The sequence below is a fragment of the Hippopotamus amphibius genome, chromosome 1, assembly GCF_030028045.1.
Source record: "Hippopotamus amphibius kiboko isolate mHipAmp2 chromosome 1, mHipAmp2.hap2, whole genome shotgun sequence".
NCBI classification, from domain to species: domain Eukaryota; kingdom Metazoa; phylum Chordata; class Mammalia; order Artiodactyla; family Hippopotamidae; genus Hippopotamus; species Hippopotamus amphibius.
The window spans coordinates 151,787,852-151,855,038 of NC_080186.1; the positions used below are offsets into that span (position 1 = coordinate 151,787,852).

Consider the following 67,187-nt stretch of genomic DNA (forward strand, 5'->3'; position numbering starts at 1 on the left):
TCATGGATCATAAGTAGACTACAGTTTTGAGTTAAAAGCAAATATATGTGGGGTCATCTTGTTCCACATATGGTTATGTCCTGGCTCAGACATAAGCTCCCTCTTTACAGGCCCCTGAACAGCTCAGTTCTTTCCAGGAAGTCAGGGACTGGGCACCAGGACTCCTGAGACCACTGTGCTCCCTCTATTCCCCTCCCTCTCTGGAAAAATTCCAAAGGTATTTTTGCTCTACAGATCCTTGAGCAAAGTGCCTTCTTACTCTTTGGGGAAGCCCCATTTGCTTGCTAATTTTCAAAAGAAATATGCTTTTATCCTGAAAACTAGATACAGGAATTTTTTTAATTATAACTTTTTTTTCTGTAACTGAAAGAACACATTGAGCTAATGATTAGGCAAGAAGGTAAAATGATGAAACTCTCCAAACGTGGAATTTGAGATTAAAGTTTCTGAGAAGACAGGAAGAAAGAAAAGGAAATGAAAGTTTCTGTTTTATAGCTTTCAAGCTGAGTGGTGATGGTTACATGGTCTTGTTAATGTGGTTATAATTATTTGAATCAATTCTCATGGCTTAATTCCAAAGTGTTCAATTATCACACAATCATGTAGCTGAGAGAGAAGAGAATGCCTATTACTGGAAGATATCTCAGTCCAGTTGGACTAATTTTTGAAGTAAACTGTGAGTTCAAGAAAAATATATGTAATAAAAGCCTTTGCCTTTTTTTTCCAAAAAAGATTATTTACTTAAAAAACGTTTCTTTAAGAGCACATACTGTGTCTCTAGGATTTTACATGCACCATACCATTTATTCCTCGCAACAATTCTATGGTGAAAATGTTGTTATCCCCCAATGTTATTAACTTAACCTCCCAAAGAGGATAAGTTAACTTGTCTAAGATAACCCAGCCATTAAGTGGCAGAACTGATTCTAAATGTCCTGCACCTAACTGACTCTTCCTGAGTTAAGTCCTCTCTATGCCTCTGTTTTCTGCTCCATGAACTAGAGTAATTCCTGCTGTAGTTAATGCACAATCAGACCATTAGAGGCATGACAGTGATAGAGGGCAGAAAACAGTAATTGTGAGAACCAAAAAGAAAAATTGTTTTGAAATCCAAATAGTGCTACTAAATTTTACAGTGTATTGGTAAATACTACTTAGTTACTTTAGACATGCATGTAAGTTTTATTTGTCCCTCAGATTCACCCTCCACACAGTTGTCCATTCTGCACTGTACATGGAGAAGTGCATCTGTACCACATCTAGCCCACATCGATGGTGCCTATAGGAGACACTGTCAATGCCTTACCCAAATCCTTTGGATCTCACCCACTTCTGTTCTCCACAAACTTCCAACTGCTACTATCTGCATCTTTGTGTCTGAGGGCTTTTCCTAGAACCACACAAGGCCAATCTGCCAGCCTGGCATTCCATACATACCCAGGAATTAACACCCATCCCCAGGAGCAGCTCTCAACCAAAGACTTTAGCGGTATAAATACCTCAACTCCCTCACCCTTTGATGGAATCCTTTTCCCCCCAGCAAAATTAATGGAGTCATTTTGAGGCGTGTGTTTACATTGTTTCCCTGAGTTTCTCTGTGGAACTCAGCTCCAGTCATCCACTCTGATAGCTGGTTTAATAACACAATCTTATTGGCTACTTTCTCTTCTCTGTGTCAGTTCCTCACTCCTCTACTTGTTTCCCCTGAACCTCTCAGATAAATGACTTTTCCTTAAACCCTTCTTGAATAGTCTGCCTCTAAGGGAACACAAACTGACGTAGGTTTCCTTGATGTCTGACTTTCTGTTGGGTTTAGCTAAGAGGGAAGCACCAGAAGGAACTGAGGTGTTTTGCATTCCACCCTCCACCCCAGGAATGTCAATGCCTTGCTTTGTCCTGGACCCAAAGGTCCAACTCCTGTCGGGGGGCCTTCTTCACACAGTTCTCTCTGTCTCCAGGTCCCAGCAAGTGCTCCCTCCTCTTACCCTCTCAGGCCTTAGGCCAAAAACAGAAGCCCACCTCTATGAGCCCTGGATTACTGCCGAATTCCTTGTGATTACCCTCCACCCCGCCCACACTTTTTGCAAATAGTCCTTTTATTAAACTTTCCTCAAATTCTCAGTTTAGTCCACAAGTGGTACCACAAGTGGTTCAGCAGCTTTGATGACTTCTGGTTTTGGCCTCAGATAGCTGGTGTTGAGGATACATGTGAAATACACAAGATGACAAGGATGGTAGAGGGGGCAGATAGGAAGCAACAAGTGTGCAGTGTAACAAAGGCTAACTGTTGTGTTTGGAAGGGAAGCTGGTTCTATTAGTTACCTTACTGCTGTGTAGCAAAGTATCTCAAAATTTAGCAGCTTATCAGAAGAAAAAGAAAACACTAACTTGAAAAGATATCTGCACCTCCGTGTTCATTGTAGCTTTATTTACAATAGCCAAGACATGGAAAAGGTTGTTTCCATGGGTGAATGGATGAATAAGATGTGAAAGATATATATATATATAAAATATACGTTTTTTAAATGGACTTCATTTACTCTTGGCCAAGTTACATAGCCTTTTTTTTAAATTGAAGTATAGTTGATTTATAATATTGTGTTAGTTTTAGGTTTACAGCAAAGTGATTGTTATATTTTTTCAGATAATTTTCCATTATAGGTTATTGCAAGATATCAGATATTGTTCCCTATATTATACAGTAAATGCTTGTTGCTTATCTATTTTATATATAGTAGTTTGTATATGCTAATCCCATACCCCTAATTCATCCCTCCCTCCCTCCCTCCTTTTCCGCTTTGGTAATCATAAGTTTGTTTTCTATTCCTATCTTGTATATAGATTCATTTGTATTTTTTTGATTCCACATATAAGTGATATCAGATGATATTTGTACTTCTCTGTCTGACTTACTTCACTTAGTATGATATTCTCTAGGTCCATCCATGTTGTTGTGAATGGCAATATTTCATTTTTTATGGCTGAGTAATATTCCATTGTATATTTTATAAAATATATATATATACCACATCTTCTTAAACCAGTCATCTGTTGATGGACATTTGGGTTGTTTCCACATCTTGTCTACTGTAAATAGTTCTGCAATGAACATCGGGATACCTGTATCTTTTCAAATTAGAGTTTTTGTCTTTTCCAGATATATGCCTAGGAGTGGGATTACTGGGTCATATGGTAGCTCTATTTTTAGTTTTTTGAGGAACATCCATACTGTTCTCCATATGGTTGTACCAATTTACATTCCCACCAACAGTATAGGAGGGTTCCCTTTTCTCCACACCCTCTCTAGCATTTATTATTTGTAGATTTTTGATGATGGCCATTCTGACCAGTGTGAGGTGATGCCCCATTGTGGTTCCGATTTGCATTTCTCTAATAATTAGCAATGTTGAGCATCTTTTCATGGGCCTGTTGGCCATCTATATGTCTTCTTTGGAGAAATGTCTATTTAGGTCTTCTGACCAATTTTTGATTGGGTTATTTGTTTTTTTGATATTGAGTTCTACGAGCTGTTTGTATATTTTGGAAATTAAGCCTTCGTCGGTCACATCATTTGCAAATATTTTCTCCCATGCTGTAGCTGGCCTTTTTGGTTTGTTGATGGTTTCCTTTGCTGTGCAAAAGCTTTTAAGTCTGATTAGGTTCCAATGTAGCCTTATTTATTTATTTATTTATTTGGCCATGCTGTGCAGCTTGTGGGATTTTAGTCTCCCGACCAGGGATTGAGCCAGGATCCTCAGCAATGAGAGTGCAGAGTCCTATCCACTGGACCACCGGGGAATTCCTCCAACATAACCTTTTCAAAACATGCTTTTTAGACTGCTAAAAAAAAATATTATCAACACTTTTATAGGTATTGTTCTATCTATATATTGTATTGTATTTATACTTGTATAAAAATGGGCATGTCAAGTTTGAAAGGCCGGGAAGGAACCTATTATTTACTGAATACCTACTATATATCTGACATTGTGCTTGGTGCTTTACATGTGGTATGTAATTTAACTCCATCCTCAAATTAATCCTGTGATTTAGGTAACACCAGTCCCAAACTGCAGATGTGGAAACTGGGATGAGGTAAATTAGGTCACACTAGGTTAGGAAAATCATTGGGGACACACAGAGAATTGCCAGAAGTCCATGGGCACATTCAGTAGTAAAGAAACTAATTTCTAGATTTTTGACTTTCTAATATGATCTGCCTGAGAACACTGAGTCTCTGGCAGGTAGGTTCTCCTTTCCTGCCCCCTCTTTCTCAATGGCCCTTCTCTCATTTTACAGAAAAAATACAATCCTCTTTCCCCTCTACCCCACATATGGCTAGTCTGATCTTGGTGCATTGCCCCACGGGGCAGAAACCTCTTAGTATCAAACAACAGGACCAGCCAAAATAAGGGTGTTGATGTGGAAAATGAATGACCCTAATTTCTGCTTAACAAGACCTTTTGTAACATAGGAGGTTTATAATTCTTTGCTTTCAACAAAATTGCTGAAGTAACTAATGGAATTGTCAGCTAATAAATCATGAAAATTAATTTTTTGAGGCTCATGATGGAATTTTTGGTACACAACTCAGAGGAAACTCAAAGAATTGTGTGACAATGCTGTGAGAAAAGCTTTTCATTTCCTTCTACCTATTCATGTGAACAAAACTTCTTAGCATTTACATTTTTTAAAGTGAAAGAATCAAAATAAAAGTGATACTGAAACCTGTCTCAAAAAAGAATTAGCAGATTAAAACAAACATTTATTATCTCACAGTTTCTGAACATCAGGAGTCCAGTAGCTGCTTAAGTGGGTGGCTCTAACTCAGGGTCTCTCAAGAGACTGCAGTTAGGCTGTCAGCTGGGTCTGTAGTCATCTCAGTACTTGACTGGAACAGGAGAATCCACTTCCAAGCTCACGCACTAGTTTTTGGCAGGCCTTGGACTTCACTGGCTGTTGGTGGAAGTTTCAGTTCCCTACCACATAAACCTCTCCATAGGCCTCCTCACAAAACGGCAGCTTGCTTCTCCCAAATAAGTGATCTAAGAGAGCACCCAACACAGCAAGAGGGCACCCAGCATAGAAACCACAGACTTTCCTAATCTCAAAAGTGTCACCATCACTGCTGTCATATGCTATTGGTCACACAGACCAACCCTGGTACAATGTGGAAGGGGAGCACAGAAGGGTATAAATACCACTGAAGGACAAGTTGCAGGCTGGCTTCTACAGGTGGTCAACCGTAACAAAACATCCCACTGAACTTCCCTGGGAGGGTAGAAAGTTTCTCTGATGTGAAGTGAGAGCCCAAAGTCTAAAAGAGCTTCCCAGAAATGAGCTGCTAAGAGGCACTCAAGAGGCACAGATGAGAGTGTGGGCGAGACTGGAGAGCCCAATCATCCAAACTTATAAGAGAAATCAACTTAGTGCTCATTAAGTAAGCTGGGGATCCACATAACGTCAGACAAACACTTCCTCTCTCTGAAACTCTTTTCTCACTTGTAAATGAAGGGCCTGGACTAAACTCTGTGGCCTAGTAACAAATACTTACACAGCAACTTATCATGTTCTATGTTCTACCCGCTTTAACTTTTAGCTGCACAGTGAAGGGCAAAGCTTGTTTGAAAGAGCCCTTGGCACCTCTGCAAATGGGTTGGGTGCTCCCACACCAGCTTCCCATCCTCAACCTGAGCTGGAGCTCTGAAGATCTGATTCATGTGTTTAGTAACAGGCTGGCTCTTTCTCTGAGCCTCTTGTGAAATATGCTTTCCTGTGTGGCAATCATCGTGCTTTGTGACTTGGAACAAAGTAAACTAGAGACTAAACAAGTTAGTTTCAGCCCCTTCCTTTAAACATAAAATTGTGTGATCCTTTCCATGATGTTTTTATTTTGACCGCTGGCAGAAGAAACAGAGAGTCTTGATAATTTCTGAGGAGATAAACTCCCAGTGGCTGAATTTGGCCAAACCATGAAATGGATTTTCCCCCAGCCCAACAAGGGCATCTCTGGATGAGACTCTGAACTACTCTTTATGTGACAGTCTATGTACATGTCTTCCCAGAGTTGGGCATCAGGAAATCCTGTGAGCTCTACTTCAAAATATAGTCGGAATCCCTGGTCCATGGCACTGTTGCCTGTTGCCTGAGTCACTGCGGTAATCTCCAAACTGACCTCCTGATTCTATCCTTGTCCCTCTACAGTCCATTCCCAAAACAGCGTCCAGAGTGACCCTTGTTAAATGTAGGTTAGATCGTATCACTGCTGTTCGAAATCCTACAATGGCTCCCCACTTCCTTCAGAGCAAAATCCAACATCCTTAAAATGCCTTCAAGATCCTACATGAGGGGCTTCCTAGGTGGCTCAGTGGTTAAGAATCCGCCTACCAATGCAGGGGACCTGGGTTCGATCCCTGCTCCAGGAAGATCCCACATGCCGCGGAGCAACTAAGCCTGTATGCCACAACTATTGAGCCTGCGCTCTAGAGCCCGTGAGCCACAACTATTGAGCCCATGTGCTGCAACTACTGAAGCCCACGCGCCTAGAGTCCATGCTCCACAACATAAGAAGCCACAGCAATGAGTGGGCCCACGCACCACAACGAAGAGTAGCCCACTCTCACCGCAACTAAAGAAAGCTCACCACGCCCAGCAAAAAAAGACCCAACACAGCCAATAAAAAAAAAAAAAAAAAGATCCCACATGAGCTGCACCCCATTACCACTAGGACTTCATCCCCTATACCTCTCCCCCTTGCTCACTCCTTACCAGCCCCACTGCCTCCTTGCTGTTCCTCAATTAGGCCTTAGAGACTTTCCTCAGAGTCTGCTTGGAAGGCTTTTCCCCCAGATGGCCACCCAGCCCACTTTCCCACCTCCTTCAAATCTTTGCTTCTATCCTACTTTCTCATGAGGCCAACCCTGACCACCCTATTTAAAACTGTGACCAGTCTCCTTCCCCTATTTCTTCCTTTACCTTCTGAAGGAAGGAGTTACTTAGAGACCAGAAAGAAAAAAGTTTTTTTTTTTAGTTACTGGATTCCATCTGCAGCAAGTTCCAGATAGTTGAAGACAGTATACTGAGTTAGGCTGGGATTCAGTTTTCAATTCTCTCTTATTCAATTCAACAAGCAATACACTGGTGGCCTCCTAGAAGCAAGCTTTAGGGTTGGATGGTGAATTGTGGAGAGATGGATGTACAGCTAAGTGTAGTAAGGGCAATAAACTTGAAACAAAGGCATGCATTCAAACCCTAGCTTCACCTGTAACTCCCTCTGGGAAATTGAACAAGTATCTTCCCTTCTCTGGGCTTCAGTTCTCCATCTTGAAAATAAGAAGAGGGGACTAATTAATCTCTAAGGTCACTTTTGGCTCTATAGTTCCATGACTTTACCCTTATCTCATGGAGAGCATGGTCTCTTGTGTCAGTTGCAAGTTCTCAGGGGTGAGTGGGCAAACATGCAAGAGGAAGGGATGAGTGGGCACACAGAGTTCATGGCCACGAGCTATCTCTTATGACCCAGCACCTCAGGAGCCTGAGGTCTGCCTAAGCACTAGCAGTAATTAGATAATAGCCATCTTGTGCATCCTCCAGCCAACAAAAGATGCCCCTCTCACTCTCTGCATCCTCAGCAGAGCATAGAGGAAGTGTTCTACGGTGCCACATAATTAGCATTAGCTTCTAGTTAGTCTACTAAGCAGAGAAGAGAGTAAGTGGGGGTGGGGGTGGAGGCAAGCCTTGGTTAGGCTTGAGGTATGCTTGGGAAATTCCTGTTGAAGCCAAGCAGAAAGCATTCTAGACATGTGAAACTCACGTGCCCAAACAGGGAATGATGCAACTACAGCAAACTTCCACGGAAAAAATGAGCAGGCTATCCATTAATGTTCCACTTTCCCTCGCATTTGCTTTCTTCTCTAAGTGTTCTTAGAAGAACAACTGGTTTCTTACTCAGCTGTGAATATGAATGAACTGATGTATTGTGCGAGGAACTGCATTTATAGAATTAGAAAACAGAATACTACTGTACCAGAAGTGAGAAACCTGGGGCATGTTCCTTTGACTCTCGGGACCTCATTTTCTCCATTTGAAAAATACAGGTATTGAACTAGGATCTTTCTAGTATATGATAATTCTAAGTTATCCAGTCTACTACCGCAGGAGGCTATAGCAAACATCAGAAAACTCCAACCCGTGGCTGTTGTCTGTTTTGGTAAAAAGCTGCCAACACCACTGAAGCAGGCTAGCCCTGTGAGCCTCAGAAACCAAGACAGGTATCCTCCTGTGACTCACTTTCTCCCTCTGCCCCCAGTGCCTGTCTCCCAAGCCAGTGCTTGTGCCTTGCTGCTGCCCAGGGCCCAGGCTGGTTGCTTGAGGATTCTGCTAAGGGTGACTACCAGTCACAGAACAGAGGAATCTCAGTCTGCCCCAGTTAAGATGGCCAAACTTTCTTGCGAGAAGAGAAGGGCACCCGGATCTCAGTTTCATGCACTGTAAAATAGAGATAATGATAGTACCTGTCTTTTGGAGTTCTGATGAAAATTAAATGAGACAATGTATGCAAAGTTTTGACACAGAGTCCTGCATTCATTAAGTGCTCAATAAATGTTTACTAATATTACTACTCACTTCTATTTCTTCTCAATTACCAACTCTAATATCAGATAGGTAATAATACAACACTAGTACAGAGAGAAAAACACTGAACTGATGGCAGGTAACGTGGGCTCCAGTTTCTGCCAGCCCAGCTCTAAGTCATCATTTTACATGTCTAAGCTTTAGTTTATGCACTAGAAAAATGTAAACGACACCTAGCAACACTGTTCATTCATTGATTCCATTCCTGCATTAAGCAATACTTATTTTTATTATTATTATTTATTTATTGGCTGCATTGGGTCTTTGTTGCTGCCTATGGGCTTTCTGTAGTTGCGGAGAGCAGGGGCTACTCTTCCTTGCGGTGCTACTTTCTCATTACCATGGCTTCTCTTGTTGCATAACACGGGCTCTAGGCAAGCCATCTTCAGTAGTTGCGGCACATGGGCTCAGCAGTTGTGGCTGGTGGGCTCTAGAGCGCAGGCTCAGTAGTTGTGGCACATGCACTTAGCTGCTCCTTGTCATGTGGGATCTTCACCACACAGGGATTGAACCCTTGTCCCCTGCATAGGCAGGTGGATTCTTAACCACTGTGCCACCAGGGAAGTCCCAAGCAATACTTATTAAACACCCACAATATAGACTCAGTCCTAATGCTAAATATGCAAAACCTGGAAATGAACGAGCTATGGCTTCTGCATGGACAAGTTCAAGCTAAGAAACCTCAAACCACATACCATCTGTGAGTTTCCTATAGATCAGTAGCAAGACTATCAGAAGAAAGTGGTGGTGTGGACTCTTAATTTTCCAGTTCCCGTAAAACTGTCTCAGAGACCCTCCCTAACTTCTGGATGTTTGTCTGGAAGGTGAGGGCGGGAGACACGTGTGTCAAATAGAAGAGCAGCCTTCCTTTCTGTTAGAAATAAAGGAAAGGAGAGCACTGAATCTGTCTGGATTTGTTCTGCGACTCCGTACTCAGCAAAAGAAAGGCCTGAGTTCCATCCCGACGGCTAACGTTCACAAAAATGCTGGGGCGGACGGTGACTCAGGGGAAACAGGCCCCCAAATCGGTGAGAAACCTGGGATCCCAGATGAGCATGCGCACTTTGACTTTTGTCCGGCGCAAAGCCCCGCAAGCTCGGAAACCTTACGTCAAAGTCTACGTTGAAAGACGTAGGGAGGGAAGCTAGGGAAACGCTGGCTCTCGAGTCACGTGATGCGACGGGAGCGTCGTTGACTCCTCCCCCGCAAGATGGCGTCCTTGCTGCAATCGGAGCGAGTTCTCTACCTAGTCCAGGGAGAAAAGAAGGTTCGGGCCCCGCTCTCGCAGCTTTACTTCTGCCGCTATTGTAGCGAGCTGCGGTCGCTGGAATGTGTGTCTCACGAGGTAACGCAGTCGTCCCAAGAAAAATGTGTGTGTTGGGGGAGGGGAGAGGCGTTCCTCCTAGTCACGGCGACCAGCGGGGATGTTCCGCTGGTTGGAGGCGGGTCGTCATTTTCTTAACATGCTGATTGGCTATGCCTTCCGTCACTCAGATTTGCCTGTGATTTAATTTGCTTGTACGCACATAATTTGTCACTTGGAAAGGAGGAGCGGCCTTGGGTGGGGCTGAGCGGCCCTTCTGTTACAGAGCGCCCTCTGGTCGGACACACTTGACTTTGGGGACCCTGGCATCTCTTGGGGGGTTTGGTAATTGGGTGGGTTGGAGGGGGAAGATGTGGGGGTGCTTAGTTCAGGCCGCTTGAGGGGCGAGGTACCGTCGTTCCAGGATTGCTTGAGGGAGTGGGGAGGTCCGCGGGCATTCTCATCCAAGCCCCTCCCATCCTGGAAGTTCTGCTCCTGCTGGGGCAGAGACTGGGCGCTCTTCTGACTGCTTTGTTGTTTTCTGGCCCAGCTCGAGGCCTACAGCAGAAAAGAGGTTAAGATGGGGTGAGCTGAGTGAAAAGCGCTTAGAATTGGGTCTGTAGTTGAAGAAGCTCAAAGTGTTATATTCATGGCGCTTCTCCTGAGGGTCCATTTCTGTCCTTCACCGGCGCATGTGAGCGTTGGAGGTCGGATTGCTCAGAATGTAAAAGACCCTACCCCGGAAAAAAAAAAAATCACCAAATAACAAAACCCCAAAACTTCTGCGGCCCTTGCCACTGTTGTTCATTTAGTAAGCTTTGGGGATTAAAAGACGCATTAAGACATAAATCCAGCTGTTGAGTAACTTGCAGTCTCGTGAAGGAAAAGCTGATTAGTAATAATACATAGTTACTGCTTATTCAGTATTTTCTGTATGCCATGTGCTTTACATAATCTCCTTTAATCATAATGCAAACTAGAGTGGATTCTTTTTTTTTAAATCCACTTTACAGTTACAGAAACAGATAGGTAATGTTTGTGCAAGGTCACACAGCCAAAAATTTGTGGGTGGGAGAGGGGTACCAGGATTTGAAACCAAGCAGCCTGATTCAGAGGACTTCAGTGAGGATCCCTGGACTGTTAAAGATGCATATGAGAATATGTTCTACACTAGAAGCCATTTTGCACGTTATTAGTAATTACTTATTGGGAATACTTTTCATACTATTAAGAATAGTCAGAGGAAGCAGTTAAATAACACAAAAGAAAAATCAGTGCTGCATTATATACATAATTTTTCTTTTTGCCTCTGTCACCATTGGCACTTCGTATGCATCTCTTTGGCAGGTCCTTTCTCCTTAGGATGCTGTCGCAGCTCCACCTCCAGAATTTATTGGATTAGATTCTCATTGGGTGATCATTAGGGAACTCAGTCTCCATAATCTGTAAGGATCTCTTCAACTAGGACATTCAATCTGTGATTGCATCTTTTACTGACTGGTGTGCACCTGTGAAATGGAGGCCATTGGGGTTTGGGGAAGGATGCTGCTAGTGAGGGCTGAAGCAATGCAGAAAGTTCTAATGGTGAGCCTGGGATTGGAGCTGCACATGAAGGGACAAGCATAATTTGGAAAGGGGACAGGAAGGAATTAATTATATTTTGCCTTTTATGATGAGTAAGTGCAAATACAAGTTAACAGTACTATATTTTGTGTTCCTGGGGACTTATTTGAGCAGTAACTTTATCTTTTCAAAGGTAGTTCTGTTTATACACAGATGATGAAAAAAGAAACCAGTTTCTATCATAGTATTTATGTTCAAGTGAATCTGTCCATCTGCAGGTGACTAGAGTTCTAGAATTACCAAATACAATCTACCTATATTAAAGAAAATAACTCTTAAGTCCTAAAAAAAAATGCAATGAATTTAATTTTTATACTATGTTTATGAGTTAAATATAATAAGATTATGTTGTTAACTTAGTAGTTTAACTTGCCATTTAAAAATCTCTGGTTGGCTACAGCTGACTTCGTAAGCGTCAATGTATGCTTTTCTTCAGTGAACATGTAATACCTCAGTAATGAGAAAACCTCTAAAATCTGTTAACAACTTAAGTATGGTCAAGTTATTGCAGTCCCATAAAGCTAGACTAGATAGAAGGATATTTGATCACAGCCTCATAAATTGGGTTATTTTATTTGTTAATCTATTTACATTATCATAGAGATCTTCTTTTACATATACATTTTTTAACACATCTAACACATAAAACCCTAATGAAAGAGAATAGGAAAGATCAGAAAAGAAAAATAGAAAAATTTCAGGAAATCCAGAGGTTAAGAAAATAACAGGTGATGAACAAACCCTATGCTGAAAACAGTCCAGGTTCTTGGCCAGGTCAATGGTCTCTCACCTTCTGCTGCAGAATAATGTATTTTGAATGTCACTATTTAGCACAGACATATATACATGCTAAGCTAGATGTCTTCTCTAATTTTTTGATTTCTTGTCTCTTTCTAGGTGGACTCCCATTATTGTCCCAGTTGTTTAGAAAATATGCCATCGGCTGAAGCCAAACTTAAAAAGAATAGGTAAGACTGAGACCCATTTTTTTCTGTTTTCCCCAACTGTTTTTTTAATAGCTGGTAAGAAAGCACATGGAATTGACTCTCATTTTTAACAAGCTGTTTTTCTTTTTTTAGCATCACCTTTGCCAAAGATGAAACTTTCAGTTAAAAAAAGTAAATTGTATTTTAGAACAGTTTTAGACTTAAGAATTACTGTAAGGGTGATACAGAAGATTCCCTTTACTTCTTACCCAGTCTCCCCTATTATAAATGTCGTATATTAGTATGGTATATTTGTCTCAATTAATGAACATTGTTGGTAGCATTATTATTAAATAAGCTCCATATTTTATTTAGATTGCCTCAATTTTTCCCTAATCTCCTTTTTCTGTTCTAGGATCCTATTTAGGATACCCATATTATATTTAATAGTCATGTCTCTTTAGACTTCTCTTCCTGTGATATTTTCTTAGACTTTCCTCAGTTTTGAGGAGTACTTGTAAGATATTTTGTAGACTGTCCCTCAACTGGAAGTTGTCTGATGTATTTCTCATCAGCTGGGGAAATGTGTTGTGGGGAGGAGGACCACACAGGTAAAGTGCATCTCTCATCACATCACATCAAGGGTATATACCACCAATATGACTTACACTATTGATGTAACCTTGATTACCTGACTTGAGTTAGTGTTTGTCAGGTTTCTCTGATGTAAAGTTACTCTTGTTTTTTCTTCCCGTTTTTCATATTGTATTCTCTGGAAGGAAATGCACTGTTACAGCCCACACTTAAATGGTGGGGAGTTATGCTCCCCTTCCATGAGGGCTGTCTCTGTGTATTACTTGGAATTCTTTTGCATGGAAGATTTTTCTCTTCTTCCCTTTTTATTTATTTAATCATTTACTTAAAGCAGTATGGGCTTGTGAATATTTATTTTGTACTTTATATTATAATCTAATACTACTTTTTTTTTTCTTTTTTTATTAACTCAGATTGTTCCAGCTTTGGCCATTGGGCGCTCTTTTAGTAGGCTTCTGTTTCCCTTTGGCATACCACCATCATTATATGGCAGTGAGGGGGAGGAAAGAGCATTAGTCAATTGTTTGAGAACTTTCTTACTTACTCCAGGCTCATCCTCTATATTTTCTGCCCCAGTCCTAGAATTAGCCATTTCTGCAAGGAGCCCTGGTACCTTTTATTGGAGATTGGTATTGAAAACCAAGATCTGGGTAGTAGGTGTGCTCATTGCTACTGGTGCCATTTTGGTTTTTTAGCGTGGTATGGAAGTCCTTTTGCAACCAGTCACACCTCTATACCTCCATGGACTGAACCACTGTTTGCCTTTCCTGTCCCAGAGAAACAGCTCCTTGTAAACCAGTTTTGTATGCTGTGCATGCATTAATTTTATCATTTAATCCTCAAAATAGCCATGTGAGGTAGGTAATATTATTGCCCTTATTTGAGGATATTATCCAGTAGCAAAATATCATGGAAAATTGGAGTTATGGAATGGAACTTTAGAGCAAGTCCAGGACTGGAGGTGAAATCTTGAGAACCTCAGATGATGGGAAAGTTAAAAACAAGGCACAGGGAGGGGAGTGTTGACTGGTTTACTAGGAAGGTTAATGTCTGAAGAGAGCAGAAAGCCCTGAAAATGCCCTGCTTCTGAACCATTGTGTCTTGGTAGCATTGTTTGATATCTGTTTCAGCTCTGGCACAGCAAATAAGCAGTTATTTTCCAAATCCAGTTTCACAGCTTATTGTTGCCTCTGTTTTCCATTGTGCAGTTGGTCTGTCCTCTCTAAAATCATAAGCTGTGACATTACTGTGTCCCACAGAAATTTTGTAGTCTCTACAAGCATAAAAAGAGTCAAAAAATTAACTCCAGACTGTTGAATGTGATTCCCTCTGTGGAGTAGGATTGGGTCATGCTGTAATTCTTCAGCAACTTTGTGATAATTGCATTTTTTAAAACAATTAACATGTAATACTTTTGAAATTTTAAAACAAACTTTGTAAGAGTCTCTTCAGAGTACTTTTTCATTTCTTTTTGCTTGAGAGCCACCCTTCCCTTATAGTTCTCTCTTGAATTCCTAACACGTAGAACAACGTCTGGCACATAGTAGGTGCTCGGTAAATATTTGTCAAATAAATCAATGGTTGTTTGTTGTGTCCTAGATGCGCCAACTGCTTTGACTGTCCCGGTTGTATGCACACTCTCTCCACTCGGGCAACAAGCATCTCCACACAGCTCCCAGATGACCCAGCCAAGACCACCATGAAGAAAGCCTACTATCTGGCCTGTGGATTTTGTCGCTGGACATCTAGAGATGTGGGCATGGCAGACAAATCTGTGGGTGAGTGAGGTGGACTTCAGCATGAGATTTTTGAAATTGGCAGTGCTGTGATTGCATACAGATCATTATTTCTGTTACCTGTTGGGAGGTAGGCAATAAATTCAGAGTATTTTGTCATTAAATCGTCTACGTTCCCAATTTTTCACCTTTATGGACCATGACGTTTCATCTGAGACTTGGTGAACTATTTCATTTTCTTAAAGTTGGTAAAACAGCGTTTATAAACCTGACACTTTTTTTAGAATCAAAAGACTAATGTTCTTCATAAAAAAATAAATGCTGCTGATGGTGAAACACACCATGAATATACCTAAAAGATAAAAGTGGCAAATCTTGGATCATCTATAACAGGCTAAAGATAAATAACCAAACATAAGGGACCCTTATAAATCAGTAAGAAAGTTACCCAATAGAAAAAAATTGTCGAAGGATATGAATAGCAGCTCTCAGAAATGGAAATAAAAATGGTCAATCACCAAAATGTACACAAATCATTGGGTTTTTTTTGCACACAACTTGGTGAGGTGATTTTATTTTTTAATTACCAAAATTATTTTAATGATGTTTTTTCATTTATGCCATGTACATCCCTCCAGAAGAGTGTTTCTAAGCTTTTGTTTTGTTTTTCTGCATTCTTTCTTGTAACTACTGGAATAGCTCAGTTCTGGGGTATCTTTTTTTTTTTCCATTTTATTTATTTATTTATTATATTTTTGGGGGGTACACCAAGTTGAATCATCTGTGTTTATACACATAGCCCCGTATTCCCTCCCTCCCTCCCTCGACTCCCTCCCACCTTCCCTGTCCCAGCCCTCTAAGGCATCATCCATCCTCAAGTTGATCTCCCTTTGTTATACAGCAAATTATTATTTTTTTAAAGTCAATAAATATACAAAAAGATATGTTCAATTTTAGTAGTAATCAGGAAAATGCAAATTAAAACTTTGTCCATTGATCTGACAAAATTTTGAAGATCTGTTAGTATGACAAGAATATAGGAAAATAATTCTTTTGTCTGCTTAGAGAGCAGTTTGACAACATTTATTAAAATTTTAAATTGCTTTTATTCTTTTACCTAGAAATTTCATGTCCAATTATGTATCCTGGAGCATTCAAACACATGCTCAAAGATGCAAGTATATTTATCATAAGTGATACAGAAAAGTTATGTATGTTTGGACCTTAAGACAGCCTAGGCGTTAATTACCTCTCCATCATTTGCACATTTCAAAGCGAAGGTTGCACTTACCTTTATTAGGGAGCTTCTTTTATTTTTTCATTTCCTATACTCCATGGTTAATATCAGAGAGTAGAAACACTGTTATAGTCAGTGCAAAATCTTGAGTTGCCTTTTTTTTTTTTTTTTAATTTTTTAGTATTTATTTCTTTGCCTGCACTGGGTATTAGTTGCAGCATGCAGGATCTTCGTTGCTGCCTGAGGGCTCTTCGTTGCGGCACGCGGGATCTAGTTCCCTGACCAGGGATCAAACCCAGGCCCCCTGCATTGGGAGTGCAGCGTCTTACCCACTGGACCACCAAGGAAGTCCTGCTATTTATTTTTTATATAAGCAGCAGCACTGCTAACTCCCCGTTGTCTTTTTTTCTTTCTGAAATTTCATTTAATTTTCTGAAAATTTTTTAGACTTGTTAAAAATTACCATTTTTAGATTTTTTTATTAAAAATATCAACTTACTACTGTATGAGGAAGTCAGTTAAATTATGTTATTTGACATACCTAAAATGAAGATGGACTTTAGCTAAATATTTCCTATAGATTCTTACGTAATTTGGAAGTAAGTAATGGGTGAAGTTCCTTTAGATTCAACTCTGTTTTTAAAACTTAATCCTTGATTCTGTTGAGTTTGTTCTTTTTTAAGAATGCTTGGGTTCTTGGTGGTTTTCCTAACTTCATACATTATGTTAGTAAAATACTTTTCAAAAACAAAAAGTTAACTAAACAAACAAGTCCCTTAAAAATGCTTGTTGGTGGGTAGGTATTTCCTGAAATGTGATTTATATTGGAAAGTTTCTGTAGCGTCTTTTTATATTGTCTGTAAATATTTGCGTGTGTGTGTTTTAATGTTAGTGTAGCAAGTAAATTGTTTGTATTTGTTTATGAATTTAAGTTAAATGAAAAAAACAATCACAAAATGGCACTTAGTTCAGTGAGTTAGTGTATTTTTTCCATGTTTGTATTTTGTTTCTTTTTATCAAGTTAAAGAAACAAAGCCTAGCAATCCAAATAGATTTCTCAGTTTGTTATTCTGTAAGTGCTTTTTTTATACTTTTTGAACTATTATACTTTTTGAACTATTTATACTTATTTATAAAACTTTATACTTATTTATAAAACTATTTATACTTTTTGAACTATTAGGCCATTAGGATTGGAGAATTATTTTTCAGAATTTAAAGCCTGTGCTTATTTCTAGAAATCTAGCTCCTCTGGGGTATCTTGACAGTGATAATTGAATACTAGGAGCTCTTAAGGAGTACAGATAATTTCATTTCTTCCATGATGTCATTGGTGTCTGAGAAGCCCTGAAACCACTTTAATTAGAACTATTTGTTTATTTATAAGTAAGCCCTTGTGTCATTAAAGTGCAGAAACTTATAATGAGATCATAATGTCTCTCAAATTTGTGCTTAGAATAAATCACCAGTTCTAAAAAAGCAATTAGGTAAAACTTTCAGATTTTCTACAATATGACTAAACATTTCTTTCACGTAATTATTTTTCATAATTGCTTTAAGGCAACTTTTAAAATATAAATATTGTACTAAAGGATGTTATTGCTGCCATTTCTTGCAAGGCGCTATAATGTCGCCTTCAACAGGAGTCCTTTTTGTTTGGGAAAAAAAAATTAGTTATACAAATAATACACGTTCATGAACTTACTACCCAGCTTTAGAAGTTAAACATTAACCAAAACACTGCATCTGCCGCCTTCTGTCTCCTAGACAGATAGTTATTACAGTACTGAATTCAGTTGTTCATCAGTGTTCATGCATGTTTTTGCACTTCTTCATATATATATGTAGCCACTAGCAAATAATGTTTCTCAATTTAAAACAAATAGAACCGTGCTTTATGTATCCTGCTACAATTTATCAGATTTGTTTGTATTATGTAGTTGCGATGGTAGGTGATTCATGCATGACTTACCACTGTTTCCTTCTTCACTCTCTTCTGGATGGACACTTAGGTTGTTTTCAGTTTTTTGCTTCTGACAACAGTGCTGTTAGAAACATTCTTGTGTGTCCTGTCACAAGAGCAAGGGTTTCTCTGTATGGCATAGTAAAATTGGTGATTTTAAGATATATACATGTTTAGCTCTCCAAAATGGTTTACCAACTTTTGCTCCCACTAATAATATATGAGTAGACTATCCATTGCTCCAGATCTTTGGCAGCTCTCAATATTGTTAGATTTCTTTCAAGTTTTTCCTCAAACTGATGGCTGTGAAATGGTATATCATTACAGATTTTTCCCCCTCTTTTTTGGTTACCTTTATTGAGATATAATTTACATATAATGAAGCTCACCAATATTAAGTGTAGAATTCTTTGATTTTTGACAAATGTAAATAGCCTTGTAGCCACCTCCACAATCATAGAACATTTCCATTACCCCAAAAAGTTTTCTTAGCCCCTTTTGCAGTCAGTTTTTCCCCCCACCTCCTGGCCCCTGACTACCACTGCTTTCTTTCACTGTAATTGTGCCTTCTCTAGAAGTTTATATAATTGGAGTATTTTAGTCTTTTGTGTATGTCCTCTTTCACTTAGCGTAATGCTTCTGAGGTTCGTTTGTGGTTTTGCTTTTCATTTTTGAGTAGTATTCTGTTGTATGGATATACCATAATTTGTTTATTCATTCTCCAATTGATGGACATTGAATTTTTTCCAGTTTGACTCATATGAATAAAGCTGGCAATGAGCATTTGCCTACAAATCTTAGTGCGAATATGTATTTTCATTTTCCTTGAGTATATACCTAGGAATGGAATTGCTGAGTAATGGAGTTAAGTGTATGTTTACCTTGACTGAAAACTGCCAAAATATTTTCCAAAGTAGCCGTACCATTTTCGGTCCTTACCAGCAATGTAGGAGAGTTCCAGTTCCTCATCACCCATTAGTATTGTTGGTCTTTTTCATTTTGGCCAGCCTAGTGAGTGGGTAGTGATACTTCATTGTGGTTTTAATTTGCATTTTCTTAATATGCTTATTTGCCATCTATGTATTTTCTTTGATGAAGTTTTTGTGCAAATCTTTTGCCTATTTTTAAACTGAGTTTTTATCTTTTTATTGAGTTGTGAGAGTTCTGTATTGTGGATGCAAGTCCTTTGTTGAATATACATTTTGCAAATATTTTCTCCAGGTCTGTGGCTTGCCTTTTTATTTTCTCAGCTGTGTCTTTTGAAGAACACAAGTTTCTAATTTTGATGAGGTTCAGTTTATCATTTTTTTATTTTATAGTTTGTGCGTTTTGTGTTCTAGTGAAGAAACTTTAGCCTAACCCAAAGTCGCTAAGAGTTTCACTTCAGTTTTCTTCTAGAAATATTTTAGTTTCAGCTCTTATATGTAAATTTATTACCATTTCAGGGTAAGTTTTGTAAATGTTGAGGTAAGGGTCAAGGTTAATTTTTTGTGAATTGTTACAGCACCGTTTGTTGAAAATATTAATTATGGTTTTACGTTCAGCTTTCTGGAATAATCTTTTCCTTTATGATTTGTGATTTTGTTTCTTATGTAAGAAACTCCTCTCTAAACCGAGGTCATAGAACATAGAAATTGCCTAGTGTTGCAGGTAAGGGCAAGTTCTCTGGAGTCACACTGCCTGGGTTTGAATCTTGGCTTTACCACTTCCTATCTCTGTGACTTTGGGAAAGTTATTTAACTCTGAGACTCAATTTCCCCATTTGTGAAATAAGACTGAAAATGAGAGTCCCTACCTCAGAGGGTTATTATGAGAATAAAATGAGATATGATACATTTCGGACACCTGGCACAGAGGTTTGTACGTGTGTGAGTTGTGGTGGTGGCTCTAGTGGTAGTTATTATTACCATCATAATATTTAAAGGAAAAATTTCATTCTGAGCACTCTGGTGTATAAAATATCTAGGACTTTTTCTTAGAAATTCTTTTAAGTTTTATTTTGTGGCCTGCAGATGACCTGTTTTCATGAAAATAGAGTGATCAAATTATGTAAGTCTTGTTTAATATTCCTTTATTTTGCAGCTAGTGGTGGTTGGCAGGAACCTGAAAATCCTCACACGCAACGGGTAAGTAAAGGGTCATCAGAGAGAGGATGAAATGAGAAAAGATGAAGAAAGAGACCATTTTATCAGTGGATATGGCTTATGCTTACAAATCCATGATGTGTATTTTGGTCTTTTACACTTAGAAAGTGCTTCTTGTTGTAAAACATTAAATCACAATGGCAATTTTTTCCAGCGTGACTTAAGTTAAAAGAGTAACGTAGGTGTAGTTTTAGTTCTGTACTCAAGCTATGAATTGGAAAAAGGAAATGATACGTTTCTGTTTTCCACATACCCACCAACTAAGTTAAGGGTCCATTTGTTCTCAGAAATATCAACATATAAACATCTTAACTCTTGGAAACACCACTAATTTAGAAGATGCCCTTGGACTCAATAGTGGTTGCTTATAGAATCATGATTGAGATATCCTTTAATAGTTCACAGTGAACTGATTTCTGCAGTATACATTACAACTGATTTTGTTGCCCCTGGAAGTAGAATATTGGAAAGATGATGAAATGCTATCAGAAATGAAGTTGTACAATCAGACTGCAAATTAAACAATAATTTATAGTGATTCATTTAGGACATCAGCAAAAATTAGGAATACTGAAAATATCCTGGATGGGAGTATATGGAATTGGACTTTTTCACATACACTGTTGTTAGTGTAAATTAGTACAGATTTCTTGGTCTCTCAGCAGTATGTACTTCCTGGACTCTGACTTGCAGAAATACTTGTACTTATGCACAAAACTATGTATATTTGTTTATCAAACACTTATCAAGCATGTGTTCCATACTGTATGCCAGGGATTGTGCTGAACAATAGGAATACATGGCCCTTACCCTCATAGAGCCTAAGTCTAATGGGGAAACAAAAATCATTTAAATAACCCAGATAAAGGAAAATATGAAGGAGAGAGAAATTGTGCATGTGAGCATTTATTGGGGGGAATTTCAACTAGGTAGGTTCACATCTGAAGACTGCGCTAGGATCTGAGGATGACAGGCGGAGAAGGGAAAGAACTCAGAGAAGAGGAACAGCATAGGCAAAGAGCTTGTAAGTGGAAGGAGCAAAGCAAGTTATAGACGAAAAGATGAGTGTGCCACAGTGGAGCATAGCAGTAGGTGAACGGAGAAGAGGATTTGGGGTCAGACTGTGCCGAACCACGTGGACCACGTTAAGGAGTTTGAGAAGCCTTTAAAGCAGAAGAGCTGGCAGGATCAGATTAGTGTTTCTAAAAAATAATTACTGCTAAATCGAGAGAACAGGTGTGGGTACCAGGAGATCATTTAAGTGCTCTCAGAGGAAATGTTTAAATACCTTTAGGACATCTGTACTGTTTAATAAGATGCAGCCTTTAAAAACAATGAGGTAGATCTATTTGTACTGAATGGAAAGTTCATGGTACTTACAGTGAAAAAGTTTTAAAATAGTTTTTTCCCCGTATATGAAAAATAAAAAGACCTGTATTAAAAAGCTGTATGTCTATACATGTATTCTTTAATGTATACAGAATACAATATACCTGTGTCTGTAAGTGTGTAAGAAAGATATCTAAACTCTAATATCAGTAGAGTTTAGAGTTTAGAGTGGATACCTGTGGTGAGGGGAAGGGTGGACTTGGGCATGAGAGGTAAAAGAGAAGTTTCACTTTTTATTCTTTATGTTTCTGTATTGTTTGAACTTTTCACAATTATCATATATTGCTTTTATGATTAAAGTATATTTTTTAAATGAAAATATGTGATGGAGTAGGGGAGGAAATAGAGTATAAAATGTCACATTCTTGGAAATAGGTGGTCCTCTGGCCATGCAGAAAAACTAGGAGCAGTTGTAAGGGGAAGTAAGCAATGAAGTTAAAGAGCAGTGAAAAGAGAACATGAAATCTTCAAGGCTTTTCATTGCTCATTTCTTCCTCTTGTTGAACTTGAAGGTTCCATTTCAATTCTGAAAATAGATCATGTAATGAAGACACAGTCTCTTTGAAGAAGTGGGTAAACTTGCCCAGCTTAATAAATTTGTCTTTTCTGTTCATTATGTGTCTAGTCAGTGGAGTTAATTTTGTAAGTGTCTTGTTAGCTTTTTTGTGAAACAAATACTGAGTCTTTGATTTCTTACAGATGAACAAACTGATTGAATATTACCTGCAGCTTGCTCAGAAGGAGAAGGTTGAACGAGATCGCAAGAAACTGGCACGGCGTAGAAACTATATGCCTTTGGCTTTTTCGGTGAGAACTTGGTACAAAAAGGAGTTTGCAATTCATTGATCAGGACCAGTGTGGCATAAGAACAGTGAACATTTCAGAAAGTGGCTGCTGTCCCTAGATTCCTGAATGATGGCTAGCAGAAAAAGGTTCCTCAGATGATAGGTGTCTCTGAGTCCAACGGTTATGCTTTTGCCATATCATTAATTCTGTTTGAGTTCTTTGAGTTTTAAGTACACTTGTGTTTCTTTCTCCATCACACCCCTTTCTCTTCTGATTATTAAAGAGGCTACTGTTTAGTTTTGTAGACCCCCACATATACAGCTTTTGAATATTACAGAAAGTCAGAAGAATATGGGCAAGTGGTAGGTTTTATCCATATTACCCATGTAGCCCAGCCACTTTTGGCATCCTGGTGGTAGTGGTTTCCCAGCTTTAGTTATCATAATTTTTTGGCATCTTCCACTATTTCTCCAGTATAAAAAACACTGACTTTTACACAGAGCATTTTTGTGGTTAAATAAGTCATAATATATGCAAGTGTAATTTTTGATAGGAATTATTTATGAAAGTCATTCTCTACTAGTTTGTAAACTATCAATTAGAAGCAAGAAATTAGGATTTGGAGCTTTTGCTGTTGTCCCCCAAGTTTTATCTGCTCTCACAGAACAATTTATTTTCTGTGTTTGCTTGGAGCCAAGCAGGTTGGCATTTAGTAAAAAATGTTTACTGAATGGCAATGATGTGTCAAGCTCTGTGTAAGCTCTTTATACATATTGTTTTGTTTAATCCTCACAACAATTCTGTGTAGTAGATTGTGTATCCTCATTTTACACTGAAGGGAATGAGGGCTGTAAAGGTTAAATAACTTCTTGTACCACCTCTGCATGAGAATTAGTTAAGCCCTTAAAACCCTAAGAATTGGTAAAGTTCACATAAAAATATCTAGTTTAGAATTTAATAAAACATTAAAACATGCAAAGCATCCACATTTGCCAGAGACTTTTATGAAGTCTCAGTGAATTTTTTGAACACTCCAATGGTATAATCAGCATATGCACTGGTGTGTTTAGGAGAGGAATTTGAATTAAATGCATTATTCTTTCAACCTTCCCATATGACCTGCCTGCTGTATGAGTTTGCTTCTATCTTATGCTGCATTTTTTTGTCTCTGTTGCAACCTGCTGCTATTTTGGGGCCTACAGCAACATACTATTCATGTAGTGGTAAGTTCTCTTTTATGATTCTTGCTAACCCTGAAGAAGTTAGCAGATGATCATTGGTGTTCCAAGAAGACGTTCATCATGTGTCTTAGATACTGCACATAATTCTGATCTAAGCCATAGCTTAGATATTTTAGATTAAAAATCACATTTTTCTCATTTTCACTGTATTAATGTAGTTTCACTCTCCATGTTTGGTGCTTCTGTTGTTATTGTAAGAATAAGATGATGTGGGGCTACAATTATTCTCTTTAAGAGAAGATTTCAAATTAGCTTTTTTTTTTTTTTTTTTGGCTTACTTCCCTGAGCTTCTCATGCTGTCCCTCCCAAAATTCTTTATTTTGATACATAAGATATATAAAAGAATTTCTAATAGGAATTTCTCAACTCTGTTTAGGACAAATATGGTCTTGGAACCAGGCTTCAGCGACCACGAGCTGGTACAACCATCAGTACCCTTGCTGGACTTTCGTAAGTGTGGACATTAAATGGCTTTGAGGGGAAAAGCTGGTATCAAAATGAATATTGAAGGAATGTGGCTTTAAGCTTAATAACAGTTGCCAGTCAGGAAGAAGATGCTCATACTTAGGAAAAACCTAAACAGAAAGAACAGAGGAATGCTTCAATTATTGATGTCATGGACTTTGAAGATATTCAGATGGACTCTTGAGAAATGACTGCTTTTATCTTTTAGCCTTAAAGAAGGAGAGGACCAGAAAGAGGTAAAGATCGAGCCAGCTCAGGCTGTAGGTGAAGTGGAACCTCTACCTGAAGACTATTATACAAGACCAGTAAATTTAACAGAGGGTAATTGTTTATACATGATTCTGCTTAGTTTCTGTTTTATATCTAATTGTATTTTTGTTACTTACATACCTTGTGATTTGAGTTTTGGATTTTTTTTTTTTGATTTGAGTTTTTAATAGCATAGTTGTTAGTACTAAAATGAATCGTGTAGAAAATAAAATAGATGTAATCATCTGAAGAACTTTAAAATGTCAAATTTCTATGTTGTAGTTTTTTGAAGAGCACTATTCACAAAGGCAGTGTTATTTTGTATAATATCTCATATATGTCTCATTTTGAGCAAGTCACTGTAAACTAAGCTTGGTTTCGGCTTTTCATGCTAGTGACCACCCTTCAGCAGCGCCTCTTACAGCCTGATTTCCAGCCAGTCTGTGCTTCACAGCTCTATCCTCGTCACAAGCATCTTCTGATCAAACGGTCCCTGCGCTGCCGAGTAAGTATTCCTTTCTGTAGAGTTGTTATTTGTGTAAGAGAAAAGCAAAAACAAAGTAAACACGATTGGCATCTAGTCAATATCAAAACCTTTGGAATGTAGTAAATATAGAAAATGCTTGCAGAGAAAGTTCCAGTGTCCAGGCACTATTTTAAAGCTTTCAAGATAAACTTAATCCTCTGATGTGGAAGCTGGGATATCTGAAGGTTAAGTTCATACTGCTAACCCCTAAAAGAATACTGAGAGAATATAAAGCTTTTAGGCCAGTAGAGAGGAAACAAAAAGGACTAATCAAAAAAATCAATTTGAAAGAAAGCAAGAAAGAAGAAAAATCCAGGCCCTGGGAATCTATGAAACAGAAGAGTTTCTTCAATCAATAAAAGAAATATTGTAAAAGAAAACATAATACAAAAAAAGGAAAGGAAACCTTTTAGATCAGTATCATCCAACAGAACTTTCTGCTGTGTTGGAAATGTTCTTCATCTGCACAGTCCAGCATGGTAACCACTGGTCACATGTGGCTACTGAGCACTTGAAATATGGTAGTGCAGCTGAGGTCCTGAATTTTTCTAAGATGAAATTCATGTAAATAATCACATGTGACTAGTAGTTCCTGTTATCAGATAACACAGCATTAGATTAGAAGAGACTTAAGAGGCCTGTCAGCCAAAGTGTATAGACTTTAATTCCTGATTCAAACAAAACGTAGAAAGAAAGAGAGAGAGGGAAAGCAAGCAAGCAGGGAGGGAGGGACCAGGGGAGGAGGGAGGAAGGGAAGAAGAGTAAGGGGAAGAGTGAGGAAGAAAAGAAAAATATGTGAAACCTTTGGGGAAATTTAAATACTGGATTTTTTTGTGCTATTAAAAGAATTATTCATTTTTGGAGGGATTATAATGGTATTGTTATTTTTTTAAATGTCTTTATCTTTTAGAGACGCATACCAAAATATTTAAGGATGAAATGACATGATGTCTGAAATTTGTTTCAAAATAGTGGCACATAGGCAGTGGGTGAGAGTCTGGGTGAAACAAGATTGGCCATTGTTGCTAACAAGTTGCTAATTGTTGAAGCTGGGTGGTGGGTACTGAGGGATTTATAATACTACTGTGTATTTTTGCATATGTTAAAAAATGTCTATACTGAAAAACCTTTTTAGAAAGAAAGAAAAAGTCCACGTTAAATATAAAGGCGCATTTAGATTAAGAGTAAATGGAGAAAAATATACCATGCCAGTACTAATCAAAAGAAAGCAAGGGTAGCCATATTAATTTCAGACAAAGCAGACTTCAAAGTAAGGACAATTACCAGGGATAAAGAAGGATATTACATAATGGTAAAGGGGTCAGTTCTCCAAGAACATACAATTCTTAATGTGTATGTGCCAAACAATAGAGTGTCAAACTATGTGAGGCAAACCTGATAGAACTGCAAGGAGAAATAAATGAGTCCACCATCATAGTTGGAGACTTCAACACCCCTCTCTCAGAAATGGACAGATCCAGGGCTTCCTAGGTGGTGCAGTGGTTAAGAATCCGCCTGCCAATGCAGGGGACACGGGTTCAATCCCTGCTCCAGGAAGATCCCACATGCCACGGAGCAGCTCAGCCCGTGCGCCACAACTATTGAGCCTGCGCTTTAGAGCCCATGAGCCACAACTATTGAGCCCATGTGCTGCAACTACTGAAGCCCACATGCCTAGAGCCCGTGCTCCACAACAAGAGAAGCCACGGCATTGAGGAGCCCGCGCACCACAACGAAGAGTAGCCCCCACTCACCGCAACTAAAGAAAGCCCACGCACAGCAAAAAAGACCCAATCCGGCCAATAAAATAAAGAAAGAAAGAATTAATGGACAGATCCAGCAGGCAAAAAAAAAATCAGTGTCATGTTGATCCACCAGTCTCACTTCTGGGAGTCTACCCTGAAGATACACCTCTACAAATACAAATCAAAATATGTAGAGATTATGGTACATCTACACAATGAGTACTATAAATCTATAAAACAATGTATTAATGTGGGATGTATTTTTAAATGCAAAAAGCAGGGTGCATAGCAAGTACGTAACTTTTTGCGTAAGAAAAGAGGGAAAATAAATATATAAACATAAAAAAATAAAAAATATCTGTGTGTGTTAGATTAATAGATGGATGGAACAGAATAGAGAAAGCAGAAACAGACTCATGCATGTGAGGAAACTTGATTTTACTAAATATGGCCTTGCAGGTTACTGGGGAAAGAATAGCCTATGAAATTTTGCTAGATCAAATGATTCTATGAAAAATAAAATAAAATTGGGTCTCTAACACACCATACACAAAAATCAATTTCAGGAACATTGGAAACTTTAAAGAGTAAATATGAAGAGTAGTACTTCTAGAAGGAAACATGGGAGAATATTTTTTATGGCTTCTAGTTAAGGGAGTAGTCCATAAATAAGACCATAAAGAAACAGTTATATATTTGACGCATTAAAAGTAAAATTTGTACCCCCATTCCAAAGAAACCCATAAAGAAATGAAAAGACAGGCCATAGACTGAGAAAAGTAATTTGTAAGATATATAATTGACAAAGAATTAGTATTCAGAATATATGAAGAAGTATAGCAAAATCAGTAAGGAAAAGATACCCCAGTATAAAAATAACAAGCAGGTTATTTTTGCAAGTTATGGCAGAGAAAATCCCAATACCCAGTAAGTAGGAAAGATACTCAAACGTGTACAGTAATCAGGGAAATGTACGTTAAAACTACAGTGAGAAACCATTTCATAATCATCAGATTAGTGAAAGTTAGCAGCTTGGCAATATCCATCAAAATAACAAACACATGCACCCACTTTTAGGAAATTACCCTACAGATACATTTATACACGTGGGAAGTGATTTGCGTACAAGATTACTCATTGCTGCATTATTTGTAGTAGCAAAATCATGGAAACATTTATCAATTTGGGTCTGGTTAAATAAGTTATGGAAATCATTACAGTAGGACACTGAGGTACCTCTGTATGTGCTGGTATGTAATTCCAAGATAGATTCAGTGAAAAAGGCAGAAGAATATAAAATGTTCTCTTTTGTGTTACTGTGAAAAAGAAAGGTGACGTACATGTATACTTCTATGGGCATCAGCTATCTGTGAGAAAAGACATGACAAACTGGTTGGCTCTAGGGAGAGAAACAGTGGGACAGGTAACTGGTATCTTTACACTGTTCTTTTTATACTGGTAAAAAAGTTTTTTAACCAGCTGTATTATAGTACCCATTCAAGAAAGTAAGCAAGTAATTGTTACTGTATTTTAAAGCATGAGATCTAGAATCACACCACTTGGATTTAAATCCCAGCTTCCAAGTCTTACTGGCTCTGTGAAGTTTGAATAGCTTATTTACCTTTCCTTTGCCCCATTTTCATCACCTGTGAAATAGTGATAATAATAATTATAGTACAGCTGTCTCATGAAGTTGATGTGATGTTTAAACTCACTTCAACCAATACATATCTTTTAGGCTAGCAGAGAGGAAATTAAAAAGGACTAATAAAAAATAATATAAAGGACTTCCTAGGTGGTGCAGTGGTTAAGAATCCGCCTGCCAGTGCAGGGGACACAGGTTCAATCCCTGCTCCAGGAAAATCCCACATGCCACGGAGCTAATAAGCCCATGCGCCACAACTGTTGAGCCTGCGCTCTAGAGCCCATGAGCCACAACTATTGAGCCTCTGTGCTGCAACTACTGAAGCCCATGCCCCTGGAGCCTGTGCTCCACAACAAGAGAAGCCACCACAATAAGGAGCCCGTGCACCACAGTGAAGAGTAGCCGCTGCTTGCTACAACTAGAGAAAGCCTATGTGCAGCAATGAAGACCTAATGTGGCCAATAAATAAATAAATTTATTTTAAAAACAATATATATATATAAAAGCAAACAAGGAAGGGACTTCCCTGGCGGTCAGGTGGTTAAGACTCTGCACTTCCACTGCAAGGGGCACAGGTTTGATCCCTGATGAGGAAACTAAGATCCCGCATGCCGCAAGTTGTGGCCAAAACAAAAAGAAAAAGAAAAAAAAGAAAACAAGGAAGAGGAAATCTCAGAAAAATCCACATCATTCACACTTAATAAGAAGTATGTGTTATTATTTCGGTAGTTTTGAAGCACTACAATGTTATTATATTTGGTAGTGTGGTTGCTTATTTCCAGAAGTCCAAAACATCTTTTGTGTATTTTGGTTATCAGTAGTATCCACTCTGTTTTTTTCTTTTTAGAAGTGTGAACATAATCTGAGCAAGCCAGAATTTAATCCAACATCTATCAAATTCAAAATCCAACTGGTTGCTGTGTGAGTATTTGGGATTCGTGTTTCAGGTTACTGGTTTTTTGTTTTATTTTTTTCACTGAAATGTGCTTACTCTTGGCTTAAAAACAAGAGAGAGAGAGAAACTACGTCAGAATAACCTTGCTATTCTGTTCCTGTTTTGGTTTTGAAATATATACGAGGAAGTTTAAGGCAAATTTACAGACACAGAATCCAGAGTGTTTATATCAGGGACATGTGATGGTATGGTCTGTGGCAGTGTGGTTTGTTGTTGGTTGGAGAGTCACTAGTCATTCATTACAAATGATAAAGTACCTAAGTTTGGGAATGATCTCTTAAAAAAATTAAAATGAAAAAATAAAGTATAACAGAAGAATATCCCCGTAACAATGTTCATATTATTTAACTATGTTCTGATAATGCTTTGCTGAGCAGGATAAAAGTGATTAAATTAGTGTTAACTCACTGGGACTTGTCAGTAGAAGGGAATCTTGTGTATGAAAATCATCTATCAAACAAGAAAAATTAGGAAATTATTGTCTTGACTTTAGGGTGAGAGAGCCCTTCCTAAGTAAGGCAGGAATCCCAGAAGCCACTAAGGAAAATAGCCAGCTTTGACCTTAGCAGAAAAATATGAGTTGTAGAAAACAAAATTGACAACAGAGTCCTGAGACAGTAGAGCAATAAAGAATATTTGCTACTTCATGATAAATAAAAGTTGAATATCCCTGGAATGGGCAGGATGAGGGGATGAGGTGGGGCAAAGGGTTTGAACATGTAGCTCACAGAAGAGAAATTCCAAATGGCTGGTAAATATATGGAAAGATGCTGAGACTTCATAGGAAAAATTTTAAATAATAAATAGTATTGAGTGCTCGTGAGAATGTGGTAAACATACTTGCATACATTGTTGGTAGACTGAATTGCTAGTCTTTTTTTGGAGAGTGGCCTGGAATATCAAGACAAAATGACATAGTTTTAACCTGATAGTACTATCTCAGGAATCTAGTCTGTAGAAATAAAAGCCATATATAAAGACCTATAATGTGTAAAGATACATTTGTAAAGATGTGTGTTGTAACATTTTAATGGCAAAAAGCTTGAAACAGTTTTAATGTCAAATTGATTAAACATTAACAAAGAAATAATTGAGGTACACTCATGTAGCATATTATGCAACAATTAAAAGAAATCATTGGCAGTCAAAATGGCAGAGAAGTGCTGGTCTGGTGACTTAGGAGGAAGGAACTAAGAGGGCCAGATGTAGGTTCTGTCACTTATAGAAATCTAAACTGATTTCGCTCATCTTTGAAGTGGGCATAACACCAGTCCTGCCTCTGTCTTGTGGTTGTTGAGAAGGATCAAATGAGGTATTATGTTTGCAAATGCTTTGTAACTGTAAATCACCATACAGTATGTTCTGTTTTCCTAACTACTCCTATTTAATGCATGAGCGGTTAGGACTATAAAAATAGCATGTGAAGTGTGGTATGAATGCCTTTCTTAGTTAAGAAATACACTCATTACAGAAATCCTGAAGGGGGCAGGATGTGCTTCACATCAGTTTCTTAAGATTGCTTTGAAAAAAAGTACTTTTTTTCTGACATCATGGCAGAATCACTGGGGAATCTTAATACATATGTTCTGGCCACACATCAGACCAGGTAAATCCAGATCCTTGATGGGGGGCCCTTGAATTTTTATCAGGTTACTCAGGTAGTCCTGGGACCATCACGAAAAATACTTAGTCTGAAGTTAAAATACCTTAATGCTAAGATGCACTCCTACTACCACCCACTTCTACCATTTCGGCAATAGATTTTGTCTTATGTTAATATATGCACGATAACATTTATGCATGCTTTTTTCCAAGCACTTTTTGCACATATTATTTAATTTATTCTTCACAATAACCTCAAAATAAAGGTACTTTCAATGTTCTCATTTTATAATTGAGTAAACTAAGACACAAGAGGTAAATATCTTGCCTGCTCTTTACAAAGAAATATCTTGGTATATAAACACCAAGCTGGAATTTGAACCTGGCGGTTTTGAGTCCAGAACAAGCACACATAAGTACAATGTTCTGTTGTCTTATTTAGAGAGGTAGCATAACATAGTGGTTAAGACCAGGGACCCTGCAGCCAGACTGTAGGTTTGAATCCTGGCCACTTACCAGCAAGCTACTTCTCCCAAGCCTAGTTTCTTCATCTTTATAATGGGGTAATAGTAATATTTATTTTATGCAGTTGCAGCAAAGATTACATGAGTTAATATTTGTAACATACTTCAAATGTTACACATAGTAAGTGCCATATAAAAGTGTTTGGTAAGTATGTGGTGGTGTTTTTATACCCCTACAGTGTATTATTAAATCAGTCTTGGATCTTGTAACCAGTTGCTGTATAGATTTACAGAACTGAATCAATAAAAATCTCAAAAAATATATCTACTAAATATATAAGGCAGATATCTGCTGTGATGCACAAACATGTATAGGCTCCAAACTAGAGGTTTACGTAAGATTTCAGAAAGAACTCATTTACCAGTTTGGTTTCATGTTGCAAGTTCTTATTTTAGTGCTGTGATTCTTTAAAATTTTCTATGACATGTTCTAATTAACATAAATCATTTCTTTGCTGCACTAGCTTTTAAAAAAAAGTAACAATTTTAAGAGTCCAGTGACCATTAATGCATTTTTTTATTCATGCATAGCAATTATATCCCAGAAGTGAGAATCATGTCAATTCCCAACCTTCGCTACATGAAGGTTAGTACCACGTTTATTAATGGGAAGAGAAAGAATTAATTGAGCAAAGATGTGTGCTTATGTGTATGTGGTGGCTGTGTGTATTTGACATGGGACGCAATGGGCAAGGGATAGAAAAGAGGAAAGTTTGAAATAATAATGGGATTGAGATTTTAAGTGTCCTTAAGCTGGAATTCTTGATAACAGTATCTTTGAAATATATGCAGAAGGAGCAGTGTGCACATACATAGAGGTGGAATCATGCCGGGGGAAGAAAGAGATGTTAGATCCCACAGGCATCTTCAGCCCTCCTCCAGCCAGGAGATTCTCCACCATCTCATGTGTGTGTGTGTGTGAGATATCAGGAATCAACTAGATTTCTTTACCACAGCCCCTCTCTTCTTTGAGGTCCTTATCTCCCCCACACACACCCAACTAATTGCAGAATGTTCTGCAGCATCCTCTTTAGTTTTCATGCTGCACTTAAAGACACTTTTATAGTCCGTTCATTTTAAAGATTTTTTTTTTGCTAATCTAAAGAACATACCAAACAAGGACAAATTATGGTTCAAGAAATCTTAAAAGTCTTTTACAGTTTTGATATGCTGTTTTTTTTCTATGTTAATACATCTAGCTAGCCTGAGCCTCCCATATTTTATTTATGAGGGCTTCCTTCTTTTTAGTCCTTAAGTGGCAACCTGGGTAGGCCAAGAGTTGTAAACTTAATCACTTAGATAATGTATATTTCTCAGAATTTCTGGATCTAGTAACTGGCCCTTTCTATGGGATCTGTTCCATTTCATCAGTGAAATAGCAGCTTCAGAGGGTATGTAGCCTGGCATGTAAGTAATAGAGTGAGAGTTGGTGAGCACTTTAGAATGCAGTGCTGTAGAGGTACAGGTGGGTGTTACTGCTCAGGAGTAATGGTGGCGGGTGGACGGCGGAGGGGGTGATGATTTTGTGATATAAGCATCTAAGAAAGTGGACCTAGGTGGCAGCATTGGAACATGTCTGAAAGATGCCTTTCCTTTTCCCCAGGAGAGCCAGGTCCTCCTGACTCTTACGAATCCAGTGGAGAACCTCACCCACGTGACTCTGTTGGAGTGTGACGAGGGGGACCCTGATAATATCAACAGCACTGCTAAGGTAGGAACGTCTTGCCTCATTCTGAGTGACCCTGACTTTTCCTGGAGTGGCCTCATTTGACCTGGCTTAAAGGACTCCACACTGTCTCATTTTCGCATCCACACAGTCGTCAAGTTCTTTTGATTTCACTTCTTGAGTTTTTTATTTTATTCGCAAGCACACTGCTGCTGCCCTTTTTGAAGGTCTCATCATTTCTTATATGGACTGTGACAGTAACTTCCTAACTCCTTGTTTTTAGTTCACCTCCACTTCCATTCCAGCCCATCTTCCATCTTGCCATTAGGGTGATCTTTCTAAGGTCTAACTTTGATCATGGCATGCTGCTTGTTTGGTTTCCCTCTGACATTGGGATGACGTCCAAATTCCTTGGCGTAGCTTAAGAGCTCCCTAATGTCCTCACTGCTCTTTTCTCCCAGACCCTCTCTGAAACCCCCAAATCTAGCATTCTCCAAATCGTACATGTTAATCTTTGAGATCCAGGCTGATCCAATGGGTCATAAACTTTCATGCCCCTGGAGGACTGCATATGCTATTCATTTTATCTAGAATTCCTCCTTCCCATCTCTACTCCCCTGACATAGATGCCCACACCTCTCTTTCTGCCTAAAGCATACTCATTCTTCAAGTTGCAAAGGAAGTAACATTTCCTTTTAAAAGCTGCTGTGCCTCCACTAGCTGCCTTCTGCTTACATAGAGTATACATAGCATTAAATATTAAAATAGGTGATTTTGACTCTCAGTGTTAATTGAATGAATGAAATTAGGTCTCTACATTTTGCTACTTCATGATTCATCTAATACTTGAAATTTTAGAACAAGAACTTTTCTCTCTAGACCATCTATTACTGACTCACAATTCAGCATGATACTCATAACAAAAATAGGTAGAAAGGATGCCTATATCTTTAATTAGCTGTTTTTCAAGTTATGGTTATTAGTAGAGAATTTGTCTCTTTTTTTTTCCTTCTGCTTTTTAATGATTTCATTCACTAGCATCACTTTCAAAGAGAGACGACACTCATCTGTTCTTGCTTCTTTTTAAAATAACACTAATAATCTGTGCCAGTGAGGATAGAGCAGAAGTTAAGTGCCTGATGGGTATACCCAGCTTATGGATTTGCTGTTTTTCTCTCTCTTTACAGCCCCGCAGCCACATTTATACCCATAGTTATAAATGTTGTTTACATTGTTATCTGGTAACCTCTAACATAGCCAAGTTGAAGCCTAGTTGCAACATAAGGCTAAGTCTGAAGAATGCTTAACTGTTTTCCATGGCCACAAACGTACCCAATATCCGCATTTCAGAAAATATGTTGGAACCAGTTTTACGTTTTTCCTTTTTTAAAAAAATGAACTGTTTCAGATATACCACAAAGTATAAAGAATAATATAGCAAACACCCATGTTCCCCTAGCCCCTTAAGAAATAAAACATTAAAGATACAGTTGAAGCCCCCACATCCTGCCCACTTGAATTCCCCTTGACTGCCCCAGTGAAGTAAGCACTCACCTGACTGTACCATTCCCTTAAACTTCTTTTTCTTTTACTTATCAGAAATATCTGTATTCCCAAACAATGTTTTTAAACTTTTTGTAAGTGAAATAATGTATGTTTCTTGAAACTTGTTGTTTACTTCTTTATGTCTAGGTCAGGGCAATACTTTGCTGTATTCTGTTGAAGAGATGTTCTATAATGCACTGATCCCTTCTGAGGCAGGCCTCTCTGTGTTGCTCTCCAGGTGGTGGTGCCTCCCAAAGAGCTCGTTTTAGCTGGCAAGGATGCAGCAGCAGAGTATGATGAGTTGGCAGAACCCCAGGACTTTCAGGACGATCCTGAGTGAGTGATCTTTTTGTGACACTCCCCCCACCCCACCCCCACACCACAGTTGGCTGGTACAGGAGGCCCACTCATAGATCTGTTTTCATATCTGAATTTTTAAAGTAATTTTTTTCTTCCTGTTTATAAAAATAATTACTACAGAAATGTGGTGAATATATTTATATTTATGTTTATATTTATAACCATGAAGAAAAAAATATTGATAAAAATCTCACCACCAGAGATAAGCACCATTGACATTTCCATCACTGGGATCATTCCGTAAGCAGAGTTTTTTTAACCTATGTTTCCCATGTTAAAAAATATTCAAGTGCATGATTGTTAATGGTTGTGGACAGGATATAATGTTCTATCCCCAAAGATTTATCATTGGGTTTGCCCCCCCACTTCCCTCTTAGAGTAATTAATAGATTGTACTCTCTCATACCTAATAACTGAGAAGTGAAAATCCAAACCTTTCCCAGATGAGGAATACATCAGTCAGGTTCCAGTCTAAAACAGAAATCACATCAGTTATTTGAACAAAGAGAATTTAATATAAAGACTTGTTAACTGGGTAACTTCAAAGGTTAAAAAGAAATCTGAAATATCCAAGAGATGGTAGTTTTATGAAGCAGTTACCACTCCTAGGGCTGAGGGAACAAAGGGAAATGGTTTTAATGATTAAAATTTAGAAGCTTGAAGGAGGAGCCCTACGGGGCTAAAACTCAGACCTCTGGGAAATGGGAGAGGGGACACTGCCCAACTGGTGCTGGCATCACAGAGTGCCAGAGGGGTGGCATGCTGGAGTTGGTTATGCAGTTGGAAAACTGCACCTGGATACTGCCACTTCCTGAGTGAAGAAGCATTGCTGGAGTGCTGCCCATAGGAGCTGCACGCAGACAGAAAGCTCACCGGGGGGAGCAGCCCCTTCTTCCCGCAGGCTCCTGATCTCCCATAGAGCCCCTTAAGGGAGCCGGACAGGGAGCCAGCCTACCAAGCAGAAATGTGGTTAGCAGAATCCTGTGTCACAAAAGAAGATATAGAAAGTGGGCTTGGAGCTGAAAAGCAATAGCATTTAATACACTAGTGTAGGGAATATTTAAGGTTTTTTAACAGAATGATCAAAAGTTCCCTCAGCAAGATACTGGAAAGAAGAAATAACATGGGACAAATTAGATAAACAAAGTGAGGGCAAAGGTGAGATTAGTATGATGATTACCAAACTTGAGTTAACTTCAGAAAGCACCAGGGTCAGTGTTTTGTTTTGTTTTGTTTTATTCTGTATAGAGTACCAGACCCCACAGCTTCTCTTTAGCAGGTCTAGGTAGGCACCAGGAGTCAGAATTTTTTTTTTTTAAAAGCTTCCCAGTCATCAGTGGTTGCCTGGGAAATTAAGGCTAGAAAGATTTTTTCTTTTTTCTATTTTTAGCTGAATTTTTTAAATGAATCTGACATAAATCAAAGGTTTGATTAGTTACTACAAAACGATTGTGTTAGTATAATACCAAATGCATTGTCTGTAATCCTTGCTTTATGCTGGTCCTTAAATATACTAAGTACAGAAATTTGTTAAGCCAAAGTGAACTTCTGGAAAGATCATGTGGGATAACAAATTGCAGTCAGATCACGTGACAGATTAATGAACGATTCAATTAATTACATTCTATGTTATTGTATTTATAGGATTTCCAGATATCTGGAAATTAATAGTACATAATACTGGATAATATGTAAATGTTGATTTCAGTAACTTTTCTTAGAGTAATTGAGTATCATTTGGATAGTAGATCAAGTTCTGTTTATTTCATTGCCTTTTTATTTTGAAGCTGTTATTTAAAGACACACTTCAAGTGCATATCAGAGAAAACTGAAATGGAAACTTCAACTAAAGAGATTTTTTTTCTCTTCTAAAAATTCCTCACTTACAGAGGCTATTTACAAAACACCTAATTTATGATATTCCAGAAATTCATTTAAAGCTTTGAGTTAGCATCAGCCTATATCCTATAGAAATATTACAATATGTGTATAAAGGTTCATGTGAAGGGATGTTTATTATAGAGGAAATTGGTGTATACTAATTATGGTTGCTATGCGCCCATTAAGTAGAAAGGAGAAGATCTGTATATTACCAATACGGACAGGTGTTTGTGATAAACAGTGAAAAAAAAGCATGTTGCAGAATACTGTGTCCCTTTTGTGTTGGTTAAAAAAGCAGAAAAGTGCAAGTGCACAGAAAAATATTTGGTAGGTTAAGATCCAAACTGTTTACAGTTTTTCTCTGTGTACCAAAGAGGAAAATTTACTTTTTCCCATTTAAATTTTTTATGACTACATTTTCCTTTTGTAATACTAAAAAAATGAGATCAGCATTTTGTTGAAGAAACTCTTCATTGTCGACAAACAGGATGGTGGTCGTATCTTGTCATCAGAGATTTCCTGTGGGCTGTAAAATGACTGTAAGTCTCACTGGCTTGGCTGACTTGTGACCTGCCTAATACTGTGCTTATTTCCTTCTATAGCATTATAGCCTTCAGAAAGGCCAACAAAGTGGGTATTTTCATCAAAGTGACCCCACAACGTGAGGAGGGCGAAGTGACCGTGTGTTTTAAGATGAAGCACGATTTTAAAAACCTGGCGCCCCCTATCCGCCCCATTGAAGAAAGTGACCAGGGCACAGAAGTCATCTGGCTCACCCAGCATGTGGAACTCAGCTTGGGTCCACTTCTTCCTTAAAATCTCCCACTGGCGGGCAGATCCCAAAGGACAGTATCACCACGAACCCGAGTTAAAATGTGGAAGCCGCTGCTTTGTTAGGCCTTGTTTATAATGATGTACCCATGCACTACTGAATCCTGTTCCTAGGAGGGTGGGGGCATAGGCAAGGCATTAGGAACACAGGGTGACTGCTGTTCCTCTGGCTCTCTCTTCTGTTAGCACTTGTAAGTCTGACTCTGCCTCACTGAACCCTGCACGTTGACTCACAACAGCATAGTTCCATCCCAAGAAAGGGGGTGGCTGTGCCTTGGAGTGGCATTCGATTGACCACTTGAGAAACTGACCATACTATCTCCTGATCTGATCTCATAAAGGATCACAGTCTCACAGATGAAACTTAAAATAACCACAAGGTAGACCTGCTATTGATGACTCAGCGTTGGTCTCAGTGTACCAACTGCTTTTTGCACTCCACTAGGTATAATCTAGCTCTGTAAACATATCCCTTCACTTGCCATCTTGGCTCCCATCCACTTCACAGGAAAGTAGAATTGTCACGTTGTCTTCAGTTTTGTGATGATTGGAAAAACCTGTGAAATAGTTAAGGCACCTTCATTTGCCCTCTTTTAAGTGAATATAGGATAATTATTTATTAATTGCTCCTAAAATTTTTTTCCCAGTAGAATATGGAACTTTTTCTTTTGGAAGAATTGAGAAGCAAGCAATCACATGTCATGTCGAGGGGGTGGCAAATTCTACTCATTTTAACTGTTGCCACAATATCCAGGGATTGATGCTGCCATAGGGAGGCAGTCTGTGTCTTACTCCCTACCCTTTCTCCTCTGCTCTGCCTCTTTTTTTTTTTTTTTTTAAAGCTCTTCATTGGAATATAATTGCTTTACACTCTTGTACCAGCTTTTGAGGTATGCCAAAGTGAATCAGCTGTATTTATACACATATCCCCATATCCTCTCCCTCCCGTGACTCCCTCCCACCCTCCCTGTCCTGGCCCTCTAAGGCATCACCCATCAAGTTGATCTCCTTTTGCTCTGCCTCTTTAACTCAGTAAGTTGTTCTGAGTATTTGGGACCTGGAAAGAGCCCAAAGAAAACTTGGTGGACAAGTTCACTTCTGGAATGCAGAAAACATTTTAAAGGTTAGATTTTTACCATGATCTGAACTAACGTTCTTTCCATTGATTTGAAGGGGAAATTAACATTTGTAATCTCTTGAATCCAAAATTGGATATTAAGAAAAAGAACCTTCTCCCTTCCTGAGTTTAAGACTTTTAGCATATGGTTTATCAAATAAGACATTTTTGACCGTAAGCCATAAAATAGTTCAGCAAGTAGCCCAGAATACTTGCCTAACAGCACACATGCTGTATTCACTTGGTATCCTGTAGTTGGGCTGCTAACCTTAATTTCTGTGATGTTTTCTAAAATCAGACTTGACAAAGTAGACTGCCAGCTGCATCACATTTTCTGTAAATGTAGTTAGCAAGTGGCCAACAGACTTTTGGGGAAAAGAGAAATTTCCTGTTTACTCTGGTTTTATTTTTAAGTTCAAGCCTTTAGTTTAAAAAAAAAAAAAAGATACATTTAGTAATCTAGAATACAGACAGGACATAGTAACTTTTCAGCTCCCCTTGGAAGATAAAAATATTTAGGAAGCCTTTGCAAGACACTAAATAGCACTCTAAAGATCAAGCCAATATTATAAGATAATATTCCACAGAGTAATATATATGCTGCAGTATAAGAAAAAAACACTCATATCTCCAATATTGTGACAGTAATAAGGCTTAGCCTCTTCGGAGTTGGGGCAGTGTGTTGTATAATGACAAATTTGCAGACTATAGAAATAGTTTAACTTCTTGTGACCCCACAAAGTGTCAAATTAATTTTTATTTCACTACTCACTACAGCCTCCTGTGACGCCAGTGCTCAGTATTTGCCAGTGGAGATGAGCCTCAAGGTAGAGAATAGCTTCCTGTGTTTACACATTTGCATAGATTACACACAGTTACGGGTTTATGGCATATAGCTGGTGTTTATTCCCAGAAATAATAATGTTGCAGTAATGGGTCTTATCACCCCCATGTGACACAGAAACACAAAAACACTTTTGATCATAGAATTTTTTTCCTCAGAAGCCAAATTAACTTGCAGAATAACAGAGCCATTGATTTGATGTTTCCTCAAGACAGTTTTCAGTGCAAGCTGGTACTTCTGTGTATTAGTAGAAATGGTTGAATACCTGCAGCTGGTGAATTTGGAATTTTATTTGTTTGTTTTTTATATTAGATAAGGTGCAAGATTTTTAAAGTATAGTCAGTGTGCACCACTGCAGGCAAATTCGATGTCATTACCACTAGAAACTACAATTTTGGGAAGTTAAAGCTGTTAATTTGAATTTGTGATTTGATTAGCCCACCAGAGTTTTCTTTTGTTCAAGCTGTTTATAGACTTAATGAGCTAAATGTCATGCATATTTGTAAAGAAACATCCTTTTTGGTCCCTTTTGGGAATGAGAGGCACTCCTTGGTCTTATGAATGACAGGTTACTGTTTCACCTTATTGCTTAACTTCGTGTAGTGAAATAAAGCAGAAAAAGCTTGAGTGTGTCTTTTGTTTGGTTTCATGAAGACTGATCGGAGCAGCATGCCGGGGCTGGGGTCAGCAGTTAGCATGAGAGTCAGTGGGGCCTGCTCCCTTCTACCATTTCCTTAAATGAACTAAGGTAAAATCTCACGTTAGTTCACTATAACATTATATAGAGAGATGTTGCTTGAGCTCCTTATGAACATATTCTCAGAACCACTATGTACATGTTATGTTGTTAGGACTCTACCAGCTTTTATCCTGGATCATTGCTCCCAAAGATATCCTTCTAAATGTACAAAGTGGCCCAACCCTCACAGGTAGCCACTCATCCACTTTCATTTGTACTCAACTTTTCCCTCCTCTTTCTGTAGATAAATTGTTCACGTTCCTCCTATCTAAAGCCAGCCCCCACCGCTTACTGCACTCAGTCTCACACTCTTACCTGTTCAAAGACCTTGCTTCAGCAATTTCTCCCTCCCCTCTCCTGCATCGTTTCCGTTGGTATGCTGTGATTTATCTTAAAGAAATTGATCTTATGCCCCTCTTCAGCCACCACCCTATCTTTCTATTCCCTTTACAGCAAAACTCCTAACTTTATTTTTTTTGATGTGGACCATTTTTCAAATTCTTTATTGAATTTGTTATAATATCGCTTCTGTTCTATGCTTTGGTTCCTTGGCCGCGAGGCATGTGGGATTTCAGCTCCCCAACTAGGGATCAAACCCGCACCCCACTCAGTGGAAGGTGAAGTCCCAACCACTGGACTGCCAGGGATGTCCCAAAACTCCTAACTTTACCTTCCAGTTCCTTCTCCCATTTTCACCTGAACCCATTCCACTTAGGCTGCCACCCCTACCACATCACCAGACTGTTCTTGTCAAGGTCCCGAAGAATCCACACCATTGAATATAATGGTCAAGGACTTACCTGGTGGTCTAGTGGTTAAGACTCCGGTCCCAATCCAGGGGGCATGGGTTCAGTCCCTGGTCGGGGAAGATCCCAAATGCTGTGTGGTGTGGCCAAAAAAAAAAAAAAGGTCAGTTCTCAGTCCTTATCTTTTTAGTCCTCGAGTAGCATCCAACAGTGAATGTCTTCCTGCTTGAAAGACTTACTTCACTTGGTTTCCAGAACACAGCTCTCTTGTTTTTCCTTCTATCTTACTGGCAACTTTTCTTTTGTATCCTTTGCTAGTTCTTTCCCATCTTCCCAACCTTGGAGTGTACCAGGTCTCGTTTCTTACAGTGCTTTTCTCTCTACACTCACTTTAGTGATCTTACCCAGTTTTCAGACCATCTGTCAAATTTACATACCAACTCTCGAATAGTCTGTGAAAGTCCAAAACCATAGTCAGGACTGTCTCTCACCACATTTGCCTCTGCAGCATTCGTCCCTAACTAGATGGCAATTGTATCCCTTCAGTTGCTCACAACAAAAACCTTGGCATCACCATTGACTCCTTACATGCCACATCCACTAAGTCAGCAAACCCTTTCAGGTCTGTCTTCAAACTATGACCACTTCAAGCCTCTCCAACAATACTATCCTGGGCCAAATCAGCATCATCTACATAGACCCCTAGATGATTATCACAGTAGCATCTAGAATGGTCTTGAAGCCACCCTGGTCCCTGCCCCACTCTAGTCAGTTTTCAATATACTAACCAGAGTGATTAAGTCATTTCTCTGCTTAAAACCCTTAGGCTTCTTAGCTTGCTCAAGAGCAAAACACATATAAAGTCCTTGCAATAGCTTAGTGGGTTTCCTACAGGACCCGAAACCCACTGCCCACCCCTGCCTCCCTTAATTCATCGACTACTTCCCTTGCTCTCTCTACCCCACACGAGTCTCTGCTGTTCCTGAGTCACCCCAGGAGGCGCCTTCTCAGGGTCTTTGCACTGGCTGTTCCCTCTGCCTGGAAAACTCTTCTCTCAGATATCTGTACAACTCAAACCCCTGCCAGTCAGATCTATGCTTAAATGCTTCCTTCTTAGGCTTTCCTTGACCTTCTGTAATAATGTAAACTGCCCTTCCCTAAACACATATCCTCCTTTGCTGCTTTTTTTCCCCATAGCATTAAATACCAGCCAGCACTGTATACTTTATTTTTTGATTCATCATACGAGAACATAAGCTCCATAGTACAGGGATTTTTGTCTCTTTTAAAAATTGATGTATCTGCAGAGCCTAAAGCAATGCCTGGCAAATAGCAGGCAACCATAATTTGTTAAATAAATAAATACCATCTTCCTTGTTAATGTAGCTCTTTTTTTATCTTTTTTTTAAAAAAAAAAAAAAATATATATATATATATATATATACATTTGCCTCTTTTTGTCATAGCCAAATATCTTACTTGCCTTGAGTTCCCTTGTTCCAGTGTTATCTCTACCTTGGATACTCTTTCCTTTCTCTGTACCTTCTCCAGAATTACTTTCCTGCTCCCATCTCTCCCTTACTCCCATCTAGATGTGGTCTTAATCTATAGTACTTACCTCTCCAGGGCATTTACCTCTTCCTAGTACTGGGTGTTGTATGTGTATAGCTCCTTTGCTGTATTGCACCCTCTTTTCATCTGGAATAAACTCAGAAAGTCAGAGCTAAGTCACTTGCTCAGTTGCAATATAGTTGATCCTTGAACAATGCAGGGGTTAGGGACATGGACACTGGGGCAGTCAAAAGCCTGTGTATAACTACAGTTGGCCCTCTGTATCCAAGGTTCTGCATCCACGGATTCAACCAAGTGCAGATCGTGTAGTATTGTAGTATGTATTCAGTGGGGGGAGAAAGTGTGTACAAGTGGACCCACGCAGTTCAAACTTGTGTTGTTCCAGGGACTAGTTAACTTTATCCCCATTTTCTGCTGGTCAGGGACATCTATAGTGAAATATATTTCACAATACAAACCACCTATACAAGACAGTGACTTTAAGTGCTAAGTGAAAGTAACATTAAATAATATGGAATCAAATAGTGAGAAAGTTGTATCATTGTCATACCCTGCTCCCCTCTCCCCATCCTTCTGTCAAATCAAGGATGACTTATCAGTTCTCTTATGTAACACTTTTTCTCTTTTTTTTTTTTTTGAATAGGCTTCTGGCTCAGAGCCTTTGGCAGACAATAGTAGCTTACTTATTAAAAAATATTGTTTCATTTTCATTGTACTTGTTCTTAAGGCTACATCTACACATGTGATACTAATTTTCCATTTACATAAATGATAAAATGTGTTCCTCTTAAAATATATTTAAGTAAAATGAGGAGACTTAGGAGTTCCACTTGTGCCTATGATGTAGATATGTGGAAAGAGTGTCACCCTGACTCAAAAAAAGTGGATAGATGACAAAATCATACATTTTATTGGCTCTATCAGATAGCTGATGTGGCAGGGCAGTCAACTAGCCTGGATTTCAAGGAAGGACAGATCCTTCCAAGCAGAGTTGGGATGTTGACTGGCTCACCTATAGCAGAGCATGGGAGGAAGAAGTATTGACCACAGTATAAGCAGATAAGAGGAGATCAACTAAAATACTAAAGAATTGCTAAAGGCCAAATTTGGGCTAACGTGACAGTATAAAACCCCTGGGAGCCTGAGATACTATGGGACCTTGCATGCACTGACAAGCTCTTTCCAAAACCTCCACCAGGTGTTAGTGAGAAAGACCTGGGGGGAGTGGGGGTGCTGGAGCCCTACAGAGCCTCCCTTGATTTGGAGGCATGCAAAGGAAGGAGGCATAGGAAAGGCATGAAATCTTGCCTCCCCCTGGCTAGGCCCTTCCTTCATTAGGAGCCAAAACGCCTAAGCCACTGGGGGAGGAGCAGAAGACCCTGTCTCCCTAGGACACAGGTAAAGACCCACTGCTGCTGGGGCAAGGTAAGAAAAAACCTCTGCCCTCGGAAGGACAGGATTCAGTCCTGAGCCCCCCAGGATTTTATACCCATTCCATTAAAGACCTCTTGCCAATACAAGAGGAGCAAGAAACTCTTCCCCTCAAGACCAACCACAGATACAAGTTAGGGTTTGGCTGCCATAGAGAGTAGGGGCAAGATGCTGAGAAAAGACCCACTCCCGAGGCCTGGGCACAAACAACCTACTAAAGACTGAGGCTGAATTAGAACAAAGAATCCCTGACTCCTCACCGACTACCAACCTAGCAAGCAGCTGTTGGGGCATGGGCAAAGGCATAGAGACTTGCCACCATGGTACAGGTATGCAGGACAGCTGAAAGCTAAGGATGAAGTATGAACACTTGAGAAAAATTCTTCACCCCAACGTAAAGCACAAAACACTAGTGGATATGAAACCTGTGGTACACTGAAGGCAACCATAGCAAAAACAAAACCCAAACATAGCTCAGTTCCTGACTAGATTGACCAAACCCCACACAAATGGCCCAACAGAAGAGGCTTGCCTATTTCCAAGCATTAGTACTATTGACTTCAGTGTCTACTGTTTTATAAGTAATGATTGGCATTCAATAAAAATTTTGAGACACACAAAGAAGCAAGAAAAATCAACCCATTTGTGATAGACAAAACAATCAACCAGACCATACACAGATATGACCCAGATATTAGGACTACTGGTCAGGGGCTTAAACTTTAACATGCTGAAGATGTAGTTGAAAACAGTGATAATATGCATGAACAGATTTCAGCAGAGAGGTAGAAACTATAAGAAAGGGACAAACTGAAATGAAAACCACAAGATCAGAGATGAGGAATATCTTCTCTGAGCTCATCAGAACACCTTGTCATACCTGAGGAAATAATCAAGAAACTTGGAAATAAGTCAATAGAAATTATCCAAACTGAAACTCCCAAAAAGAAAACAACAGAATATTCAAGGTCTATGGGATGATATCAAATAATCTAACATGATTAGAGTCCCAGATGGAGAAGAAACAGGGCAGAATATTTAAAGAGATGACGCTTAAGAACTTTCAAAATACAATGAAGGACAGCAAATCACAGATGCACAAAACTCAGATAAACCCCAGTACTTTCTTATACTGGAAAGAAACATACTGTATGATCAAGTAATCTCATTCCCAGGTATTTACACATGCAAAATGAAAACCTATGTCTATACAACAACCTGTATGTGAATGTTTATAATGCCTCTATTTATATTCAGTCAAATCTGGAACAACTCAAATGTCCATCAACTGGCGAGTGTGTGTGTGTGTGTGTGTGTGTTAACCCCCAGTAATCCATACAGTGAAATTCTCAGCGATAAAAAGGAACCAATTACTGATACATGTAACAACATGGATGAATTTCAAATACAGTATGCCAAGAGAAAGAAGTCAGACCCTAAAGGCGATACAGGATTCCATTTACGATATTCTGGGAAAGACAAAACCATAGGGACATAACAGAGTTCAGTGGTTGCCATGGACTAAGCACGGGAAGAAGAAGATTCATTCACTCAGCACAAGGGAACTTTTGGGGATGATGGAACTATTCTATATTTGTAGAGACTATATGTATAAATTCATAACTGTTCAAGTAAAAAGGGTAAAATTTTATTCTACACAAATTATGCTTTAAACCTAATTTTTAAGGTGGTGTAAACAAACACATTAGTTTGATGATATATGTCAAAAATTGTGAAGGTGATATCAGTGTGGTTATGAGTTGTTCCAAAAACGATATAGGAAGACACGTGTTGATTCATGGGACACTTTTCATTTCAGAAGTTGGAAAAACAGTACTATTGTCTTTGGATTTGTGGCATCACCATTTTCTAGCTACACGACCAGAAGCAAGTTACTTAATCTCTCTAAACCTCAGTTTCCTTCTATAAAGGAGGTACAATCATACTTGCCTAGAGCGTAGTGGTTGCCAGGTAAAGTACAGGAATCCTGCTAAATTTCACTTTCAGAAAAACGAGTCATTATTTGGCGTAAGCATGTTCGGAACACATTTATACTGTTTATCTGAAATTCCAAATTTAACTGGACGTTCTGGGTTTTTGCTTGCTAAATCTGGCAATCCTATAGAGGGCTTATTGAGGGAATTAAATAAGACACTGTCACGGCATGATGTTCCCCCACCGTTTGGAATAGTAAGCCCTCAGTGGGGACCAACTCTGTTTTAATCCCAACCCCTCATTCATTACTTTTTAAATAAACCAATTTTACTTGTGACTTTTCATCCCCCATCATCACCGCTCGAAAGAAGCACCAGGAAGCCAACTGTTAAGTGAAGAAATTCCGAGGGGTCGACGCCATGACGCACAAGGCCCCGCCCCCCAGGGCGCGCCAGACGCGTAAATAAGGCGTCGACTTGCCCGGAGGCCGCCTCGGAGCCTGACGGGATTGTGGCGGCGCTCTCTCCCAACTCGGAAGCTGCGGCTCCCTGCAGACGCTCTCAACATGGCGACCTCTCTGGGCTCCAACACCTACAACAGGCAGAACTGGGAGGATGCGGTGAGTGTGCCGGCCGGAGGAGGACGGGGAGGCGGCGAGGCCAGGCCTCCAGCGGGCGGGCAGGGACGTGGCTGCGGCGCAGCCGAGGGAATTCCGGGGAGAAGCCCGCACTGCGGCCTAACGTGGCCACGGCTGGAAGCCGGAGGGCGGCCCTCCTGTGGGCTTGGAGGGAGGGGGCTTAGCCAGGGTCCGGGAGCAGCCGCCTTTCCATGCCTAGTCCCTCCACTCTTTTCGAGCGGGTGTTTTCTCCCGCCGCCTGCCGGAAGTGCAGACAGCGCGCCTTCCCGCGACCCGGCCCTTGCTGCACCTCGGGTTCCTGCCCTGTTCCCCAGCCTCGCTCCTCATCCCCTCCCCCCGCCCCACGACTGCGGCCGAGATGGCAGGGTCTTCGGAGCCTGGCATTCAACCAGATTTCCCATTGTCAACAGGACTTCCCTATTCTGTGCCAGACGTGTCTTGGAGAAAACCCATATATCCGAATGGTGAGTGAGTGTGTGTGAAACGGAACTTACTGCCTAAGTATGTTCTGTCAATGTTGTAATACTTACACACTGTCGGTGATGTGTTTCTTTTAGCCAAGAGAAAGTAATGGTGCTCCTTTACTAACCACAGACAACGAATTTGCAAAGGACTGTCATGCTTGTTCTCTCCCTTTGGAAGTCAGCGACAGTCCTGTGATGTAGGAGTCATAATAATAGCTAATATTCATTGAGCATTTACCTAGGAGATAGGTCTGTTAACCAGAGGCAAAGAGAGTTTATGTCTTTTCAATACAGCAAGTAAGGTGTGGAGCTGGGATTTAAGTTCAGCTATTCTGACTCCGAGGACCTCAGCAAATTAGGAGGAGAATCAGGACTGAAATCTAGGTTTCCTGACTCCTAATCAAGTGCCTTTTGGCCTCTTCACCTTGTAATATGTTTAGTATAAGGTACTCTCTATCCTTATAAATAAGGGTAAAATTAGCAGCAGTTAACATTTAACAATTAGATTAGGGCTGTGTTGTGATCAGTCTTAGAGGTATTGATTGACTATTTACAGGGGACCAGCCCAGGATGAATCTATAGTAGTTAACTCAGACTAAACTTTGTAAAATGGGCTGGCCATGACTGCAGCCTCCCTGATTTAGGAGCTGAAAACCATTAGGAAATTGTTCTTGGGGGAGAACTTGGGAGCCAGAACTGAATCTAAGAGTCGTGGTTGTGGAAAGGTACATAACTTACCTGGTGTTAGATCCATAAGACTCTTAAGAGGTTATAACTTGTACGTGATTAGATTATATCCCCACCCCCCCACCCCGCAAAGGGTGCATTTTTTCCACCTCTCTTTAAGATGCCAGGGATTTCCAGATACATTTCTTGAGTCCTATCTAGAGAAGAAGCAGGCATCAGGTTTTTTTCTTTCTGTAACTCATTCTTTTCTATGTTTTCTACTTCAGACCAAAGAAAAATATGGGAAGGAGTGCAAAGTAAGTATGTTAAAAAGTAATGATTTAATTTTATTTTCCTTTTCTCTTCAACTTGCTTAGGTTTGAAGTCGTTTTATAAAAGTGAGTGCTACACAAACATTCATGTAGCATTTATATGTTCATTAGCTGTTAACTGTTTAGTGTAGGGGTGAGAAAAGGAGCCCTTTAATGTGAGGGTTCTTAACTTGGTGTCTGTGGGTGGGCTTTGCACCCCCTGAGAGTGTATACACCCAATGTTGTTTGATTATGCACATGAGCATTTTAGCTGAGGAGGATGGCCATAGCCGTGGTAAGATTCTCAGAGGAGTAAATGACACTCCCTGTCCACCCCGTAAAAGATTAAGGGTTATATCGTTAATGGTGGTGACCTCTAGGGTGGGGAGGACTTTGAATTTTGAGTATTTTATTTCTGTACTATGTGAGTTTTTTAACTACTGCGGAAGGGTGTTGTAAAGGATTGAAACATCAGATGGTGTTTAGACTAGATGATTGTTAAGATCTCTTCTAAACCCTAGATTCAGGGATCCTTTCTTTCAACCCCTCAGTGTTATTAAATCGCCCGGATTGATTGTCCAGATCAGCACCATTAACACTCTGTGGGTTAATTTTGTGTTCCAGATCTGTGCCAGGCCATTCACAGTGTTTCGCTGGTGCCCCGGGGTCCGCATGCGTTTCAAGAAGACCGAAGTGTGCCAGACGTGCAGTAAATTGAAGAATGTCTGTCAGACCTGCCTCTTGGACCTAGAGTATGGTATGTTTGCCCTGTCCCGTAGGTCTGAAGTGCACAACTGCTCTACACAACGCACCAGTCTCCTTTTCTCCCACTTCTCACCCCTTCTCCTGTTCTGACCCACTTTGGAGTGTCTGCTGTGCTCTGCTTTTTCCAAGAAGAAAAGAACCATGCTAGGTTATTCCCAAATTCTGAACAACAGTAGGGACTTACAGAAAAGTTGGTAATTAATCAGCACTGGCCTAAACCTCCTTTCTGTATACATTTGTAGCCAAGGTAAGTTAAAGGCATTGTTGCTATGATAGGTAGTTTCTTTGCCTTGGGCTTCTTTCTAGATCCAAAGCTTTTTTTCCCCACAATCCCTACCAAAAACCATGCTTTAGATTTTTGTATCAACTGTATTGTTAGGACTAATACACTGTTAACTGCTTTTGGGAATGATTTTTTTTTTTTAACTGCAGATGAGTTTTTATTTATGAGAAAAATATTCTCTCAACAGGAGTTTCTACTATATAATAAGAGGGAAAAGGAAAATATAAGTTTATTTATGTTCAGAAAGTTAACTCTGCTAATCAGAGCCCTGGTCACATATTGTTTAATGTTATTTGTATGTTTGTTTAGGGGGTGTTCTGGTTCTGGAATACAGTGACCCTTACATCACTGTGACTATCCAGAGGATCTGTAGGACAAGCCTAAAAATAATCCACTTTTTGTATTTATTTTAAATAAATCATGGTATAATAAAAGCTAGATTTATTGTTAATTGCTGATCAAATCTGACTATAGTAAAAGTTTGTTCATCTAAAAGATTTTCTAAAACATGTGTTTCATGAAATTTCATGAAAACTCAGGAATTTGGATAATTTCTTAGAATGCTCTGTAGTAGTATTGGCCTGATGGTGCTAAAGAGTTTGAACTAAAATAAAGTCTCTGGTACCAAATAGCAAAGTAGAGAAAGGAAGAATGATGTATTCTATCTACACGTTCAATTTGGATATGGTTTAAAATATATCTTGAGTTTTTTTCCTCCTTTCCTTTGTTCTAGGCCTGCCCATCCAGGTTCGTGACGCAGGATTGTCTTTTAAGGATGACATGCCAAAGTCTGATGTCAACAAAGAGTACTACACACAGAATATGGAGAGAGAAGTATGCTGCCACTTGCTTGATGTAGTATTATATTTAATGAAAGAATTCTAAGGGATTGATACAGTCTGTGTCATTTATATTTTGAATGTATCATTCCTTTGTAGATTTCTAACTCTGATGGAACACGACCAGTTGGCATGTTGGGGAAGGCCACATCCACCAGTGACATGCTGCTCAAACTGGCCCGGACCACACCCTACTACAAAAGGAATCGACCCCACATTTGCTCCTTCTGGGTGAAAGGAGAATGTAAGAGAGGAGAGGAGTGTCCATACAGGCAAGAGCTGAACTGCTTTTTCAGAGTAGTCATCTAAGAAGGGGGAGGTGCTACTTAAACTATTTTTTGTCTTTAAAACATAAAAGTTTATACACTTAATGTCATATATCTTATACCTTAGGACTAGAGCTTGATTAAATTGTTTTTACTTATAATGGAACTTAAACTTACAACCAAGTCTTGGGAAACTAAACTGCCCTGCAATAAAATATCCATGCTGACCTCAAAAGTTTCTACGTAAGATGTAAGTCTTTGCTGTCATGGCATGAGTGGCTTGAATCTCAATGCATAGTTGAAATAAGGCCAGACTTCTAAAGAATGTGTAAGAGAATGTGTAAGTACGAGTCAAGACTGCCAGGCATGGACTTCCTTGGTGGCACAGTGGTTAAAATCTGCCTGCCAGTGCAGGGGACTCAGGTTCCATCCCTGGGTCAGGAAGATCCCACATGCCACGGCGCAGCTAAGCCCGTGCGCCACAACTACTGAGCCTGCACTCTAGAGCTTGTGAGCAGCTATGGAGCCCACGAGCAACTACGGAGCTCACGAGCCGCAACTACTGAAGCCTGCTCACATAGAGCCTGTGCACCACAACTAGAGAGAGCCCACACACAGCAACAAAGACGCAATGCAGCCAATAAATAAGTAAATGAATAAATAAATTTATTTAAAAAATTACTGCCGGATATCTGGATTAGGAATTCTTACTTTGAGATTAGTGAAGACTACCCCCAACAAAAAATTAACTATGCCTTTTTCTAAGGTTGGTTCCATAGACCCAATCAGACTCTGAGTGGAATGCAAGACCTCAGACACATTAAGAACCATTGACCTAGAGAAGGGTAACCATGTTGTGGCTACCTTTTGTTTTGGAGCGGATTGTGCCTAAAACATTTCTTTATAAGGAAACTCTGACACCCTATCTATGGCTGTGTGAGTGGCTTTTAGGCTAGCAAGTCCTTGTGTGATACAGTAAATCCCTTGATACTATGTCTTTTGATAATTTTGTTTTGGTATGGCCATGGTTTCTAGTTCAAAAGCCATTTCAGGGGATTTTTGTAGCTGCTGTTGGTTGGTATCTGTACAGTTTTTTCCCTTGTTTCACTTTTATGCATTGTTCTTTCCTGAACCATAGACATGAGAAGCCAACAGATCCAGATGACCCCCTTGCTGATCAGAACATTAAAGACCGATATTATGGAATCAATGACCCTGTGGCAGATAAACTTTTAAAGCGGGCTTCAACAATGCCTCGTCTGGACCCACCAGAGGACAAGACTATCACCACACTGTATGTTGGTGGTCTGGGTGATACCATTACGGAGACAGATCTCAGGTTTGTGAATATAAGTTTATAAGTTTTTTGCTTTCACCTGCCCTAGAGTTTTTTGTTTGCCTTTTTTTTTTTTTTTTTTTTTTTTTTTTGCGAAAACATGGTAATTCTGTACAAGGTACATTTTTCTTTAGTCACTCTATGGTTAGTTAGTAAGTTTCATGCTGAGTGGAATTTTTATAAAGTCCTTTATGATGCCACATAATACCAACAGTGCTTATTCCATGCTTGCATAGGGTAGTAATTACATGAGATTCTGTTTGGCCTAATAGCCATTAGAATTTCCAAAGATAGAACATATCTAAGTATGATTAATTACACAGGGGAGGGAGCGCTTTGCAATTATAAAAAACATAGTTTAACTTGTTGGCTTTTTAAAGAGATTGGTATTTGGTAAATTTGTGTTATTTTTGGCTTGTATTTTGCATGGCTAGATGAGACATCTGTGCAGATACTGATGGAAATTTCCTCTTGCGGTGGGGGGGGGGGGGAATAAACATATAGGTGTAGAACCTGCCCTTGGTAGCTTGTCTGTGTTAATCCTTGTCCAAGTGAGCTACACAGTCCCCAGGGAGTGGCAGACTTTTTCCCACCTCCTCTTTCTCTTCCTTTTTTTTTTTTCCTTTTTTACAAGCTTAAAAAAAAATTTTTTTTTAAACATTCTTGGCTCATCAGCCGTGGGGGCTGTAGTTTGCCAGCCCCTTATCTAGGGTTTAAGGTCCTTGGGGAACCTACTGCTTTCTTCCATGGGAAAAACCCTGAGATGTTAACCCTTGAGATAGCCTTTATTTACTCATTATTTTTCTTTCCCTTCCTTAATACATTGCACCCACCATAGGGTGTAAGCTATGGGGGGAGCCACCTCCAGGCAGATCACCACGGGGCCACCTGCCTTGTGGTGAGTCAGTGGAAGAGTTAATAATCCATATTCAACCTTCTGGGGATGTCTGTGTGTTGTTAACTCTCGTTTTTTTTCTGCCTGTATCCCTTCAGAAATCACTTCTACCAGTTTGGAGAGATCCGGACAATCACTGTTGTGCAGAGACAGCAGTGTGCTTTCATCCAGTTTGCCACAAGGCAGGCTGCAGAAGTGGCTGCCGAGAAGTCCTTTAATAAGTTGATTGTCAATGGCCGCAGGCTCAATGTGAAATGGGGAAGGTGAGCATTAAACTATATTAAAATAGTATTATTGAGATTTTCAAGAAACCTTTTCAGTATCTGGGGACTAGTAAGTTTTTGATGAATAGGCTTAAATCAGTAGGGCCTTTAAAAAGAATTTTTCATTCTGTGGCACTCCGTTCCTGTGGATATTAGGAAGATGCTACTTTGGAAATTTATTCAAGATTTTGGTGTAGTGATCTGGATCCTTTGAAGGTTCATGTCTTTTGTGACCAGCTATTATAGGCCAAGGATAATGCCAGGGCATGAAAGGTGGCATGAGAGTTTACACATGAATTAGACCTAGATTCTGTCCTCTGTTGGGCAACTTTCTAGTGAAGAAGAATAGCTAATATAAATTCGAAAGTGGTGATTGCATAAGAGAGACACAGGTAAAATGCCCTGAACATTCAAAGGCGGAACGAGTTTCTGGCTTGGAGCCAGGGAGACCTTTCATAGCAGCAGCAGCCCTCATGGACTACTTCCTGAGCACTGGAGTCAACACATGGGTGTTTCCTCCTCCAGCCCCTACAGCAGTTCTAGGGAATTTTGAACCCAAGTCTTTCTGGTTTCAAAACCTTTGCTCTTATCCATTGTGCATTGTGGCATTTATGGGAAAAGAGTATGTGCTGAAGAGGCAAGGAGTGAAGGAACTCCCTTTGACTAGGAAACGTGAGAAGCAGAGGTGTGAGAGAACGTGGGACCAAGTGCTGATGGCGTGAGTGTCTGTGTCTCCCAGGTCCCAAGCAGCCAGAGGAAAAGAAAAGGAGAAGGACGGAACCACAGACTCTGGAATCAAGCTAGAGCCTGTTCCAGGGCTACCAGGAGGTGAGTGCCGACTTCCGGAAGCTTGCTAACGACTCTAGTCACTCAGACTGCCCTGATGTTCCATGAATACTGGAACAGACCCAGGTCTCTGGCTGCCAGCAGCTGTGTTCTCCCAGCAGGACCTCCCAAGAGTTCAAGGAAATGGAAACACTTGCACAGTTGTCTTCTGCTCTAAGTGGCTATTTTCTCTTCTTTAGCTCTTCCTCCTCCTCCTGCAGCAGAAGAAGAAGCCTCAGCCAACTACTTCAACCTGCCCCCCAGCGGTCCTCCAGCTGTGGTGAACATTGCCCTGCCCCCCCCACCTGGTATTGCCCCACCCCCACCCCCAGGTAACTTCATCTTCTTTCTTAGGAAATAGGGAAATCTTCATGAAGTCCTGTAGGCTATGGGTGCGTGTTATCTCACAAAACGTTTATTACCTGAATGCAACAAGATAAGGAGTTTGCACCAGAATGTAAATTCATTAAGAAAGTCTCGTTACCAAAAAATTGTCAGATGAACTAAACACTGTGCTTGGTCATGTGATGAAGTTGCATTTTGGCTCAAGCTGTTTATCTTGTTCGTGGCAAGTAATAAACAGTTCACTGCATAGCACTTTGTATAGCATTGCTCTTTATAGCACTGTTGGTGTGAGCAGTGTAAGTGGATCACAAGTAGTAGGTTCTCCTGGGCAGAGTTCCCATACTCCTTTGAGAAAGTCCTGGTTTCTGAACACCCTTCACTTTAGTATAAAGCATTGAGGTTGATGATGACAGGGTCTTACCATCAGCCGTATTTCTCCCTTACCTCCCAAATTCTGATCAAATCCTGTCTGGTAGGATTGGCATGTTTATGTTTGATAGATAGCAGAGGTTCAGATGACATACTAGCAATACCTTGAGACCTGTGGAGTTTTTGTTGCTGTTGTTGTTGTTTTAAGCCATCCTGAGGGGAAAGGTTTTTAAAACCAAGGAAATCATGCAGGTAGACATTCCTGAACAAGTCTTGTGAGCCAACATTTTCTGAAGCCCCATGTCAATTTGATTTATGTGTAGGTGGTTTTGACTTTAGAAAATTCAGAGTTTGAAAGGTTGTCAAGAGAACTACAAGCCTAACAGATTTGTTCTCTCCTATCTGTAGGTTTTGGGCCACACATGTTCCATCCAATGGGACCGCCCCCTCCTTTCATGAGGGCTCCAGGACCAATCCACTATCCTTCTCAGGACCCTCAGAGGATGGGCGCTCATGCCGGGAAACACAGCAGCCCCTAGCACGTTGTCACCACTCTGGGGCTCTACGGAAGAGAGGGCGCTTAAAAATCCCAGTAAATGAAGCTTGGAATAAATATATTTTTCCTTCCTTTGTAGTTTCCATGGTAGCGGAATGTATTCAGATGTGGGCAGTTGGAGAACGACAACTATGCTCTCCTACATGTGTTCAGAGGATTGATGGACCTGAAATAAGCTGCCATTAACACATCTGGTTACTACTATAACATTACTAATAAAACTTAATGCTTTTTCCCCTTACTTGTGTGGGGAACAAGCAACTGGGTGAATTGGAATCTCCAAGAGAGTTACCATCCCAATTAAATGTTCATTTTATATCTTTGGGGGGGTTGGGAGTGGGGGATTGACCTGCAGTGAAAAAACAAACAACTTTTGACCACTTTTATGTCCATTGGATATTTTCCTTTTTATCATCCAAAAAATGATGACTAGTACTAATCATTGTCGTGCCATGAGTGTGATTTAATGCTTCTAAAGTCACGCTCTCAGAAAGACAAGTAGAAACCAGCACCCGGCACAGCCCAGGTCTTTTCTTATCTCTCCATTCCTCATTTATTACTAAAGGGATCTGGCTAATAGTTTTACTTCTTTATGCTACCAAAAAAAGACAAAAAGATTACTTTTTATTCCTGTCAATCAGATGGAAACACAAATGTCACAGGGCTGTGTATTATTGAAGAAACCTGGTGTCTGGGATGAAATTATTTTAAAGAACTTCCTGTAAAACAATTTTAACAAACTATGAAAGGAAAAGAATTAGAGTGTGTTTGAATGGAAGACTTCTGACCTGCAGCTGAAACTTCAATCTTCAGCGTTCACCTTTGTGTGACTTCAGCGTCTCATTTTAATTCCCTGCTTCTGGGCCGGGGACTCTGCTTGGTCTTAGAGTATTTGGGTATAACTGAATTGTAGGTGGCAAAAAAAAAAAATTGATGTTGTGTTGTGCTTTTGTTTTTAAGAAATTAAAACGGGTCAATTTTCCAAATGTTGTCATAGGTTTATTTCTGTTTTATCCTTGGTAGCTGGACTTGAGGTCAGTGGGAGTTAGAAACAAGTTATGTATGTGTTTTTGCTTTAGACTGTTGATTCTGATCTCTATCCGTTCTAAAAGACCCAGGCCTTTTTAGTACTTATGTCGGGGTTAGTTGTGGGGTTAAAATAAGATAATACACAGAAGGCACTCAGCACAGAGCCTGCCATGTGGTTGTTGATACATGGTAGCTTTAAAAAAGTTGTCCTAGTATTACACAAGTCATTTTAAAAGGAAACAGGAAGAATTATGTACAAGTCCATTTTTCCAGAAGCCAATTCCCATGTCACTTTTACCTAAAATACATACTTACGGAATGGATATACCCCTTATTACCCTATTTTAGCTTCCCTGGAGAATTTTTATTGTTTTCTTCTAGAGGATTTTATGTTGCCTTTTTAGATTTAAAATTGATTTAGAAGCACTTAGAAAATTTGATTTTAATTCTAGTAATATCAGATGAGAAGCAATGTAGGGGTACTTCCAAGTGTTTTGACACCCTTTTGGGTAGGGTTTTGAGGGGGGCTTTTGAGCATGTGAGAGAATTTTAGCCAGATTGTGTATAAAGAGAAACATAATGTTTTAACAGTTGCCAAATTCAGTTATATCTACACATGTATATATGCACATGGAAATATAAGTATCCAATTGCATATTCTTACCTTTTTGAGAAAGATTCTAAATTCTGTGCACTACCTGGCTGTGGATGTGTATATTTGTTAAAGCATAAACCAACATAAATTGAAGTATAGAATAGATGCTTGATGAGCCTTTCTTATGTAAATCAGAATTATGAGCAATTAGATTTTGGCAAAAACTCTTAGGTGCTTATCAAACTCCATTTCCTTTTCCTCTAGGGCACACAGCCCGGGGTACACTTGGCGAAAAGTAAACTTTGCCATTCCCAGACCTCGTCTGTAGAAAGCATCTCACCCACCCAGTCCTTTGAGCTCTTTCCTCATCTGCTGGCTGAATGCATAGGAGGATGGTCCCTGGAAGATGGCAAAGTCACACAGTGGAAGGAGCCTGGGTTCCTCCATCACTGCTTCAAGGAGAGCATTGTGATAAGAGGAGTTTTTGTTACAGTAAGCCATTGAGACTTGGGGATCTGTCTGTGACAGCAGCTAGTGTTAACTCTCATAAAAAATGTAATCAGATCTGATACCAAAAAAAATAATAAAGAAGAAACCCATTTCTGTTTGTACTGAGTAGTGGTGATTTTTAAAATTTATTTTTATTGAAGTATAGTTGATTTATAATATGTTAATTTCTGATGTACAGCAAAGTGACCCAGTTATATACATATATACATTTTTTTTATATTCTTTTCCATTATGGTTTATCTCAGGATATTGAATATAGTTTCCTGTGCTACACAGTAGGACCTTATTGTTTATCCATTCTATGTGTAATAGTTTACATCCACTAACCCCAAACTCCCAGTCCATCCCTCCCCCACCCCCGCCTTGGTAACTGCAAGTCTGTTCTCTATGTCTGTGAGTCTATTTCTGTTTCGTAGAAAAGTTCATTTGTGTCATATTTTAGATTCCACATACAAGTGATATCATATAGTATTTGTCTTTCTCTTTCTGACTTACTTCACTTAGTATGATAATCTCTAGTTGCATCCATGTTGCTGCACATGGCATTTCATTCTTTTTTTATGGCTGAGTAGTATTCCATTGTATATATGCACCACATCTTTATCCATTCATCTGTCAATGGACATTTAGGTTGTTTCCATGTCTTGGCTATTGTAAATAGCCTGCAGTGAACATTGGGGTGCATGTATCTTTTTGAATTACAATTTTGTTCAGATATATGCTCAGGAGTGGGATTGCTGGATCATATGATAATTCTATTTTTAGTTTTCTGAGGAACCTCCATGCTGTTTTCCATACTTACTGCACCAACTTATATTCCCACTAATAGTGTAGGAGGGTTCCCTTTTCTCCACACCCTCTCCAGCATTTGTTATTTGTATACTTTTTAATGATGGCCATTCTGACTGGTGTGAGGTGGTACCTCATTGTAGTTTTAATTTGCATTTCTCTAATGACTTGGGATATTGAGCATCTTTTCATGTGCCGATTAGCCATCTGTATGTCTTCTTTGGAGAAATGTCTATTTAGGTCTTCTGCCCATATTTCAATTGGGTTGTTTTTTGTTGTTGTTGAGTTTTATGAGCTGTTTGTATATTTTGGAAATTAAACCCTTAGTTGCAGCATTTGCAAATATTTTCTCCCACTGCACAGGTTTTCTTTTCAGTTTTTTGTTTGTTTTTTAATGGTTTCCTTTGCTGTGCAAAAACTTCTAAGTTTGATTAGGTCCCATTTGTTTACTTTTGCTTTTACTTTTATTGCCTTGGGAGACTGACCTCACAGAATACTTGTATGATTACTTGTGTCAGAGAATGTTTTACCTATGGTCTCTTCTAGGAGTTTTATGTCTTGTCTTATGTTTAAGTCTTTAAACCATCTTGAGTTCATTTTTGTGCATTGTGTGAGGGTGTGTTCTAACTTCATTAATTTACATGCAGCTGTCCAACTTTCCCAGCACCACTTGCTGAAGAGACTTTTTTCTCATTTTATATTCTTGCCTCCTTTGTTGAAGATTAATTGACCGTAGGTGTGTGGGTTTATTTCTGGGTTCTCTATTCTGTTCCATTGATCCCTATGTCTGTTTTTGTGCCAATACCACACTGTTTTGATTACTGTAGCTTTGTAATATTGTCTGAAGTCTGGGAGGGTTATGCCTCCTGCTTTGTTCTTTTTCCTCAGGATTGCTTTGGCAATTCTGGGTCTTTTATGGTTCCATATACATTTTAGGATTATTTGTTCCAGTTCTGTGAAAAATGTCATGGGTAATTTGATAGGGATCGCATTAAATCTGTAGATTGCTTTGGGCAGTAGTGCCATTTTAACAATATTAATTCTTCCAACCCAAGAGCATAGGATATCTTTCCATTTCTTTGAATCATCTTTAATTTCCTTTATTAACATTATATAGTTCTCAGCATATGTGTCTTTCATCTCCCTGGTCAGGTTTATTCCTAAGTATTTTATTTATTTATTTATTTTTGGTGCAGTTTAAAAAGGCATTGTTTTTTACATTCCCTTTCTGCTGTTTCATTGTTAGTGTAAAGAAATCCAACCGATTTCTATATGTTAATCTTGTATCCTGCTACCTTGCTGCGGCCATACCACCCTGAACTCACCTGATCTTGAATGTTCTCAGAAGCTAAGAAGGGTCAGGCCTGGTTAGTACTTTGATGGCAGTAATGGTGATTTAAACACACTTTGGAGCCAGATTACCTGAGTCCAAATTCCCACTTCAGCACACCCCAGCTGGCACATTACTTAACCTCTGTCTAGTTATCAAAATGCCTCACCTCCTATCCTTTCTCACTGCCTGTAGTATTTTGAGCTCCTCCCCTCTTGGAGAAGGCTCAGAAGGTATAGCCTCATCGTACAGCTGGACAAAGGCAGTGATGGCCCATGGGGCAAAGAGTAAAATGTGACAGATGTTTGGAAAGCCAAATCTATGAGACATTGGGACCTGAAATAAATAGAGGTGAAAAAGGAGGAGCTTAGGGTGACCCTTCTCCCTTCACCACTAACCCCTCAAGTGTCTGGCTTGGTCAACTGGGTAGAAGATGCCTTCTCCCAAAATAGAGAATGCTGGGGGAGGAGAGTGAGATTGGGAAGTAGGGGTAGGTAGGGAAATGTATCTGATATGTGATCTGGTGAGTTGAAGACAGACCCATGGAAATTACCAGCCCAAAGGGAATTGGAGCTTAAGAGAGGTCAAAATTTGGGAGTTGGTGGGTCTAGTGTTAAGACTCCATGCTTCCACTGCAGGGGGCACAGGTTTGATCCCTGGTCAGGGAGCTAAGATCCCTCATATCAAGTGGCAATGCCGGGGTGGGGGGGTGGAGAGATTTGAGGGTTGGCAGTGAAGCGGTGGCATTTGAAGCCCTGGGTGTGAAATGAAATCATTCAGGATAGAGTTATAGCACATTAGTTCTTAAACTTCAGTGGGTCTAAGTAAGTTCCTAGGTGTTTTATGTTGGTAAGGCAAAGACCACCTTTTGAGAAACACTAGTATAGGATGAGATCAATTCTAAGATTAGAATATGCTACTGTCCCCAGAGATCCTGTAGTCTTTCTCTCTAACATTTTACTATAAAAATTTCCTAACATACAGAAAAGTTGAAAGAATTTTACTGTGAACAATCATATACCCATGAACTAAACATACAATAACATTTTGTCATATTTGCTTCATCATATATATAATATATCCATTCCTCTATGCATTCATCAATCTATTTATGCATTTCAGAGTAAATTGAGAACATCAGTATACTTCACCTTTAAACACACAAGCATTTGTATGATTAACTAGAATTCAATATTTGTTTATGAATTTTTGAATGGTAAATTTTACATAGACTGAAATGTATAGGTCTTGAGTATGCCATTCAAGACATTTGACAAATTGTATACACCTTTTTGACATAAAGCCTTGTCAAGATATAGAACATTGCATCCTCCAGAAAATTTTCCCACTGCTTTTCCCAGTCAGTACCCACTTCCCATGACCTCCAGAGGCAACTACTCTTCTAATGTTTTTCACCATAGATTATTTTACTTATTTTAAAACTTCATATAAATGGAATCATGCAGTATGGCGTCTTTGTGTTTGGCTTCTTTCCAACAGCATGATGTTTTAGAGAATCATCCATGATGTTAAGAATATCCTTTCTTTTTATTGTTGAGTTAGCCTTCCATTATAAGACTATACCATCACTTAACTATACACTTTTTGCTGTTACGAGTTAAAGCTGCTATGAACATCCTAGTGCACATTTTTTGTGAATATGTTTTTATTTCTCTTGAATAAATATTTTGGAATGGAATTAATGGGTCCTAGGGCAGGTGCATGTTTAGTTTTAAAAGAAACTGTTGGACCTTTTTCCAGAGTGGCTGTACCATTTCACATTCCCACCAACAGTGTATAAAAGTTCAGCTACTCTACAACATGACCAAATTTAGTATAAACAGTCTTTTGAATTTTAGCTATTCTGGTGGGTATATAGTAGCATTTCATTGTGTTTTTAATTTGCATTTCCCTTATGACAGATAAGCTGAGCGCCTTTTCTAATGCTTATTGGTCATTTATCTTTTGTGAAGTATCTGCTCAAATATTTTGGCCATTTTTATTGGGTATCTATCTTTTTATTAACTAGTTATAGGAGTTTTTAAAAAATTTATATCCTAGACATTAGTCCTTTGTCAGATATATGTTTGCAAATATTCATTCCGAGTCTGTGGTTTGTCTTTTAACTTCCCTAATGATGTCTTTTGATAAGCAGAGGTTTTTCATTTTATTTTTTTGTTTTTTAAAAGCTCCCCAGGAGACTTTGTTTTTTGTATTTTTGTTTTTTTTTTTTAATTTATTTATTTATTGGCTGCATTGGGTCTTCATTGCTACACGCAGGCTTTCTCTAGTTGCGGTGAGCGGGGGCTGCTCTTCGTTGCGGTGTGAGGGCTTCTCATTGCAGTGGCTTCCCTTGTTGTGGAGCATGGTCTCTAGACACGCGGGCTTCAGTAGCTGTGGCACATGGGCTCAATAGTTGTGGCTTCCAGGCTCTAGAGCGCAGGCTCAGTAGCTGTGGCACACAGGCTTGGTTGCTCTGCCGCATGTGGGATCTTCCCAGACCAGGGCTTGAACCCATGTCCCCTGCATTGGCAGGCGGATTCTTAACCACTGCGCCACCAGGGAAGCCCCAGGGTTGACTCTTTCTAAGGCTGTGAGAACCTGTTCAGTGCTTCTCTCCTAGCTTCTGGTGTTTGCTAGCAATCTTTGTTGTTCCTTGGCTTGTGGAAATATCACCCCGATCTCTGCCTTCTTCTTCACATGGTGTTCTCCCTGTGTGTGTGACTCTGCTCAAATTTCCCCTTTTTATAAGGACACCAGTCATATAGGATTAGGGCCCACCCTAATGACTTCATTTATTGTTTGTTGAAAACATTCCTTTTTTAAGGTCTTTTGCATTTCCATATAAATTTTTAATCAATTTGCCAATTTCTAAAAAACCCAGGGCAATGATTGGGGTTCTGTTGAATCTATAGATCAATTTGGGAAGAATATTGTGTCTTCCAATCTATGAGCATGGTATATTTGTCTTAATTTCTCTCAGCAATATTTTGTACTTTCAGTATACAGGGCTTGCATGACCTTTGTTACACTTATTAGTAAAATTTTTGTGATTTGTTTCTACTGTAAATGAAATTTTAGAAAATTTGTTTTCCAGTTGTGACAGCATATATATAACAATACATTTGATTTTTGTGTATCAATCCTGTATCATGTGACCTTGCTAACTTAACTCAGTACTTCTGGTAGTTCTCTTGTAGATTCCAGTGATGATCTACATAAATAATATCATTTGAGAATAGAGAACATTTTGCTTATTTATTTCCAAACTTCATGCCTTTTCTTTCTTTTAGTAATCTTACTGAACTGTCTAGGACCTTGAGTAAAATATTAAATAGAACTGGTAAGAGTGGACATCTTTGTCTTTTTCCTAGTCTTCAGGGTATAGTATTCAGTATTTCACCATTAAGTTTGATATTAGCTATAGATTTTTTTGTAGCTGCCTTTGAGCAGACAGAAGAAGTTACCTTCCAAATTTTCTGAGAATTTTCATCACAAATTTGTGAATTTTGTCAGTGCTTTTTCTGTATCATATGGTTTTCTGTTTTACTATGTTAATGTGGTGAAATTACATTGACTGATTTTTGCATGTTAAACCAACTTGCTATCCTGGGATGCACCCAACTTAGTCGTAATGTATTTTATTTTTATTTATTTAAATTTTAAAAATTTTATAATCTCCAGTTTTATTGGAATTTAATTAACATGTAACATTGTGTTAGTTTAAAATGTACAACATAATAATTTGATATGTGTGTATATTATGACATGATTACCAAAATAAGTTTAGTTAACACCTGTCATCTCACATAATTACAATATTTTTTTCTTGGGATGAGAAATTTTAAGATCTACTCTCTTAGCAACTTCCAAATATACAGTATAGTATTGTTACCTATGGTCACTATGCTGTACATTACATCCCCAGAACTTATTTATCTTATAACTAGAAGTTTGTGCCTTTTGACCACCTTCACCCATTTGAAGCCATATGACTCAATATAGTCATATATTTATTTACAAATCATATATTGACATATTTATAAATTTGTATGTAACATTTTCTGTGTCTGTGTTCCTATGATATTGTTCTTGAATTTTCTTTTCTGTAACATCTTTGTCAGATTTCTTCTGGCCTTATATGTTTGGAAATGTTACCTCTTCCTCTATATTCTGAAAGAGTTTGTGTAACATTGCTATTATTTTTTCCTTAAATGTTTGGTATAATTCACTAGTGAAACCATCTGGGCCTGGAGTTTTCTTCAGGGGATTTTTTTTCCTTTAGTTTTAAAATTTAAGAAAAACAATAACAACAACCAAAAACAAACACAAAAAACCTTTAGATTTACAGAAAAGTTGTAAAGTTAATAGAGAGTTCTTGTGTACTCTCCACCCAGCTTCCCCTAATGTTAACATTTTTACGTAGCCATGGTATAGTTGTCAAAGCTAAGAAATTAACATTGGTACAATACTGTTAAGCAAATAAAGTCTTTATCTGGATTTCAACATTCTCCCCTCTAATATCCTTTTTCTGTGCTAGTATCCATCCATGCTACTGCATTGCATTAGTTATTGTGTCTCCTTAATCTCCTCCAATCGGTGACAATTTCTCAGTCTTTCCTTGTTTTTCATGGCTTTGATATGTTTGAAGAGGATGGACTGGTCAGATATTTTGTAGAATGTCTATCAATTTGTATTTGTTTAAACTGGGGTTATGGATTTGGGGAAAATATCACAAGGGGGAGTGCCCTTATCATCCCTTTATATCAGGAATTTGAATATCACTGATGATGTTAAACTTGATCACTTGGCTAAGGTGGTATCTTTGTAAAGTTACTATTTTCCCTTCCTATGCTCTATTCTTTGGAAGGAAGTCCATAAGTCCAGTCTATAATCAATAGGAGGGGAATTAATTTCCACCTCCTGAGAGGGGCAGTGTCTACATGTATTATTTGGAAGTCTTCTGTAAGGAAGGAAGATTTGTCCCTTTCCCCCATTTATTTATTTATTCATATCACTGAATTCATGAATACTTATTTTGTTCTTTGAGTTATAATCCCCTCTCCTGTGGATTGTCTTTTAACTCTCTTGACAGTGTTTTTTGATGCATAAAAGTTTTGGATTTTGTGTATTCATTTTTTAAAATGTTTCATAGATAGTTGAAAATAATGAGTATTGTCTAATTTGGTGGTGCAGAATTCTACATTTCATTTTCTTGTCAAAATTTTTATATCCAGACTCATTATTTGTCTGATAACCAATTGAAAGAACTATGTTAAATCTTCCACTATGACTATGGGTTTATCATTGTATAAGGATATTTATCACAACGATACTTTTTTTGCCAGAAGTCTCTTTTGTCTGATGTTAATATGGCTAGGACACATTTCTTTGGGATAGTATTTAACTGGCTTATCCTTTTCCATTTCTTTATTTTATTTTTATGTCATATTTTCAGGAATGCTGGTTTGTGAAGAGCATAAAGCTGGAACTGCTTTTTTATCCAATCTGTGAGTTTCTATCCTTAAACTGGTGAGTCTCATCCATTTGCATTTATTGTGATAACTGATATATTTAAATGTATTTGTACCACATTATTGTATGTGCCTGTGTCTGCTTTTTTCATCCTCCCTGCTGTCTATTGAATTGATTTCTCTGTTCATCACTGCTTCTTAGATCCTGTACTTTCTTTATAGATCTTGCCCAAACCATGTTCTTTTGCAGTTCTCTCAGGGGTTAGTGAAAACCCTTCACATCGATTTGTCTAAAAATTAATGTATTTTGCTGTCACTTCTTGAAGGTATTTTTTCATTATTGCTGTCATTCTAAGTGTTGTTCTTTTGTATGTGATCTGACTTTTTTGTCTGGTGCCTCTGAAGTATCTCTGTGGTACTTTAGTTTATCCTCATGACAGGGTGAAGATTGTGTGAATTTATGTCTCTTATCAAATCGGGAGAATCTCACATCATTTTGAACTCCTTCTGGAACTCCTGTTAGTACTGTTGGACATTTTCATTTTATTCTCCATGTCTTCTCACTTTTCTCTATTTCCCTTCTCTTTACCTCTCTGTGATGCATTGTGGGCACTATTGTCCACTAATTCTTTCTTCAGGTACATCCCATCTTCTATTAATCTGTCCATTAGCTTTTTTAAAATGAGGGATTGTTTTGGTAAAATGTAACTCATGTACATAAAAAGTGCATAAACACAGATGCACAACTAAATTAAATACTTTAAAGTGAATATCTGTATAACAATCAGGGAGATCTAGAAACAGATATTGTCCAGCTTTCCCCAGAAGTATTTTATTATATCCCTTCACAATCACAAACCTTTCTTTCCTCCAAAGTACTGCTCTCCTGACTTTTATATTCAACACCTCCTTGCATCAGTAAACTCGTGTTTCTACATCTGCCTCCCTTTGCTCACCGTTTTGTTTCTGAGATGCATCCGTACCATTGTATGTAACTGTAGTTCACTCACGTTCACTGCTGCCATGTCTGTTGTCAGGTTTCCTAATGTTTGGGCTGTTTTCAGCCCCTTTCATTTCATATCACGATATGATTTCATTCATGTAAAGAACAAAAACAGGTAAAAGTATAGAGTTTATTTGAAGGGCCTATTATGCCCCCAAATTACGTGAAAGGTTAATGACCTGCTTTTTCAGGATCCAAATTTTACTCGTTGAATAAAGAAGCCAAATGCAGAACAACAAATACTGTAGGATCCCATCAAAAGAAAAACATATCTTTGTACTTATGCATCTATATACATGTACATATTTATTCAAATAAGTCTAGAATTCTGGAGGGACCAAACTATTACCAGTGGTTACCTCTGGTATGTGGGAATGGGGCAGAATGCCGGAGGGTGGGAAGGTCTATGTATGTATGTGCATGGGAGGAGCTATGTGTGCAGATACCTTCACATTTTACTTCCTTTTTTTTTTTTATTTTTACAATAAGCATTCTTTTTTTTTTTTTTTTTTCCAAACAGCATCAGCAAAAGTTGCATCAGAAGAAAGGAATGAGAATTTACTTTGGGGTCCAGCAGGCTCCCTACCAGGCTCTCTTCTTCTGTTCCTGGTGGCTGCCATTACCCTCAGAGCACAGCAGCGCCAACCCAAGGCAGTCCAGATCCTCTCTTCTGTGTTTCAGACACTTTAATGGTTGGCTTTCAGCTCATGGAAACATGACTTTAAATGGCAGTCCCCAAATTCAACACATCAATTGCAAGCAAATCTGAGTCAGCTGTTGGCCCCTTGAGATGGTGTGGGGCACAGCAAAACTCCACAGCAAAAAGGAAATGCAACCACTATTCTGTACACCTGGGAACCAGCTGGATTCCTGGCCTTCTCATCTCCCCAGGAGAGGGCGTCAGGGAGGAGGCAGAGGGAGGCAGCGGGGAAGGAGGTAAGTCATGTCCAAAAGGAGCCCTACAGTGATCAGAGGCTTTCCTTCAGCTTTACTGACCCCCAGTGACATTTCCACAAGCCTGCTTCTCCAGCTGCATTCACTGCAGGAATATCTTAACCAGCCAAGGGATGAAATCTGATGATTGAGTACTTATTATGTATGTGTTCATTGCTATGCTCACACAACTCTATGCAGGGGCTTCTATTCTTGTCCCTATCTTACAGGTGGAGAAACAGAGGCTCACAGGTGAGAAATGACTCTCTCGTGTTCACACAGCTAGCAGTGGCATTAGAACCCACCCCATCCAATGTGACCCCCAGCCTGCACTCTTACCCTCTAAACTAAAGCAGGGCACCATGATTAGGTGATTGCAGAGTGAATGTGTGTGGCAGCCCAGCGGGGTGACAAGAAATATCCACTGGAATTGGACAGATCCCCACTTTGGCTCTGTCCCTGGACAAGTCACTTCCCCCTTTTGAGCCTGGATATCCACATCTGTAAAATGGGACAATACCCTTGTCTCAAGATTGTACTGAAAATTAGAAATGGGATATGGAGAGAACCTACTACCAGTCCAAGCACTGAGGCAGCCAATAAAAAGCAGCCGTCATCATCATCACCACCACCACCTGCAGTGAAGCGTTCCTTTCCCTTCTCTTCCTAATGAGCCAGGACGCCAAACTACTTCTGGTGGGAACGAGGACGAGCTCTACACTGGAGCCTGCCCTAAACGGTGAGTGAAAG

General features: G+C 39.1%; 2 protein-coding genes across 3 annotated transcripts; both read left to right on the top strand.

Annotated features, from left to right (window-relative positions):
* Positions 1-9,835: 9,835 nt before the first annotated feature.
* Positions 9,836-40,158, top strand: DCTN4 (dynactin subunit 4). Its single transcript, XM_057730869.1, has 13 exons — positions 9,836-9,979; positions 12,458-12,528; positions 14,680-14,858; positions 20,099-20,142; positions 22,249-22,356; positions 23,953-24,026; positions 24,250-24,362; positions 24,686-24,795; positions 29,054-29,127; positions 31,819-31,873; positions 32,891-32,998; positions 34,737-34,834; positions 37,342-40,158. Exons 1-13 carry the CDS (start codon positions 9,845-9,847, stop codon positions 37,553-37,555), a joined length of 1,383 nt encoding a protein of 460 aa, XP_057586852.1. The 5' UTR covers positions 9,836-9,844; the 3' UTR covers positions 37,556-40,158.
* Positions 40,159-46,441: 6,283 nt separating this feature from the next.
* Positions 46,442-56,992, top strand: RBM22 (RNA binding motif protein 22). 2 transcript variants are annotated; one of them, XR_009053115.1, is made up of 12 exons: positions 46,470-46,573; positions 47,002-47,055; positions 48,009-48,038; positions 48,657-48,789; positions 49,814-49,914; positions 50,019-50,191; positions 51,324-51,524; positions 52,515-52,679; positions 53,419-53,507; positions 53,705-53,836; positions 54,627-54,810; positions 56,663-56,992. XR_009053115.1 is itself a non-coding variant. In XM_057730883.1 (11 exons), exons 1-11 carry the CDS (start codon positions 46,520-46,522, stop codon positions 54,755-54,757), a joined length of 1,263 nt encoding a protein of 420 aa, XP_057586866.1. In that variant the 5' UTR covers positions 46,442-46,519; the 3' UTR covers positions 54,758-55,760. The 2 variants fall into 2 exon arrangements, 1 of the variants encoding a protein (XP_057586866.1); XM_057730883.1 differs by lacking the exon at positions 56,663-56,992 and having other exon boundaries at positions 46,442-46,573; positions 54,627-55,760.
* The last annotated feature ends 10,195 nt before the right edge of the window (positions 56,993-67,187 follow it).

Coding starts and splice junctions, on each gene's coding strand:
- DCTN4 (XM_057730869.1), top strand. CDS start 9,845: ATGGCGTCCTTGCTGCAATCGGAGCGAGTTCTCTACCTAGTCCAGGGA. Junction 14,859..20,098: donor CATGGCAGACAAATCTGTGG/GTGAGTGAGGTG, acceptor TTTATTTTGCAG/CTAGTGGTGGTTGGCAGGAA. Junction 29,128..31,818: donor AAAATCCAACTGGTTGCTGT/GTGAGTATTTGG, acceptor ATTCATGCATAG/CAATTATATCCCAGAAGTGA.
- RBM22 (XM_057730883.1), top strand. CDS start 46,520: ATGGCGACCTCTCTGGGCTCCAACACCTACAACAGGCAGAACTGGGAG. Junction 50,192..51,323: donor GGAGAGGAGTGTCCATACAG/GCAAGAGCTGAA, acceptor CCTGAACCATAG/ACATGAGAAGCCAACAGATC. Junction 52,680..53,418: donor CTCAATGTGAAATGGGGAAG/GTGAGCATTAAA, acceptor TGTGTCTCCCAG/GTCCCAAGCAGCCAGAGGAA.